Below are 72089 nucleotides of genomic sequence, written 5' to 3' on the forward strand. Positions count from 1 at the left end.
ATCAGATTGATTATATTCTCTGCAGCCAAAGATGGAGAAGCTCTATAGAGTCAACAAAAAGAAGACCAGGAGCTGACTGTGTCTCAGACCATGGACTTCTTATTACCAAATTCAGACTCAAATTGAAGAAACTAGGGAAAACCGCTAGACCATTCAGGTTTGACCTAAATCAAATCCCTTATGATTATACAGTGGAAGTGCAAAATAGATTTAAGGGGCTAGATCTGATAGATAGAGTGCCTGATGAACTATGGAATGAGGTTCGTGACATTGTACAGGAGACAGGGGTCAAGACCCTCTCCATGAGAAAAAAAAATTAAAAATAGCAAAATGGCTGCTGGGAGAAGCCTCACAAATAGCTGTGAAAAGAAGAGAAGCGAAAAGCAAAGGAGCAGAGGAAAGATATAAGCATCTGAATGCAGAGTTCCAGAGAATAGCAAGAAGAGATAAGAAAGCCTTCTTCAGTGATCAATGCAAAGAAATAGAGGAAAAGAACAGAATGGGAAGGACTAGAGACCTCTGCAAGAAAATTAGAGACACCAGGGGAATATTTCATGCAAAAATGGCCTCGATAAAGGACAGAAATCATATGGACCTAACAGAAACAGAAAATATTAAGAAGAGGTGGCAAGAATACATGGAAGAACTGTACAAAAAACATCTTCACGACCCAGATAATCACAATGGTGTGATTACTAATCTAGAGGCAAACCTCCTGGAGTGTGAAGTCAAGTGGGGCTTGGAAAGCATCGCTACGAACAAAGCTAGTGGAGGTGATGGAATTCCAGTTGAGCTGTTTCAAATTCTGAAAGATGATGCTGTGAAAGTGCTGCACTCAATATGCCAGCAAATTTGGAAAACTCAGCAGTGGCCACGGGACTGGAAAAGGTCAGTCTTCATTGCAATCCCAAAGAAAGGCAATGCCAAAGAATGCTCAAAGTACTGCACAATTGCACTCATCTCACATGCTAGTAAAGTAATGCTCAAAATTCTCCAAGCCAGGCTTCAGCAATACCCAAACCGTGAACTCCCTGATGTTCAAGCTGGTTTTAGAAAAGGCAGAGGAACCAGAAATCAAATTGCCAACATCCGCTGGATCATAAAAAAAGCAAGAGAGTTCCAGAAAAACATCGATTTCTGCTTTATTGACTATGCCAAAGCCTTTGACTGTGTGGATCACAATAAACTGTGGAAAATCTGAAAGAGATGGGAATACCAGACCACCTGACCTGCCTCTTGAGAAATATGTATGCAGATCAGGAAGCAACAGTTAGAACTGGACATGGAACAATAGACTGGTTCCAAATAGGAAAAGGAGTACGTCAAGGCTGTATACTGTCACCCTGCTTATTTAACTTATATGCAGAGTACATCATGAGAAACGCTGGACTGGAAAAAATACAGGCTAGAATCAAGATTGCTGGGAGAAATATCAATAACTTCAGATATGCAGATGACACCACCCTTATGGCAGAAAGTGAAGAGAAGCTAAAAAGCCTCTTGATGAAAGTGAAAGTGGAGAGCGAAATAGTTGGCTTAAAGCTCAACATTCAGAAAACGGTGATCATGGCATCCGGTCCCATCACTTAATGGGAAATAGATGGGGAAACAGTGGAGACAGTGTCAGACTTTATTTTTCTGGGTTCCAAAATCACTGCAGATGGTGATTGCAGCCATGAAATTGAAAGACGTTTGCTCCTTGGAAGAAAAGTTATGACCAACCTAGATTAGCATATTCAAAAGCAGAGACATTACTTTGCCGACAAAGGTCTGTCTAGTCAAGGCTATGGTTTTTCCTGTTGTCATAAATGGACGTGAGAGTTGGACTATGAAGAAGGCTGAGTGCCAAGGAATTGATGCTTTTTAACTGTGGTGTTGGAGAAGACTCTTGAAAGTTCCTTGGACTGCAAGGTGATCCAACCAGTCCATTCTGAAGGAGATCAGTCCTGGGATTTCTTTGGAAGGAATGATGCTAAAGCTGACACTCCAGTACTTTGGCCACCTCATGCGAAGTGTTGACTCACTGGAAAGACTCTGATGCTGGGAGGGATTGAGGGCTGGAGGAGAAGGGGACGATAGAGGATCAATTGGTTGGATGGCATCACTGACTCGATGGACGTGAGTCTGAGTGAACTCTGGGAGTTGGTGTTGGCCAGGGAGGCCTGGCGTGCTGCGATTCATGGGATCGCAGAGTCGGACACGACTGAGCCACTGAACTGAACTGAACTGTGGTCCTAGTGTTATTAGATTGTCTAGTTTTCTGCAAGTATGTTTTCAATGTGTCTGCCCTCTGATGTCCTCTTGCAACACCTACCATCTTATTTGGGTTTCTCTTAGCTTGGTCGTGGGGTATCTCTTCATTGCTGCTCCAGCAAAGTGCAGACTCTGCTCCTTACCTTTTATGGGGTGTATCTCCTCACCACCACCCTTCCTAACCTTCAATGTGGGATGGCTCCTCTAAGCCCTCCTGTGCCCACACAGCCACCATTCCTTGGACGTGGGGTTGCTCCTCCTGGCCGCCACATTTCATTTTTTTATAAGTGGTTGACCAGTTTTCCCAGCACGACTTGTTAAAGAGATGGTCTTTTTTCCATTGTATATTCTTCCTCCTTTATCAAAGAAAAGGTGTCCGTAGGTGCGTGGATTTATCTCAGTTCAGTTCAGTTCATTTCAGTCGCTCAGTTGTGTCCGACTACTTGTGGCCCCATGAATCGCAGCACGCCAGGCCTCCCTGTCCATCACCATCTCCCGGAGTTCACTCAGACTCACGTCCATCGAGTCCATGATGCCATCCAGCCATCTCATCCTCTGTCGTCCCCTTCTCCTCCTGCCCCCAATCCCTCCCAGCATCAGAGTCTTTCCCAATGAGTCAACACTTCGCATGAGGTGGCCAAAGGACTGGAGATTCAGCTTTAGCATCATTCCTTCCAAAGAAATCCCAGGGTTGATTTCCTTCAGAATGGACTGGTTGGATCTCCTTGCAGTCCAAGGGACTCTCAAGAGTCTTCTCCAACACCACAGTTCAAAAGCATCAATTCTTCGGCGCTCAGCCTTCTTCACAGTCCAACTCTCACATCCATACATGACCACAGGAAAAACCATAGCCTTAACTAGACGGACCTTAGTCAGCAAAGTAATGTCTCTGCTTTTGAATATACTATCTAGGTTGCTCATAACTTTTCTTCCAAGGAGTAAGCGTCTTTTAATTTCATGACTGCAGTAACCATCTGCAGTGATTTTGTAGCCCAAGAAAATAAAGTCTGACACTGTTTCCACTGTTTCCCCATCTATTTCCCATGAAGTGATGGGACCAGATTCCATGATCTTCACTTTCTGAATGTTGAAATTAAAGCCAACATTTTCGCTCTCCTCTTTCACTTTCATCAAGAGGCTTTTTAGCTCCTCTTCACTTTCTGCCATAAGGGTGGTGTCATCTGCATATCTGAGGTTATTGATATTTCTCCCAGCAATCTTGATTCTAGCTTGTGTTTCTTCCAGTCCAGCGTTTCTCATGATGTACTCTGCATATAAGTTAAATAAGCAGATGACAGTATACAGCCTTGACGTACTCCTTTTCCTATTTGGAACCAGTCTATTGTTCCATGTCCAGTTCTAACTGTTGCTTCCTGATCTGCATACAGATTTCACAAGAGGCAGGTCAGGTGGTCTGGTATTCCCATCTCTTTCAGAATTTTCGTCAGTTTATTGTGATCTAGAGAGTCAAGGCTTTGGCATAGTCAATAAAGCAGAAATAGATGTTTTTCTGGAACTCTCTTGCTTTGTCCATGATCCAAAAGATGTTGGCAATTTGATCTCTGGTTCCTCTGCCTTTTCTAAAACCAGCTTGAACATCAGGAAGTTCACGGTTCGTGTATTGCTAAAGCCTGGCTTGGAGAATTTTGAGCATTACTTTACTAGCATGTGAGATGAGTGCAATTGTGCAGTAGTTTGAGCATTCTTTGGCATTGCCTTTCTTTGGGATTGCAATGAAAACTGACCTTTTCTAGTCCTGTGGCCACTGCTGAGTTTTCCAAATTTGCTGGCATATTGAGTGCAACACTTTCACAGCATCATCTTTCAGGATTTGAAACAGCTCAACTCGAATTTCATCACCTCCACTAGCTTTGTTCCTAGTGATGCTTCCTAAGGCCCACTTGACTTCACACTCCAGGATGTCTGGCTCTAGATTAGTGATCCCATCATCATGATTGCCTGGGTCGTGAAGATCTTTTTTGTACAGTTCTTTTGTGTATTCTTGCCATCTTTTCTTAGTATCTTCTACTTCTGTTAGGTCCATACCATTTCTGTCGTTTATCGAGCCCATCTTTGCATGAAATATTCCCTTGGTATCTCTAATTTTCTTGAAGAGATCTCTAGTCTTTCCCATTCTGTTGTTTTCCTTGAGCCAAAGCAAAAACAATACTCAGTTGTGGATGTGACTGGTGATAGAAGCAAGATCCGATGCTGTAAAGAGCAATATTGCGTAAGAACCTGGAATGTCAGGTTCACGAATCAAGGCAAATTGGAAGTGGTCAAACAAGAAATGGCAAGGGTGAACATCGACATCCTAGAAATCAGCTTACTAAAATGGACTGAAATGGGTGAATTTAACTCAGATGACCATTATATCTACTACTGCGGTCAGGAATCCCTCAGAAGAAATGGGGTAGCCCTCATGGTCAAGAAAAGAGTCCAAAATGCAGTACTTGGATGCAATCTCTAAAACGACATAATGATCTCTGTTCGTCTCCAAGGCAAACCATTCAATATCACAGTTATCCAAGTCTATGCCCCAACCAGTAACGCTGGAGAAACTGAATTTGAACGGTTCTATGAAGACCTACAAGACCTTGTAGAACTAACACCCAAAAAAGATGTCCTTTTCATTATAGGGGACTGGAATGCAAAAGTAGGAAGTCAAGAAACACCTGGACTAACAGGCAAATTTGGCCTTGGAATGTGGAATGAAGCAGGGCAAGGACTAATAGAGTTTTGCCAAGAAAATGCACTGGTCATAGCAAACACCCTCTTCCAACAACACAAGAGGACTCTACAGATGGACATCACCAGATGGTCAACACCGAAATTGGATTGATTATATTCTTCCCATCAAAGATGGAGAAGCTCTATACAGTCAACAAAAACAAGACCAGGAGCTGACTGTGGCTCAGATCATGAACTCCTTGTTGCCAAATTCAAACTCAAATTGAAGAAACTAGGGAAAACCGCTAGACCATTCAGGTATGACCTAAATCAAATCCCTTTTGATTATACAGTGTAAGTGAGAAATAGATTTAAAGGCCTAGATCTGATAGATAGAGTGCCTGATGAACTATGGAATGAGGTTTGTGACATTGTACAGGAGACAGGGATCAAGACCATCCCCATGGAAAAGAAATGCAAAGAGGAAAAATGGCTGTCTGGGGAGGCCTTACAAATAGCTGTGAAAAGAAGAGTGGCGAAAACCAAAGGAGAAAAGGAAAGATATAAGCATCTGAATGCAGAGTTCCAAAGAATAGCAAGAAGAGATAAGGAAGCCTTCTTCAGCGATCAATGCAAAAAAATAGAACATTTATCTCTGTGCTTCCTATTTTTTTCCATTGATCTATATTTCTCTCTTTGTGCCAGTACTCTACAATCTTGATGACTGTGGTTTGTAGTAAAAAATGGGCCAAAGAACTAAATAAACATTTCTCCAAAGATGACATACAGATGGCTAACAATCACTTGAAAAGATGCTCAACATCACTCATTATCAGAGAAATGCAAATCAAAACCATAATGAGGTACCATTTCACGCCAGTCAGAATTGCTGCGATCCAAAAGTCTACAAGCAATAAATGCTGGAGAGGGTGTGGAGAAAAGGGAACCCTCTTACACTGTTGGTGGAAATGCATGCTAGTACAGCCACTATGGAGAACAGTGTGGAGATTCCTTAAAAAAAAAAGTGGATATAGAACTGCCTTATGACTCAGCAATCCCACTGCTGGGCATATATACCGAGGAAACTAGAATGAAAGAGACACATGTACCCCAATGTTCATCACAGCACTGTTTATAATAGCCAGGACATGGAAACAACCTAGATGTCCATCAACAGACAAATGGATAAGAAAGCAGTTGTACATATACACAGTGGAGTATTAATCAGCCATTAAAAAGAATATATTTGAATCAGTTCTAATGAGGTGCATGAAACTGGAGCCTATTATACAGAGTGAAGTAAGGCAGAAAGAAAAAATACCAATACAGTATACTAATGCATATATATGGAATTTTGAAAGATGGTAGCGATAACCCTGTATATGAGAGAACAAAAAGTCTTTTGGACTCTGTGGGAGAGAGAGAGGGTGGGATGATTTGGGAGAATGGCATTGAAGCATGTGTAATATATAAGAAACAAATTACCATTCCAGGTTTGATTCAGGATACAGGATGCTTGGGGCTGGTGCACTGGGATGACCCAGAGGGATGGTATGGGGAGGAAGGTGGAAGTGGGGGTCAGGATGGGGAACACTTGTACACCTGTGGCGGATTCATGTTGATGTATGGCAAAAGCAATACAGTATTGTAACGTAAAAATATATATATATATAATGTTCAGATTACATGTATCAGAATCACATGAGGCACCTGTTAAAAATAGACTTCTGATCCTCATGCTAGATCATCTGGGTCAAACTTTGTAAGTATAGATGTGAGAGTCTTCATTTTAGTCTTCATTTGTAATGAAGACTTCATTTAGTCTTCATTTTCTAATCCAAAACTTCTAAGAAGTAGTTTATGAAATGAAAAGGAAATTAGGGATGTTTGCTGTAGATGGCGTTTTTACATGAGTTAGTAAAATGAAACCTTAATAAAATTGAACTTGACTAGGTGGAATATCCATCCAGCATACATTTAAAGAGTTCTTACTTTGTGTCAGGCACTGCTAGGAACTAGGGATACAGCATTTATTATCACATGGACCTAATGGAGGAGAGAGATATGCAGGTTGATCATTATAATCAATTGTAATTAGTGAATTTATAGTGATAGACAAAGAAGAGAAACACCTAACTCAGACTGTGGAAATCAACAGGGTCTTTTTGGACATGGTGATACCTGAGCTGAATCTTGAAGAATAGGTCTAAGATGATTCAATAAAGGGAGAGATATTTGAGGTATGTGCATTCCAAATGAAAGGGATGGATGGAACATATTGGAGATTATCTGACTTGTAGAAGAGTGAACCTGAAGCCTTGTCAGTTACAATTTTCTTAACACTTTTGCTCTATAATCGCTCCTTCTTTGATGCTGCCAACTTTTGCCCAACCTTTTCCTAGACTTATTTTTTGAAAGTAATTTCTTGGGCATCCCCCATTTCCAGGGAGGGACGTGGCACTTCATTCAGTTTTCCATTCATTTTTTCTCTTGTCATCCTGAGTAAATATGTCTTCAGCAAATTCAAAATCATGAAGACTTATCTAACATCCTCAGTTCACAATGCTGATATCTTTTAGTTCATTAAAAATTCTCACCAGCATGCCTATAGGTCCCTCTCATGGCCACGCCCTAGAATTTGTAAACATCTTCAAGAATACAAGCTCTGAATTCTTGAATTCTGAAACTTTTCTCTCATCACATTCTCATATCTTTCCACTTCTTCCACTTTCTCATTTCCCACTCTTCAAACTTCTATATAGGTCTTTGAAAACTCCCAATTCACCCAGTCTGTCAGGCTCCTCCAGGTTTTACTACCTGACCATTCTAGGCTAGATATCTTTTCAACTTAATTTTAGGCATACAGTTATTGAATTTTCATTTTTATTCACCTTCGAACTTTATCTTGAAAGAGTCTTGATTTTGTCACTTCTCGTTCTTTACCTTGGAAACAAACAGATCATTCTGTTGTTTTTGAGACTGCATCCAAGTACTGAATTTCAGACTCTTTTGTTGACTAGAATGATCTCAAATGACAGAATGATCGCTGTTCATTACCAAGGCAAACCATTCAATATTATGGTATTCCAAGTCTATGCCACAACGAGTAATGCTGAAGAAGTTGAAGTTGACCAGTTCTACAAAGAACTACAAGACTTTCAAGAATTAACACCAAAAAAAAAAAGTCCTTTTCATCATAGGAGACTGGAATACAAAAGGAGGAAGTCAAGAAACACCTGAAGTAACAGGCAAATTTGGCCTTGGAGTACAGAATGAAGCACAGCAAAGGCTAATAGAGTTCAGCCAAGAGAATTCACTGGCCATAGCAAACACCTTCTTCCAACAACACAAGAGAAGACTCTACACATGGACATCATCAGATGGTCAACACCAAAATCAGATTGATTATATTCTTTGCAGCCAAAGATGGAGAAGCTCTATACAGTCAACAAAAACAAGACCAGGAGCTGACTGTGGTTCAGATCATGAATTCCTTATTGCCAAAACCAGACATAAATTGAAGAAAGTATGGAAAACCACTAGACTATTCAGGTATGACCTAAATCAAATCCCTTATGATTATACAGTGGATGTCAGAGATAGATTTAAGAGACTAGATCTGATAGAGTGCCTGATGAACTATGAACAGATTTGTGACACTGCACAGGAGACAGGGAGCAAGACCACACTCAAGAAAAAGAAATGAAAAAAAGCAATATGGCTATCTGAAGAGGCCTTACAAAGAGCTGTGAAGAGAAGAGAAGTCAAAAGCAAAGGAGAAAAGGAAAGATATACCCATCTGAATGCAGAGTTCCAAAGAATAGCAAGGGGAGATGAGAAAGCCTTCCACAGTGATCAGTGCAAAGAAATAGAGGAAAATAATAGAATGGGAAAGACAGGAGATATTTTCAAGAAAATTAGAGATGCCAAGGGAAAACTTCATGCAAAGATGGGATCAGTAAAGGATATAAATGGTATGGACATAACAGAAGCAGAAGATATTAAGAAGAGGTGGCAAGAATACACAGAAAAACTGTACAAAGAAGATCTTGATGACCCACATAATCACGATGAGGTGATCAGTCACCTAGAGCCAGACATTCTGGAATGTGAAGTCAAGTGGGCCTTAGAAAGCATCACTATGAACAAAGCTAGTGGAAGTGATGGAATTGCAGTTGAGCTATTTCAAATGCTAAAAGATGATGCTGTGAAAGTGCTGCACTCAATATGCCAGAAAATTTGGAAAACTCAGCAGTGGCCACAGGACTGGAAAAGGTCAGTTTTCATTCCAATCCCAAAGAAAGACAATGCCAAAGAATGTTCAAACCACTGCACAATTGCACTCATCTCACATGCTAGTAAAGTAATGCTCAAAATTCTCCAAACCAGGCTTCAGCAATATGTGAACCGTGAACTTCCAGATGTTCAAGCTGGTTTTAGAAAAGGCAGAGGGACCAGAGGTGAAATTGCCAACATCCACTGGATCATGGACAAAGCAAGAGAGTTCCAGAAAAACATTTATTTCTGCTTTATTGACTATGCCAAAGCCTTTGACTGGGTGGAACACAATAAACTGTGGAAAATTCCAAGAGAGGCGGGAATACCAGACCACCTGACCTGCCTCTTGAGAAATCTGTATGCTGGTCCGGAAGCAGCAGTTAGAACTGGACATGGAACAACAGACTGGTTCCAAATAGGGAAAGGAGTGTGTCAAAGCTGTATATTATCACCCTGCTTATTTAACTTATATGCAGAGTATATCATAAGAAATGCTGGGCTGGATGAAGCACAAGCTGGAATCAAGAATGCTGGGAGAAATATCAATAACCTCAGACATGCAGATGACACCACCCTTATGGCAGAAAGTGAAGAGGAACTAAAAAGCCTCTTGATGAAAGTGAAAGAAGAGAGTGAAAAAGTTGGCTTAAGACTCAATATTCAGAAAATGAAGATCATCGCATCCGGTCCCATCACTTTATGACAAGTAGATGGGAAAACAGTTGAAACAGTGGCAGACTATTTTCTTGAGCTCCAAAATCACTGCAGATGGTGACTGCAGTCATGAAATTAAAAGGCGCTTACTCCTTTGAAGAAAAATTATGATAAACCTAGAGTCTGAGTGAACTCCAGGAGTTGGTGATGGACAGGGAGGCCTGGTGTGCTGCTATTCATGGGGTCGCAAAGAGTCGGACACGACTGTGTGACTGAACTGAACTGAGACAGCATACTAAAAAGCAGAGGTGTTACTTTGACAACAAAGGTCCGTCTAGTTAAGGCTATGGTTTTTCCAGTAGTCATGTATAGATGTGAGAGTTGGACTAGAAACTCTATGAGCACTGAAGAATTGATGCTTTTGAATTGTGATGTTGGAGGAGACTATTGAGAGTTCCTTGGACTGCAAGGAGATCCAACCAGTCCATCCTAAAGGAAATCAGTCCTGAATGTTCATTGGAAGGACTGATGCTGAAGCTGAAACTCCAGTACTTTGGCCACCTGATGCGAAGAGCTGACTTGTTAGAAAAGACCTTGAAGCTGGGAAAGATTGCAGGCTGGAGCGAAGGGAATGACAGAGCATGAGATAGTTGGATGGCATCATCGATTTAATGGACATGAGTTTGAGTAAACTCAGGGAGTTGGTGATGGACAGGGAGGCCTGGCATGCTGCAATCCATGGCGTTGCAAAGAGTCGGACATGACTGAGCAACTGAACTGAACTGATTCTTTACCTTCTACTTGAGAATAACATCTGTTTATGAATATGACAGTCTTTACCCTGAAGGAGCTCAAAGTCTTGTTTTAATAGGCATATATGTAAAGAGATTGATTTTACATAGCAAGGTAAATTATTCCAACAGTTAACTAGAGGCTGATGTTCCCTAGCTTTAAAAGTTTAGCCATAATATTTTCTCCTAAGCCTTAAACTATATATCAAAAACTCTGTTGGATAACTTTATTGTCATATTCACAGGCACTTCTAACCTGAGATGCCTCAGGTGAACTTGTTTTATTCCTACACAATTTTTGGAGGTCTCAACCTTATGAATGTTTCTGAAAAGTCAGTAATTTCCTTTTCCTCACTACAAAAGAAGCCTCTAAAGTTAATTTACTTTTTAATATTTTTGCCAGTATTATTCCCTATAAAGTGAGAATTGTTATAATAGGAATAATTATACACACAAATATCACACAGAGTCATGGAAAGGTACAAAAAGGTTAACATATTGATAAAGATCTCGAAACAATGTCATATATTGTGAAGGATGTGCTGTGCATATTCTCTCAGTCTTGTCCAACTCTGTGACTCCACGGACTGTAGCCCACAAGGCCCCTCTGTCCATGGGGTTCTCCAGCCAAGAATAATGGAGTGGGTTGTTATGCCCTCCTTCATGTGAATCTTCCCAACCCTGGGATAGAACCCAGGTCTCCCACTTTGCAGGTGGATTGTTTATTGTTTGAGAAGCCCAAGAATGCTGGAGAGGGTAGCCTATCCCTTCTCCAGGGGATCTTCCCAACCTAGGAATTGAACTGGATCTCCTACATTGCAGGCAGATTCTTTACCAATTAAGCTACCAGGGAAGCCCACTAGTAAGGGATATATACATATTTTCTAAACATTAAGATAATAAGATATATTTAATATATCATGTGACCAACTAATCGTTTAGGAGTACATCATTTTGTTTCTATGCATTTGATCTCTTTTGATATTACTAATTTTAAATTTTGTTATCAAAAGTTAGCCTGTGTTATTTCTGCACATTTGACTTTATTTACATTTTCTTGGTAACAATATAAATTTTTACATACAAAGAGAAACATTTTGACAAAAAGGTATAATCTCAGTGGGTTACAGGCTTCAAAGCATGCTTGCTAATTCTCTTATTTATTTGATTTAATTTATTCCATGTTATTTATTTTTTTTATTTGTATTATCTGTTGTAGATTGATAAGTTGAACATATCATGCTACAATTTTGTCTCCCTCAATTTCTCCTTGTTTCTGGTATTTTCTAACTACTTAACATATTACTGAGTTTTATTTTTAACTCACTCTGAGGTGCTACATGATTTAATGGATGGACTTTGCTACCAGGTTAGATCAGAGTTTGTTTAATTATTTATTAATTTTCAAAGGATATCTAATTGCTATTGTGGTACCAAGATCTTTGTTTCCTTGCTGACTGACAGCTGGGGCAGGACTTTGCTCATAAATGACACCTATGCTACTTCTCACACTTCCCATGTTTTCCCCTTCTGCAGCAGGGAGTTGAGTCCCTCTCATTCTTTAAATCTGACATTCCCTTATGTCACATCTCTGACTTCAAATGAAAACGATAAACTGTTTCATTTAAGGGCTCATGTAATGACATTGGGTCTACTTAGATGATCTAGCTTCTCAGGTGGCTCAGCAGTAAAGAATCTGCCTGCAACGCAGGAGTCACAGGAGACTCAGGTTCAATCCTGGCTTGGGAAGATCCCCTGGAGGAGGGCATGGCAACCCACTCTAGTATTCTTGCCTGAAGAATCCTACAGATAGAGGAGCCTGGCAGCCCACATACAGTCCATAGGGTCGCAAAGACTGAAGTGACTTAGCACACAGGCACTTAGATAATCAAGGATAATCTCTATATTTTAATGTAGTGACATTAATTACTTCTGCAAATTCCTGTTTATCACATAATGTAACATATTAAGAAATTCCTGGTATTAGAATTGTGGAACATTTGGGGGATATTCTGTCTACCATAGTACATCTGGCCCACTGAGATCCATGTCCCTTCCAAATGAAAACTATATTCACTTCACCCAAAGGTCCTCAAAGTTCTCATCCTATTATAGCATCAATTCCAAATCCAAAGCTCACATACAAATCTCAGCAACTCAGTAATTCCAAGTCTCATCATCTAAACCAGGTGTGGATGAGGCTTTGACTATAATCCATTAAGTCCAACTCCTAGGGCATAGTTTCTTTACATCTGGGGACCTGTGAAACTGAAAAAACAAGTTTCTGCTCCCAACATACACTTGTGGCATCGGCATATGATAGAAGATTACAAATATTCCATTTCCAAAAGGGGATATTGGATTGTAAAAAAGAATCACCAGTCCAAATGAGTTTTGAAATCCAGCTGTTCAAGCTCACTTATTGTTCAATACCTGGAAGTAATTTTTTGTAGCTCTCAGCTTTGCCCTCTAAGTTCTTCTCTCTTGTCTCTTGGCTCTGCCCTCTGAGTCATCTTTCCTTTTTCATGAAAAGTAACACGTGTTTGCAGCTGGGTAGTTTTATTAACCTGCTTATCACCAGTAGCATTTTGAAGGTTCAGCAGCCTTCTTCCGTTCTGTACTCTCTCTGTCCTTTTCAATCTAAGTTAGCAGTGTTTCTGCTGATATAAAATTTTAAGAACTTTATGGGTCTCCTGTGGATGTCACAAAAATTCAGCTCATTAAACACAAGTTAGGCCTACACATCTTTCTGAGAATATCCCTTCTCCATTTTTGGCTTCTGCTGAGATGTCTAAAAGATAATATTCTTAAAATTCCTAGATGCTCCCTAATTTCTTCCAGGGAATCTGAATCATGCCCTCAGTTTTTTCGAAGAATATTTTGTCTGACTGAATATTTTGACATTTTGGCATCTGAGTATGCTAAGAATTTCCTGAATCATTAAGTCTTGATTCCTTTTTCTTTCACAGTACTTCCTTTAATTTGTCTCTTTTCTTGCATTCTACCATAAACATCAAGAGAAAACCATCTTCAACACTTTCCTTGAAAATCATATCTAATTGTCCAGACTTTCATTTACAAATTCTACTTTCAATATCACTGAAGGACAATTCCACTGAACTGTCAGCCAATGCATGACATGGGTCCCTTGTCCTCCAGTTTCTAAGAACATGTTTCTTTTTTTTTTTTCTGAGCCTTCACCAGTAGTATTCTCCAAGTCCAGATTTCATGGTGATGTGGACTTTCTCTAAATTGTTTAGGATTTCTTTGAAATTTCCTCTCTTCCTTCTGAGCCTTTACAAGCAGCATTCATATTTCTACTCACAGGGTGTTTCGGCAAGATAGACTTTTTTCCTATCATATTCTTCAAAATTCTTCAAACCACCACTCTCAAATGATTCCAAACCTGTTTGCCTATTTTTCTTGTATTTCTTTGTATAACTACCTCACTTCTGATACCTAGACATGAATTATTTTCCCACTGCTGCCTAAACAAATTACCACAAACCTTAAAACAGCACTCATTTATGATTCCACAGTTCTGTAGGTTAGAAATAAAGGCACAACATCATTCAGCTGGGTCCTTTGTACAAGTTCTCACAAAACCTAAGTCAAGGTGTCAGCAGAGCTGCATTGCTTACTGAAGAATCTGGGGGAGAATCTGCTTTAAATTCAGGTGTTGGCCGAGTACATTTCCTTGAATCTGGACCTCTCAAGTTCCCATTTCCTTGCTGACTGTCAGCTGGGGTCGGTCTTTTCTTCTAGAAGCTGCTTGCATTCTTTCTCATGCTATCCATGTGCCTCCTTCTAGCAGTGGCACATTGAGACCTCACTTACTTTAAATTTCTCTGACTTCCCTTTCTTCTGATTTCAACATCAGTCATGACCTTAATTGCATCTGCACTGTGCCTTTTCCCCTGTAACATACCAAAATTACAGGTTCCAGGCATTAGTGCCTGGGCATCTTTGGTGGCCAGTCTACCTACTTCTATTTTTTAAGTAAATTAATAGGAAGAAAAATACTCTTTTATATTTACCTCTGGTAGTTGCTTTTTACAGTTTCCCCAGAGGTCTTAGTTGAAATCAGTGGAAGAGAGAGACTATAGTTGACTTACTGAATCTTGACTGGCAGCAGAAGTTTTAATCTTTGATTTTTAATTAATTAATTAAAAAGCAAGTGTTTACTGAGTCACTTCTATGCACTCAGCACTGTGAGATACCAGACAAAACAAAAAAAGATAAGTTATTGTTCCTAATCTTAAAAAGTTGGTAGTCTTTGTAATGAAGAATAAAATATCATTAAATTCTGATATTGGGGAAGTCTAAGCTATATTTCTTCTTAAAAGAGCTGTTTTTCTTCAAGTTTTTGACTCTGTCTTCCTGTAGCTAGAATTCATTAATAGAATTTCATCAGAAAAAGAACAAGGCTTGAAATATCAGCATATTCATGAATAGCTGCTTTAATTTTCTGATTGACCTTAAAAAGCTGTACCAGTTGCAAAAGAAAAAAAAAAAATCAGCTATTTGAAAGCTGCTGCTATAGAAACAGCTTTACTTCAGCACTTCCAAAAGGTTATTTAGGTAAGTTTGAGGGTGAATTTTGGGGAGATAATGAGAGCTAAAAAAGAAACATGTACACATACAAAAGGGATTTTACACGTATATATTATGAGATGGAAAGAAAAGAGAGAAATTGAGTGAACATGTGAGGAATTCTTCCAAGGCTGAGGTAATGGCTTTAGTCGCAGAGTCAGTGCTGTTAAGGAGACAGCGTTAGTTACTTGATTGACAGTTCACAGAAGGAATTACCCATTCTATTCTCAGCATCATCAGAGGAAACTTCTACTGTTTGTCACGGACACTTCAGGAAGATTTCTCTGGTATAGAATTCTTAGGAAATGATCTCCTTGATATAGCAAAGTAGCACCAGTGCATTGATTAAGAGCCCAGTTTCTTAAGAGAGATGGTCTAGAATTGAATCCTGGTTCCATGCAGTCTGTGAATACTTTGGCAAAGTTACAAAGTGCCTCTGTATCCCGATTTGTAGGATGGGAACATTAATAATTGCCCCTGGCTCATTAGGTTTGTGACGATCAGATGAGGTTTTTTTTTAATATAAATTTATTTTAATTGGAGGCTTTCCACCACGATGTACACGTGTTCCCCATCCTGAACTTTCCACCTCCCTCCCCATACCATCCCTCTGGGTCATCCCAGTGCACCAGCCCCGAGCATCCTGTATCATGCATCAAACCCGGACTGGCAATTCGTTTCACATAAAAGAGACACAGATGAATTTTTAAATGCAAAAACTTAGACTAGTATCTGGAACAAAGTAAATACTTTGCTAGTTGCTAGTCAGCAACAATATTATTTGGCACTTTGGAGTCAATGTACAACTAGCAGGAGATAGCCTCCACCTCTATCATGACCTTTTGGAGTTTTGTGGGTAACTTAAAGGCAAAGACATTTGGCAAACAGAACATTAAAATATTTTCTTGAATTCACAGTGTCTTCAATGCCATAGCTATCAGGTCAAGTCCTAGTTCAAGTTTGACTGATAGTGAAGGAGACAAAAAGAAGAAAAAACATACATTTTTACCAGGGTTCACAAGAAAGTGAACTTTATAAAAGTAGTGATTTTCTTTTGTTTCACTCCCTCCCCCAACTTAGTGTTAATCATCTATATGACTTTGGGGTAAACAAACATTAAAGGCAACTTACTTATGTAAGTGAAGATAATTACTAAATTTCTCCCATCATCATAAAACATATCACCTCCTATTTTATTCAAAAGCTTTTTGTCATTTGATATTCCAGATAGGCATGACCAGACATCTAGGGATCCCAAGCCAGCTATTGAAAAGCCTATTGAGTTGGTCAAAATGTTTGTTAGTATTTTTCCATAAAATGTTGGAAAAGCCTGAATGAACATTTGGGCCAATCCAATAGATGTATCCATTTTCCTAATATGTAGCCATTTTTTAACAGGCAGAGGTCAATGGTATTTTAAATTAATTAAATGTGAATTAAAGGAAAAAAGAAAAGTCATTAAACAGATAACTGCCCATTCAAAGCAATCAGTCCTTAAATTCATTATTTCCTTCATTTTGCTAATGCAGTTTGTTTTTTCTTTCAAATTTTAGCATGGATCAGACTATTCTAGAAGGCATGCTAAAACAAAATGTTAGCCTTCAGTCACACCATTTTTGATTCAGTTGTTCTGAGATGGGGGCCCAATGATTTACATTAAGTTTTTTTTTTTTTTAAGTTGAAGTATAGTTGATTTTTTTTTTTTCCCTTGAAGAAGGAAATGGCAACCCACTCCAATATTCTTGCCTGGAAAATTCCATGGAAGGAAGAGCCTGGCGGGCTACAGTTCGTGGGGTTGCAAAGTGGCAGACATGACTGAGCAACCTACACTTTCATAGTTGGTTTACAATGTTTCAGATATACAGCAAAGTGATTCAGTTATATATGTACATATTCTTTTTCAGATTCCTCCCTGTTCTAGGGCATTACAAGATATTGAATATAGTTTCCTGTACTATACATTAGGTCCTTGTTCTTTATTTTATACATAGTAGTGTGCATACTTTAATCCTAAACTAATTTATTCCTCCCCCAAACATTTCCTTTTTGATAACGATAAGTTTGTTTTCACAGTCTGTGAGTACATTTCTGTTCTGTAAATATAGCAAGTCTCCTACTTACAAACCTTCAAGTTGCAGACTTTCAAAGATGCAAACATGGGTTCCACCAGCATCAGTCTCCATCAACATCAGGCATGAGTAAAATTGCAGCTTGCCATTTGTCTCCTATTGCTCTTCAACTCTATCATCTTCTACCGCCTCTCTGCCCCCTCCAATCAGTAACTCTTCTAGCCTGTTCAATCAAGGCTAGCCCCTGTATGCCAGCTGTTGTAATGTACTACTATAATTTTCATGGCACTGTACTGTAAGATTCAAACTTTATTTTTGTGACCATTTTAATGTGTTATTTGTGTGAAAGTATTTTAAGCCTATTACAGTACAGTACTATACAGTATAGCCAATTGTATTAGTTGGGTACCTAGATTCCCTTTCTTGGACTTATGAACAAGTGGATTTATGAATGTGTTCTTGGAATGGAACTCATTTGTATGTAGGGGACTTACTGTAAGTTCATTTGTATCATTTTTTATATGTCATAAATATGATATCATATGATATTGTCTTTCTTTATCTGACTTACTTCCCTGGTGGCTCAGACAGTAAAGCGTCTGTCTACAATGCGGGAGACCCGGATTCAATCCCTGGGTTGGGAAGATCTCCTGGAGAAGGAAATGGCAATCCACTCCAGTATTCTTGCCTGGAAAATCCCATGGACAGAGGAGCCTGGTAGGCTACAGTCCATGGGGTCGCAAAGAGTCGGACATGACTGAGCGACTTCACTCCCTTAGTATGATAATCTCCAGGTCTATCCAGTTGCTGCAAATGGCATTAATTCATTTTTCATGACTGACTATTATAATTCCATTGCTTATGTATGTACCACATCTTCTTTATCCATTTATCTATCAGTGAATATTTATGTTGCTTCCATGACTTAACTATTGTAAGCAGCTCCCCAGTGAACATTTGGGGTCCAAGTGCCTTTGTGAATTACATTTTCCTCTGGCTGTATGCCCAGGAGTAGGATTGCTGGATCATATGGTAGCTCTGTTTTTAGTTTTTTTAAAGCTTATTTCTTGATTTCTGAAATGAGGATGAAGAACTAAAAGGCATTCTCTAAAAGCATACCTTTTCTTTTGGGTAAGATATTACATGTGTTTACTTATCCTCTTACTGTATTGTGCTTTGCTTCTGCGTCTAACCTTTGGTATGTAGGGATACCTCAGATCTACACCTGGACAAGGTAAAAGTGGGACATTCTGAATGATTTTTTTTTTCTCCCATATCCCTTTACTCAAATATTGCTTTCATCTTGATGAACAATAGGAGACTTAGTGGATTATCCAATCTAAATTCTGCTCCCTGAATCTCCCCTCATGGCATAATTCTCCTCAAACCATTTCCTCGTATCATCAGTCTATAGGTTTTTCTTTAGCTTTTCTTCTTTCCTTGCTTTTGACACTGTTTACACACACACACACACACACACACACACAAACACACACACACATACACACCATAAGCCTTTTGCTCTGCTGGACTCGAGCTTTTACTTCATTTGTTTTACATACCCAGTTGCTAAGACAATTATTTTGCTCACTATGCCATATAAATACAAACCTCCCTATTTTAGTTATTTTTCAGTTTTCTGCTTAGTTTACCAACTAATTTCATATTTTTCTGATTGATAAATTAGAATGCAACCACCTGGAGTGTTGAGACCCCATAACAAGCAGAATTTCTTACCTCTGCATCAACTGTAATCATTTGAAAGAGGAAATCAGTTCTGCTCCTTTTGCAGCTATGTGAGCATGAAGAAAAATATGCTTTAAGAGCAGCAAGTTATGAAAGGTACTTGTTAAAATCAATTACCACCTGCAACTGACGTAGGTTTACAGTCATGATTTTTCTTTCTGGCCATTTATTATATCAGTTCTCTGAAAGAATGGAAGCAACACTATTTAAAATTTTTCAAAGAAAAAATATTCTAAAATTTCTCCTTAATTACTTGAATTTCAGAGTTTTATTTACTTGCCTGTCTTGTTTGTTTTGCCTTTGTAACAGCACATTTATCTCAATTCAGTGTCATGTTTCTGTGCAGTTTGACAATCATTTGGACAAGGAGGACACTACTCAGGAAGATTCTGATGAAATGAGAGGAGCGGTTGTCAAGGAGAGTTCACATAATTAGACAGTGGTATGGTGTGTGCCACATATGCAGGCATAAGGAGATATAGGAGGAGGAAAAACACATTTGCATTGATGCTTCCTTCAATTTCTTCATGTCAAGCTGCTAACTCTAAGTTGGGAAGACATACACACAGATAAAATCAATTTAGAAACAGAAAATGGATGGCAGATGCATCTTAAAATAGCACCTAAGGAACACATGAATATAGAACAAAGAAAGACTTTAGTTAAGGAAAGTATTCTGCAGCCTCTAATGGTGACCGATGCCAGGTTTACAGAATCATTGGCTCAAGCTCCTCTTTTTCTGAGACTGAGTTAAAGATATTACTGAAATATGTCATGGATCCTTAAAACATTGTGGCAGATAGTAGAGGGAGTGTGATAGGATATAGAGGCAGAAACACTCTTTGATACGAAGATAGCTGACATCTTACCCCAAAATGCTAAAAACATTACTTGATCAAAATTTCAGTATTAGCCATATCTTTGAAAGATGGTGAAGAGTTCTGTTAAAATGCTTGAGCTAGATAGGAGTAGAAATCATTAATTCATTAACAAAATACTTATTGAGTGCCCATTATGCACTAGATGTTGTGCTTTGTGTGGTTGGTGCAACAGTGAATAGAACTGGGTCTCTAAGTTCAAAGAATGTCTAGTCTGATAGGAGAAGTAGACAAGTAAATGTGCCATTACAATACAAGCTGAACGGTGTGGGTAGGGGTGATGGGCTAAGTATAGGTGGCTGAAAGATCACAGAGGACGGCCATCTTACTCAAAATGGAGGTTGGGTCAGGAATGGCTTCTGAGAGGAAGTAATGTCTTTAGCTGAGACAAACAGCACAGATAAGGTTGAAATACTGAATAAGAGGTCACTGCGTAAAGCAATTAGAGATAGAGGAGAGTTTTCTTCTTTTTCTGCTACTCTTTTTAATTAAAATATTTTTAATTGAAGTACAGTGGATTTGAATTGTTGTATTAGTTTCAGGTGTATAGCAAAGTGATTCAGTCATATATATTTATATATACAGGAAGGAATGTCGCTCAGTCGTGTCTGAGTCTTTGCGGCCCCATGGACTGTAGCCTACCAGGCTCCTCTGTCCATGGGATTTTCCAGGCAATAGTACTGGAGGGGATTGCCATTTCCTTCTCCAGCGGATCTTCCTGACCCAGGGATCGAACCTAGGTCTCCCGCATTGTAGACAGACACTTTACCCTCTGAGCCACCAGGGATAAAAGTATATATATATATATATATCCATATATGCATATGTATACATACATATACACATATACCTATGTTCTTTTCAGATTGTCTTCTGTTATAGGTTATTCCAATATATTTAGTATAGTTCCCTGTGCTGTACAGTAGACCCTTGTTGTTTATTTAATATATAGTAGTGTATATATGTTAGCCCCAATCTCCTAACTTATCCCTCCTCCCCAACCTATCCTCTTTGGTAACCACAAGTTTGTATACTATATCTGTGGGTCTATTTTTGTTTTGTAAGTAAACTCATTTGTATGATTTTTTTATTTATCATTTAAGTGATATCATATGATATTTGCCTTTCTCTGTTTGGCTTACTTATGATAATTTCTGGGTCCTTCCATGTTACTGCAAGTGGTATTATTTCATTCTTTTTTATGTTGAGTAATATTCTGTAATATGTATATACCACATCTTTATTTTCAATAGAAGATTTTAATAAATTAATATCTATTAGATGGGTAAAGGAAGTAATGGAGAAATATATGGAGAGCAACACATGAGGTAGTATGCATACACACACATGCAGACAAACAAAAGTCATTCAATATTGTGGCTCCTTGGCATGCCCTTTAAGATCAAGCACCATTTTGACCCTTCCCTTCCCTTCCCTTCCCTTCCTATCTCATTTTTCACAATCCTGCCAATCCTAAACCTTCTCAGTTTAGGCAATATTTTCATCTTAAAACAGAATTATTCGATTCTAATTTTGCTTTTCTGTTTTGTTATTGTAGCTTTGTCTTAATTCCTTGAGATTAAAATTTGTGATCTATTCCTTCTTCATATGCTTAAACTCGTCAGATATTAAAAGAAACAACAAGCCTCCTAAAATAGCAGATTGAAGGCTTTAATTGTACTCCTACAAAATATTTAAGATATAATATTGTAGTGTTCAAAAAAGAAATGCATTGAAAATCAATGCATCTTTAGGGTTTCAGAACCTTGTATCATAAGGAGAGAGCAATTTGGAAGGACATTTTAGCAGTGTGTTTTGTCTTCTGGCTATCTCTTGAACTGGAATGAGTATTTCTGATAATTTAAACATGACAATTGTAGTATAAATAGTTAATTAATTTTCTTTCTCAGCTACTACTATGAAAATAAGACAAAAATTCCAATGAGATAGAACTATGCACAACTAGAATGACTAAAATTAAAAAGACTGGAAATGACAAATTTTGGCAGGAATGTCTTCCAATTAGAGCCCTTCTTCCCTGCTACTGGGAATGAAAAATGGTACATTCACTGTGATAAACACTTTGGCAGTTTCTTAAATTGTTAACCATCCACCTATCATACAATCCAGCCATTGCAGTCCTAGGTAATTACACAAGAGAAAAAGAAACATATGTCTATTCCAAGACCTTATATGAATGTTCATAGCGGCATTATTCATAATAGCCACAAACTGGAAACAGCTCAGCTGTCCATCAATAGGTAATGGATTAAAAGAATTGAGTTATATACATACAATGTACTACTTGTCAGCAATAACATGCAATGATATTAATGAGTCTTAAAAGAATTATGCTATGACACAAGCTTGACAAATGACTGCATACTGTATGGCTCTATATATGAAATTCTAGAAAAAGCAAAATTATAGAAATGAACAACAACAAAAAATAGATGAGTAGCTTTCAGAACCTGGAAATTTACTACAAAGGAGCATAAGGAAACTTTCTGGGATAATGGACATAGTTTATAGCTTGATTATGATTTTGATTATATGACTGCATGCCTTTGTCAAAACTCATTGAAATCTGCATTTTTAAGGAGCAAATTACATTTTAAATAAATTATACCTCAACGATTAAAAAGTAGACAATAGCTTTGGATTCTGTATTTTCTTACTAAGATATTAAAAAATCAGATTGTAGTCTCTAATAATGCTATAGAATGCGGGGTGAAGTAAAACTGTGACAATTAATCTTATAATAAACAATTCTGCCTTTTGTTCTTCTTATCCCCTAGTAATAAGTCAGGTAGTCAAGTAGTTAAGGACTCACTTCCAGTTTCCAGTTAGGATGTTTGGTAAGCAGTAGTTTTGTTGTAGATTTCAGGAAAGAACCATTAAGAAAGAGATCAAGGAAATTGGTATGAGATGGAAGTACATTATATCAGTAATAGTGTGTGCACTTTTTTTTTTTTAACAAATATGGGTTTAACTGCTTATTAATTAATTTAGTGGATCATGGCAATTTGTTTTTATTTTTAAATAGAATAAAGGAGAATTGAAGATGTAACAGTACATCTCAAGTAATAAGTATTATTCTGAATTTTTGGCTTATGTGTTTGTGTGTTTATATATATATATATACATATATACACACTTATATATATTTATATAATTATATTTATATTTATATAATTATATTTATATTTATATAATATATAAATATTATATATATATATATATGATATGTAACCAAGCAGGACCCTATGAGGCCTTCCCAGAATAGACCCCCATCCATGCCCTCTGCCTGCCTTTTGTATGTAGAAAAACTTCAAAGAATAAATTCAATCAGAGAAATGAGAAAATGCAGAAAGAAAGGAAAACAGTCAAGTAAGAAAAAATAATAATACTTTAGCCATTAAAAAGTTAAGGACCTTTAGTTCTTCTCAAGGACTGCAGGTAATATTCTGAGCTATGTTCTTTGAGCAGCTTTGAAACTGAAACCCCTACCAGGTGGAACAAGTTAACTGTACGCTGATCACAAGCATGTTCACTCCAGACCAGTTGGAATCAGAAGGTTGATGATGCTGATTCCCCATTACCTCACCTCCAACCTATCAGAAGAATGTCCATGAGCTGGCCTCACCCGGATCCTTGAACACTATAAGACTTCTCATTATCCCCTCCATGGCAGGGCACACAGTCTTGACATTAGTCTGCTGTGGTTCCCTTTGCTTGGTTAAGCAATAAAGCTTTTTCTTTCTACTTCACCCAAAACTCTGTATTCAATATTTAAACTGGCATCAATGTTCAGTTCAGTTAAGTTCAGTTCAGTCGCTCAGTCGTGTCCTACTCTTTGCAACCCCATGAATCGCAGCATGCCAGGCCTCCCTGTCCATCACCAACTCCCGGAGTTCACTCAGACTCATGTCCATCGAGTCCGTGATGCCATCCAGCCATCTCATCCTCGGTCGTCCCCTTCTCCTACTGCCCCCAATCCCTCCCAGCATCAGAGTCTTGTCCAATGAGTCAACTCTTCGCATGAGGTGGCCAAAGTACTGGAGTTTCAGCTTCAGCATCATTCCCTCCAAAGAAAAGGTCAAAATTCATATTATTTATATATATATATATATATATATATATATATATATATATATATTCCATGTATGTATGCTATCTAAATTCTACATGCAGTGGTAATAAATACATATGTGTATGCATGTGTGTGTATTTAATAATTCAAGACATAAAATATATTTTATAATAGATTTCAATTTTAAAAAAAGCTTGAATGTCAGTGCCTTCTATAGCAATAGATTTTTGAGTGTTATGGCTTCTCACAAGCCTAATGGAATAAAAGGAAGAGAATCTGTGTCTCAGATTATTCTGAAATGGCCAGGTCTGCTTTCTTCATGGCCATAAACTATATGGTGTGCTTCTATGAGGCGCTAATGGGGCAAGGAAGATTTACGTCCACGAACTCATTTGTATTGTATTTGGGCTTAGATAACTAAGGACTAGTACAGACTTTGCAGTACTTCCTAAATGTCTGCTGGTCAAAACTCAGAGTTCATGATCTTATAAGGACTAACCTAAAGAAGTATGACCAGCTGCATGGTGTAATATGAAAGGCATCAGGTTAAACATTACTCCCCCTCAAAAGTCTTCATTTGGAGTGCAGCTATTTCTGAGGAGACTACTAAGAATATTTGATAAAGAGAATATTATTGGTAATTATTAGTATATTTGATGCTTTCTTTTTCTGGAATAGAAGGGCAGTAAGTGTAGCAGGAAGGCACTTGATATCTAAGACAAATAGAAAGTCTGGCAAATATTTTTAAAATGGTAAGATGGGCGATGGGCTTCCCAGGTGGCTCAGTGTGTAAAGAATCCACCTGTAATACAGTAAACAGGAGACGCAGGTTCGATCCCTAGATCAGGACGATCACCTGGAGGAGGGCATGGCAACCCACTCCTGTATTCTTGCTTGGAGCATCTCATGGATAGAGGAGCCTGGAGGGCAACAATCCATAGGGTTGCAAAGAGTTGGACATGACTTAAACTACTGAGCACACATGAGAAGGGCTCTATCAAAGTTCCCTATCACATAATTTATTTTTTTATACAGGTCCAGTTCTAGAGGGGTGTTCAATTTATTTTCCTGATGACCAAGTGATCTTTTCTGTGATTCATAGCTATACCAACAAGCTATCTTTAAGCAAACATATCTGTTTTTGATTACAGGGGGAATTGGGCATGAGTAGATTATCCATGTACCTCTATCCAACCTCCATCCCACTCATCCAAATGGAAATACTCTGAACCATCTATGACATCTGTATCTCTATCTCTATCGCTCTACCTATGAAAAGCAACACATTCCCATTACAGTTGGAAAATGAGTTTCCTAACAATTAAACACTGAGTTGGATCAAAATTTTCTAATGACATCCCAATGTGTTCTATAATCTCATTCTTTCACTCTATTATTTGAGATAAATGAAAATAAACACTACTGGCATGGAATAAGAATTGTTTGAGATTCTAGTCAAACAAACAACACTTTGGCTGTTTCTGGCTTATCTTATTATAACAAGGCCGACTCAATTTGTGAAAATTGTATATTATTGGATAGAGTTCGTGTTTATTTCCTGAGTTAAAAGTAAGCATTATGATGTGTTCCTCTCGATGTCCCTATCTCTAAATGACTTCAAGAAAGCCAATTTCACTGATTCCATGGTATTAAGCTAGCTAAGAGACGACAACCCATTTTCCTAAAGTATAAGCTCCTTTAAGGCAAGGAGTAGATCTCTGCCTTCTTTGAATTATCAATGCCAAATACAATGTCTGGCACTGTGAAAGGGAACAGGAAATATTTTTATTTACTTTTGTAATGAAAAAATTAATTCCAAGGATTTTCACAAAGCATATTACAAATGACAGCCTGAAAAAATATTGCACAGTAACTCAGAGTTCTGCTCTATAATGTACCCTTAAATTCGCAGGACGTTTGGTAACTTGAGTAGTCTCAAATGCTTAAATAAAGAATGTCTTTTTACATTGCTTAGAGTTTCCTTTGTTGTGCAGACGCTTTTAATTTTAATTAGATCCCATTTGTTTATTTTTGCTTTTATTTCCAGTATTCTGGGAGGTGGATCATAGACGATCCTGCTGTGATTTATGTCAGAGAGTGTTTTTTCTCCTCTAGGAGTTTTATAGTTTCTGGTCTTACATTTAGATTTTTAATCCATTTTGAGTTTATTTTTGTGTATGGTGTTAGAAAGTGATCTAGTTTCATTATTTTACAAGTGGTGGAGCAGTTTTCCCAGCACCACTTGTTAAAGAGATTATCTTTAATCCATTTTATATTCTTGCCTCCTTTGTCGATGATAAGGTGTCCATAGGTGTGTGGATTTATCTCTGGGCTTCCTATTCTGTTCCATTGATCTATATTTCTGTCTTTGTGCCAGTACCATACTGTTTTGATGACTGTGTCTTTGTAGTAGAGCCTGAAGTCAGGTAGGTTGATTCCTCCAGTTCCATTCTTCTTTCTCAAAATTGCTTTGGCTATTTGAGGTTTCTGTATTTCCATACAAATTGTGAAATTATTTGTTCTAGCTCTGTGAAAAATACCGCTGGTAGCTTGATAGGGATTACATTGAATCTGTAAATTGCTTTGGGTAGTATACTCGTTTTCACTATATTGATTCTTCCAATCCATGAACATGGTATATTTCTCCATCTATTAGTGTCCTCTTTGATTTCTTTCATCAGTGTTTTATAATTTTCTATATATACGTCTTCAGTTTCTTTAGGTAGGTATATTCCTAAGTATTTTATTCTTTTCATTGCAATGGTGAATGGAATTGTTTCCTTAATTTCTTTTTCTACTTTCTTATTATTAGTGTATAGGAATACAAGGGATTTCTGTGTGTTGATTTTATATCCTGCAACTTTACTATATTCATTGATTAGCTCCAGTAATTTTCTGGTGGAGTCTTTAGGGCAACTGACAAATAACTAATCTCAAAAATATACAAGCAACTCATGCAGCTCAATTCCAGAAAATAAATGACCCAATCAAAAAATGGGCCAAAGAACTAATCTGACATTTCTCCAAAGAAGACATACAGATGGCTAACAAACACATGGAAAGATGCTCAACATCACTCATTATCAGAGAAATGCAAATCAAAACCACAATGAGGTACCATTTCACACCAGTCAGAATGGCTGTGATCCAAAAGTCTACAAGCAATAAATGCTGGAGAGGGTGTGGAGAAAAGGGAACCTTCCTACACTGTTGGTGGGAATGCAAACTAGTACAGCCACTATGGGGAAAAGTGTGGAGATTCCTTTAAAAATTGCAAATAGAACTGCCTTATGACCCAGCAATCCCACTGCTGGGTATATATACCAAGGAAACCAGAATTGAAAGAGACACATGTACCCCAATGTTCATCGCAGCACTGTTTCTAATAGCCAGGACATGGAAGTAACCTAGAGATCCATCAGCAGATGAATGCATAAGAAAGCTGTGGTACATATACACAATGGAATATTACTTGGCCATTAAAAAGAATACATTTGAATCACTTCTAATGAGTAGATGAAACTGGAGCCTATTATACAAGTGAAGTAAGCCAGAAAGAAAAACAGCAATAGAGTATACTAACACATATATATGGAATTTAGAAAGATGGTAATGATAACCCTCTATGCAAGATAGCAAAAGAGACACAGATGTATAGAACGGACTTTTGGACTCTGTGGGAGAGGGAGAGGGAGGGATAATTTGGGAGAATGGCATTGAAACATGTATACTATCAGGTAAGAAACGAATCGCCAGTCTATGTTCGATACAGGATACAGGATGCTTCGGGCTGGTGCATGGGGATGATCCAGAGAGATGATATGGGGTGGGAGGGGGTTTCAGGATTGGGAACTCATGTACACCCGTGGCTGATTCTTGTCAATGTATGGCAAAACCAAAACAGTATTATAAAGCAAAATAAAGTAAAAATAATAATAAAAAAATGTCACAAAGAGCTATGTATTCATATACAGCAATCACAGAAGGAACTTAAGACCTAAAGCAAACTAACTTTCTAAAAACTTCTTAGATTCTACACCAACAGGACAGACTTTGAGCCAGTGAAAAGACTAGTAGAATTTTAAAACCTCTAAACTAGCTTAAGGGTGCAGTTTTAATTTTTACCTGCTGGCTTTGTGTTCACAGCAGCTTTTAAAAGACTGCTTGCTTCACTGAAGCTACATAGCATATCCCAGCTATTGAAAAGTCTCCCAACTTTTGCTAGTTTTTGTTTCCATAATATTAAGCATCACACTTTAGCTGTGCAAGAGATAGAGGTTTATTTTCACTTTATGCAAGGCTAAAATTCTAAGAAAATTCAATTTTGCTTAAGGACATGTTGTAAAGTAACAGTTCTTGATATTATATACCTCATATGATCCATTCAAATCATAGAGAATTATACCTTGATGTGTCACTGTTCCAACAGACAAACAATGTGGACAGCTAAAATTTTTAAAAAACGCACCAAGCCTGTGATGTCTCAAACAAAAGTTGAATTTTCTGTCAAATTAAGTTATTTCCTATACACCACTCTTCTTCAAAACTGGTCTTCTATCTCTTTTCATTTGATCTACATTGGCTACAACACCTAGAGAAAGATTGGGATGGCTTGTGAATTCCCTTCCAGGACAGTGGTCTCTCTATTTTTTTAATTAATTAATTAATTTTAATTGGAGGCTAATTACTTTACAATACTGCAGTGGTTTTAACCATACATTGACATGAATCAGCCATGGATGCACGTGTCCCCATCCTGAATGCCCTCTCACATGCTTCCCCATCCATCCCTCAGGGTTGTCCCAGTGCACCAGCTTGAGTGCCCTATTTCATGCATTGACCTTAGACTGGTGATCTATTTCACATTGGTAATTAATACATGTTTCAATGCTATTCTCTCAAATCATCCAACCCTTGCTTTCTCCCACAGCGTCCAAAAGTCTGTGCTTTATATCTGTGTCTCTTTTGCAGTCTCACATATAGGGTCATGGTTGCCATCTCTCTAAATTCCATATATATGCATTAATATACTGTATTGGTGTTTCTCTTTCTGAATTAGTTCACTCTGGATAATAGGCTCCAGTTTCATTGACATCATTAGAACTGATTCAAATGCATTCTTTTCAATAGCTTAGAAAATTCCATTGTATATATGTACCACAGCTTTCTTTTTTTCCTCATTTTATTTATTTATTTAATTTAAATTTATTTATTTTAATTGGAGGTTATTTACTTTACAACATTGTATTGGTTTTGCCATACATTAATGTGAATCTGCCATGGGTGTACACATGCTCTCCATCCTGAACCCGCCTCCTCCCTCCCTCCCCAATACCATCCCTCTGGGTCATCCCAGTGCACCAGCCCCAAGCATCATGTATTCTGCATCAAACCTAAACTGGAAATTCGTTTCTTATATGATATTATACATGTTTCAATGCCATTCTCCCAAATCATCCCACCCTCTCCCTCGCCCAAAGAGTCCAAAAGACTGTTTTATACATCTGTGTCTCTTTTGCTGTCTCACATACAGGGTTATCATTACCATTTTTCTAAATTCCTTATATATGTGTTAGTATACTGTATTGGTGTTTTTCTTTCTGGCTTACTTAATTCTGTACAATCGGCTCCAGTTTCATTCACCTCGTTAGAAGTGATTCAAATGTATTCTTTTTAATGGCTGAGTAATACTCCATTGCGTATATGTACCACAGCTTTCTTATCCATTCATCTGCTGATGGACATCTAGGTTGCTTCCATGTCCTGGCTATTATAAACAGTGTTGCGATGAACATTGGGGTACACATGTCTCTTTCAATTCTGGTTTCCTCAGTGTGTATGCCCAGCAGTGGGATTGCTTGGTCATAAGGCAGTTCTATTTCCATTTTTTTAAGGAATCTCCACACTTTTCTCCATAGTGGCTGTACTAGGTTGCATTCCCACCAACAGTGTAAGAGGGTTCCCTTTTCTCCACACCTTCTCCAGCATTTATTGCTTGTAGACTTTTGGATCACAGCCATTCTGACTGGAGTGAAATGGTACCTCATTGTGGTTTTGATTTGCATTTCTCTGATAATGAGTGATGTTGAGCATCTTTCCATGTGTTTGTTAGTCATCTGTATGTCTTCTTTGGAGAAATGTCTGATTAGTTCTTTGGCCCATTTTTTGATTGGGTCATTTATTTTTCTGGAATTGAGCTGCATGAGTTGCTTGTATATTTTTGAGATTAGTTGTTTGTCAGTTGTTTCATTTGCTATTATTTTTTCCCATTCCGAAGGCTGTCTTTTCACCTTGCTTATAGTTCCTTTGTTGTGCAGAAGCTTTTAATTTTAATTAGGTCCCATTTGTTTATTTTTGCTTTTATTTCTAATATTCTGGGAGGTGGGTCATAGAGGATCCTACTGTGATTTATGTCGGAGAATGTTTTGCCTATATTGTCCTCTAGGAGTTTTATAGTTTCTGGTCTTACCTTTAGATCTTTAATACATTTTGAGTTTATTTTTGTGTATGGTGTTAGAAAGTATTCTAGTTTCATTCTTTCACAAGTCGTTGACCAGTTTCCCCAGCACCACTTGTTAAAGAGATTGTCTTTTCTCCTTTGTATATCCTTGCCTCCTTTGTTAAAGATAAGGTGTCCATAGGTGCATGGATTTATCTCTGGGCTTTCTATTTTGTTCCATTGATCTATATTTCTGTCTTTGTGCCAGTACCATACTGTCTTGATGACTGTGGCTTTGCAGTAGAGCCTGAAGTCAGGCAGGTGGATTCCTCCAGTTCCATTCTTCTTTCTTAAGATTGCTTTGGCTGTTGGAGGTTTTTTGTATTTCCATACAAATTCTGAAATTATTTGTTCTAGCTCTGTGAAAAATACTGTTTGTAGCCTGATAGGGATTGCATTGAATCTATAGATTACTTTGCGTAGCATACTCATTTTCACTTTATTGATTCTTCCAATCCATGAACATGGTATATTTCTCCTCTTTGATTTCTTTCACCAGTGTTTTATAGTTTTCTATATATAGGTCTTTAGTTTCTTTAGATAGATATATTCCTAAATATTTTATTCTTTTCATTGCAATGGTGAATGGAATTGTTTCCTTATTTTCTCTTTCTATTTTCTCATTATTAGTGTATAGGAATGCAAGGGATTTCTGTGTGTTGATTTTATATCCTGCAACTTTACTATATTCATTGATTAGCTCTAGTAATTTTCTGGTGGAGTCTTTAGGGTTTTCTATGTAGAGGATCACGTCATCTGCAAACAGTGAGAGTTTTACTTCTTCTTTTCCAATTTGGATTCCTTTTATTTCGTTTTTGTTTTTTTGTGTTTTTTTTTTTTCTCTGATTGCTGTGGCCAAAGCTTTCAAAACTATGTTGAATAGTAGTGGTGAGAGTGTGCACCCTTGTCTTGTTCCTGACTTTACAGAAATGCTTTCAATTTTTCACCATTGAGGATAATGTTTGCTGTGGGTTTGTCATATATAGCTTTTATTATGTTGAGGTATATTCCTTCTATTCCTGCTTTCTGGAGAGTTTTTATCATAAATGGATGTTGAATTTTGTCAAAGGCTTTCTCTGCATCTATTAAGATAATCATATGGCTTTTATTTTTCAATTTGATAATGTGGTGTATTACATTGATTGATTTGTGGATATTGAAGAAACCTTGGATCCCTGGGATAAAGCCCACTTGGTAATGGTGTATGATCTTTTTAATGTGTTTTTGGATTATGATTGCTAGATTTTTTAAAAGGATTTTTGAATTTTGGTCATCGGTGATATTGGCCTGTAGTTTTCTTTTTCTGTGTACCACAGCTTTCTTATTCATTTTTCTGTTGATGGACATCTAGGTTGCTTCCATGTCCTAGCTATTGTAAACAATGCTGCGATGAACATTGGCATACACGTGTCTCTTTCAGTTATATCCTTAGTGTGTATGCCCAGCAGTGGGATTGCTGGGCCATATGGCAGTTCTATTTCCAGTTTTTTAAGGAATTTCTGTGCTGTTCTCCATAGTGGTTGTACTAGTTTGCATTCCCACCAACAGTGTAAGAGGGGTCCCTTTTCTCTGCACCCTCTCCAGCATTTATTGTTTGCATACTTTTTGATAGCAGCTATTCTGACTGGGGTGAGATGGTACTGCACTGTGGTTTCTATCTGCATTTCTCTGATAACGCATGGTGTTGATCATCTTTTCATGTGTTTGTTAGCCTTCTGTATGTCTTCTTTGGAGAAATATCTGTTTAGTTATTTGGCTTATTTTCTGATTAGGATATTTATTTTTCTGAAATTGAGCTGCATAAGATGCTTGCATATTTTTGAGATTAATTCTTTGTCAGTTGCTTCACTTGCTATTATTTTCTCTTATTCTGAAGGCTATCTTTTCATATTGCTTATAGTTCTCTTTGTTGTGCAAAAGCTTTTAAGTTTAATTAGGTCCCATTTGTTTATTTTTGCTTTTATTTCCATTACTCTGGGAGGAGGGTTATAGAGGATCCTGCTGTGATTTATGTCAGAGATTGTTTTGCCTATGTTTTCCTCTAGGAGTTTTATAGTTTCTGGTCTTACATTTAAATCTTTAATCCATTGTAAGTTTGTTTTTGTGTATGGTGTTGGAAAGTGTTCTCAGTTCAGTTCAGTTGCTCGGTCGTGTCCGACTCTCTGCGACCCCATGAATCGCAGCACGCCAGGCTTCCCTGTCCATCACCAAATCCTGGAGTTCACTCAAACTAACATCCATCAAGTCGGTGATGCCATTCAACCATCTCATCCTCTGTCGTCCCCTTCTTCTCCTGCCCCCAATCCCTCCAAGCATCAAAGTCTTTTTCAATAAGTCAACTCTTGGCATAAGGTGGCCAAAGTACGGGAGTTTCAGCTTTAGCATCAGTCCTTCCAAAGAAATTCCAGGGCTGATCTCCTTCAGAATGGACTTGTTGGATCTCCTTGCAGTCCAAGGGACTCTCAAGAGTCTTATCCAACACTGCAGCTCAAAAGCATCAATTCTTCAGCACTCAGCCTTCTTCACAGTCCAACTCTCACATACATACTTGACTACTATAAAAACCATAGCCTTGACTAGACAGACCTTAGTCAGCAAAGTAATGACTCTGCTTTAGAATATACTATCTAGGTTGGTCATAACTTTTCTTCCAAGAAGTAAGCGTCTTTTAATTTCATGGCTGCAATCACCATCTGCAGTGATTTTGGAGCCCAAAAAGATAAAGTCTGACACTGTTTCCACTGTTTCCCCATCTATTTCCCATGAAGTGATGTGACCGGATGCCATAATCTTCGTTTTCTGAATGTTTAGCTTTAAGCCAACTTTTTCACTCTCCACTTTCAATTTCATCAAGAGGCTTTTTAGCTCCTCTTCACTTTCTGCCATAAGGGTGGTGTCATCTGCATATCTGAGGTTATTGATATTTCTCCCTGCAATCTTGATTCCAGCTTGTGTTTCTTCCAGTCCAGCGTTTCTCATGATGTACTCTGCATAGAAGTTAAATAAGCAGGGTGACAATATACAGCCTTGACGTACTCCTTTTCCTATTTGGAACCAGTCTGTTGTTCCGTGTCCAGTTCTAACTGTTGCTTCCTGGCCTGCATACAGGTTTCACAAGAGGCAGGTCAGGTGGTCTGGTATTCCCATCTCTTTCAGAATTTTCTACAGTTTATTGTGATCCTCACAGTCAAAGGCTTTGGCATAGTCAGTAAAGAAGAAAGAGATGTTTTCTGGAACTCTCCAGACCCAATGGATGCTGGCATTTTGATATCTGGTTCCTCTGCCTTTTCTAAAACCAGCTTGAACATCATGAAATTCACAGTTCATGGATTGTTGAAGCCTGGATTGGAAAATTTTGAGCATCACTTTACTAGCGTGTGAGACGAGTGCAATTGTGTGGTAGTTTGAACATTCTTTAGCATTGCCTTTCTTTGGAATTAGAATGAAGACTGACCTTTTCCAGTCCTGTGGCCACTGCTGAGTTTTCCAAATTTGTTAGCATATTGAGTGTAGCACTTTCACAGCATCATCTTTCAGGATTTGAAATAGGTCTACTGGAATTCCATCACCTCCACTAGCTTTGTTCGTAGTGATGCTTTCTAAGGCCCAATTGACTTCACATTCCAGGATGTCTGGCTCTAGATGGGCGATCACACCATCGTGATTATATGGGTTGTGAAGATCTTTTTTGTACAGTTCTTCCATGTATTCTTTCCACCTCTTCTTAATATCTTCTGCTTCTGTTAGGTCCATACCATTTCTGTCCTTTATCGAGCCCATCTTTGCATGAAATATTCCCTTGGTATCTCTAATTTTCTTTAAGGGATCTCTAGTCTTCCCCTTTTGTTGTTTTCCTCTATTTCTTTGCATTGATCGCTGAAGAAGGCTTTCTTATCTCTTCTTGCTATTCTTTGGAACTCTGCATTCAGATGCTTATATCTTTCCTCTGCTCCTTTGCTTTTTGTTTCTCTTTTTTTCACAGCTATTTGTAAGGCTTCCCCAGACAGCCACTTTGCTTTTTTGCATTTCTTTTCCATGGGGATGGTCTTGATCCCTGTCTCCTGTACAATGTCACGAACCTCATTCCTTAGTTCATCAGGCACTCTATCTATCAGATCTAAGCCCTTAAATCTATTTCTCACTTCCACTGTATAATCATAAGGGATTTGATTTAGGTCATACCTGAATGGTCTAGCAGTTTTCTCTGCTTTCTTCAATTTCAGTCTGAATTTGGTAATAAGGAGTTCATGATCTGATCCACAGTCAGCTCCTGGTCTTGTTTTTGTTGACTGCATAGAGCTTCTCCATCTTTTGCTGCAGAGAATATAATCAGATTTTGGTGTGACCATCTGGTGATGTCCATGTGTAGAGTCTTCTCTTGTGTTGTTGGAAGAGGGTGTTTTCTATGACCAGTGCATTTTCTTGGCAAACTCTATTAGTCTTTGCCCTGCTTCCTTCCACATTCCAAGGCCAAATTTTCCTGTTATTCCAGGTGTTTCTTGACTTCCTACTTTTCCATTCCAGTCCCCTATAATGAAAAGGACATCTTTTTGGGGTGTTAGTTCTAAAAGGTCTTGTAGGTCTTCATAGAACCGTTCAACTTCAGCTTCTTCGGTATTACTGGTTGGGGCATAGACTTGGATTACTGTGATATTGAATGGTTTGCCTTGAAAACGAACAGAGATCATTCTGTCATTTTTGAGATTACATCCAAGTACTGCATTTCAGACTCTTTTGTTGACCATGATGACTACTCCATTTCTTCTGAGGGATTCCTGCCTGCCATAGTAGATATAATGGTCATCTGAGTTTAACTCACCCTTTCCAGTCCATTTTAGTTCGCTGATTCCTAGAATGTTGACGTTCACTCTTGCCATCTCCTGTGTGACCACTTCCAATTTGCCTTGATTCATAGACCTGACATTCCAGGTTCTTGTGCAATATTGCTCTTTACTGCATTGGAACTTGATTCTATCGCCAGTCACATCCACAGCTGGGTATTGTTTTTGCTTTGGCTCCATCCCTTCATTCTTTCTGGAGTTATTTTTCCACTGACCTCCTGTAGCATATTGGGCACCTACTGACCTGGGGAGTACCTCTTTCAGTATCCAACCATTTTGCCTTTTCATACTGTTCATGGTGTTCTCAAGGCAAAAATACTGAAGTGATTTGCCATTCCGTTCTCCAGTGGACCACACTCTGTCACCTCTCTCCAAGAAAGTGTTCTCGTTTCCCTCTTTTACAAGTGGTTGACCAGTTTTCCCAGCACCATTTGTTAAAGAGATTGTCTTTTCTCCATTGTATATTCTTGCCTCCTTTGTCAAAGATAAGGTGTCCATAGGTGTGTGGATTTATCTCTGGGCTTTCCATTTTGTTCCATTGACCTATATTTCTGTCTTTATGTCAATACCATACTGCCCTGATGACTGTATCTCTCTCTTATCCCATCTCTAGAAAGGGATCTGCTCCAGCAGCAGGAGAAGCTTCTCCATCTTGGAGATCTGCGTCAAGTTGGAGGACTCTTCCTTTGATAATAATCTCAAAGGCGGTGACCCTAAGATGGAGGTAGGCCATGATTTGACTTCTCTTTCCAACACTCGACAGTTACACTTCATAGTGTTCTCCCATCTAGTTCTCAGACAGCATCATCTACATCTTGGGGCTCTTCAAATTCAACAAATGCAAAGCCGGGAGGGTTTCAAGCAACCCAGACCCTTCAGAGTGGACCATAATTGTCAAAAGCTCGCTTCAATTCAGACTTGTTACCTTTATTTCCAGAATTACCTACATAAAATTTATAGTCCAATGGACAGGAATCATGATACATTTAGAGATCTTAGGTTAGAAATGTGGAGGTACAAATTCATATAACCTAGGCTAACTTTTCCCAGTTTGTTCCCTTCCGCCTGGCATTCCGGGATGCTCTTGCACACCCAACATCCATGAAATGGAGAACTAACTCCATCTTGCCCTTATTTATATGTTATACATACTGGAGTCACATGATCTGATGAGCTCACCCAATGAGAGGTGGAGGAGGTCGAGACATAATGGCTACAAACGCTACAATAACTGAGGTTGCTAGGAGCATTCTCTGGTCATACCTCCTTGCCTGTGGAGACGGGTGGTGTCAGGCTTCTGGTTAGGCCTTCTGTTAGGCCAGAGCTCCCTCAGGTTTAATCCCCACTTGATGACATCCAATTTCGGAAATCTTTTTAAATTAACTGCTTCAACTGTTTTATATGAGCTTACAGATGGAGGAAGGGATAAATGGGAATGATCATATATAAAAAATGAGTTAGAGCCAGGGAAGTAGTTTTTGATGAAAAACGTCAGGGAAAAGAGGGTTATTTTAATTCTTAAGTCACTCCCCCACAAGACATACGTATAAGAAAAACAAAAAGAGAGAGAGAAAAGAGGGCTATGCATGGTTAATTTACTTCATCAGTACAAGCTGAAGTGTAAGCACAGCACAAGTTGAAGTGCCCTGTTTTCCAAGAAGCTCTGTGACAAGATGTTGAAATGGAACATGCACTAATGGTAGAAAGCAAATGTCAGGGTCATTCAACTGTGCTGCCTTCTCAGCAGGTGGCAGACCAAGAGAGAGCACTTGGGTCCAGTGTTGCTAGCAGTGACAGAGGAGACCCAGTTTATTGCTATTTATTGTGTAGGCAGTAACAATGATGCTGGATGATTCACTCATGCTGTATGGACAGAGAGTGGGCTTAGGGAAAGGAGAGGTGGTGTGTTGTGTGTGTGTTTTCCATAAAGACAATACTGCCCCCGCACACTGAATTAATATAGATATGCTTTACTTTTCTCCAAACATAAAGGCAGTTGAGTTCCTCCTTTACCTTTCTTCCATAGACAGACAAATAGACAAACAAATACTGCAACAATCCCCACTCCAATACATATAAAATGAGTAACTATATCTGGACTTGTGCCTTTCAAGTTTTCTCACAAATTGATGGCTCAAAAAGATGAGTTCTCACTGTGAGGCTGCAGAGAGATGTGGTCTTGAATTCCTAATGAGAAAATGCTGCAGTCTTCTTTCAGGCAAAACTTGCCTTGTATGCAGAATGAGGATCAGCAGCCATTTCTTGTTCAAGTTCCCTACAGAAAGCAATTGAAAGTGAGGGAAGAGGAGCAATCAGTGTTAAGGGGTTTAGAAAGCAATTAACTCTTTCAGGTCCCAGAAACCTTAAAGCCTAATGTCTGATAATAATAGCTCTTTTGCTGTTGGCTTCTGGGCACAAAAGCCTTTCTGTGTCCCCCGTTTCTTATTTTCAAGAAATAGGCTTCATTCAGCCCATATGACCTTCCCTAAATCTCAAAGGGTGGGTTCAAACAGTTGCTAATCATGGAAGGGTGGGGATGGGTAACAAGAGAGGAGCAGTAAATAAACAATAGTGCAACCTTGGGGCAGGGTCCTGGTTCCCTCTGAAGGGATACACATAATAATATCTTTGAGTTATTTTGCAGATACTGAAACTGTGTGCTGCCCGCAAACACAGACCCCAGACCAGTTGGAACCAGGTTGATAATGCTATTAATTTCCATGCCACCAAGCAATCAGAAGAATATCCATGAGCTGATCATACCCTCCTCTCTGAACCAATAGTACAAAGCTCCTCACTAGTCCCTCCGGGTCAAGACACAGTTTTTAGGGCATTAGATCACTTTGGCCCCTTTTGCCTGGCAAAGCAATAAAGCTATTCTTTTCTATTTCACCTTAAACTGTCTCCAAGTTTCAATTTAGTAGTGGTATACAGGGGCCAAATTCAGCTACATTTTTGGTGTACTTACCAAGTGTCAGGCACTTTTGTAAGCGTTCATCATAGATAATTTCTTTTAATCATCATAACTGTTAGTGAGTTTTTTAATGGAGAACTAAATTTAGGGAATCTGATTCTAGAGCTCCAAGTCTAAAGCCCTATGAGGACTGCCAGATAGATAAACTAGGGGCTTAGACAGCTCTAGATTAAAATGTAGTTTCTGTCAAGCAGATGACCATATTTAGCTGCGTTTCCTCATCTGTAAAATAGGGAAAAACATTACCTGGATTACAGAATTGTCCAAGGCTTATACGAAATAAATCTCACACTTAAGCATTTTGCAGTGTCTAACCCAGAGTAATTCCTCTCTATATGGTAGCAATTATTACAAGCAACTGATGATCCATTATATATTTATTATATACATCCTTAATAACTTCTGCACAGAGAATGGTGATAAAGTTATATAGGTAGGCAATGGCCAAATCAGAAAGGATCTTGTCCATTTTATTCCCCAAAAGGGATATTATAAATATATCTGCATTTAAAAAATATAATTCTGCAGCACAGTAAATGGTGAGTAACCTTTGAGGCCAAGAAAATGAGTTAGGATACTACAATAATAGTCCAGGGGAGAAATAGGAACTTAAGAGAATAGTAGTATAACAGAGATAAGAAAATAGATATGAAATATTTTAACTAAATCATATTAAAATGACCTAAGGATTGCTTGGATATGGGGGGTGGGACTAACAAAGTGATAAGTGAGGTGGAATTAGCAGAGACGTCACCCAGATTTCTGACTTGGTAGTCTGATAGTGGGATAATTATTTTCACTGACTGAAATAGGAAACAAAGGATTAAAAGTAGGTGTGTAAAGGAATCACTTTACTTGGATAAAGGTGAGCTATATTTTAGATGTGTTGAAATGGAGTTACCTGTGGGATAATTGAAAATATATGGGTTGTTACTTTGGAAAAACTATGACTGGAGACATAGATTTGGGGTGTCAACACACAGGTTGAAATATTAAATGTGATTGGAATCAAACTAAAGACCATATTTTAAGACAGGTAGGCTGAGGGCAAAATTCTTGGACACACCAATATGTATCAGGTAGGTAGGGAGAGGAAGAAAAGTGACAAAAATTCAAGGAAGAGCAATCAGGAAGGCCAGAGAAAAAATAAAGGGCAACAATGTATAAATCACTGGAGTGTGTATGATGGTCAGATTGTCTCAGAGGATCAAATGTTACAGAGACCAAACAAGTTTAAGAATTGCATGGTGGTCGTGAGATCTAAGAGCATGGCCATGCTGCCCATCTCCTGGAGGCCTCTTTAGATCCAGTCTTCACCCTTCTTCAATATACTGTGTTCTATGCCTGGGCAGTTGATACGTATGAACTTCATCAACAGATTTTGAATTAGGCTCAAATGTTGAGGAGTTTTGTAGATATGTGTGAAAGAGAAAAGTGAGGTTTGGGTATTTATTCACCTTACTATAGTTACTAAACCCAACTTGGTCAGCTTGCCTGGGCATGCAGTAAAATCTTCTGACAGCAGGTTGTGGAGGAAGAAATTGCAGCATTTATTACAAGGTGCCAAGCAAGTTGTCTATCTCTTTTCTGCTGAAGTCCTGACTGATACTTGGAGATGATTGGAAGAGTTTCAGTGTAGAAGTGGGGACAAGAGTGTAACCAAGCAGGACCGTATGGGGCCTTCCATGTCAGGCCTTTCCCCCACATCCTCTGCTTTTGCTCCTTTCTGAAGTACATAGATAAAGGTATCTGATGCACATTTTCTCAGCTCTTTTACAGATATTAAAATTCCCACTAAATGGGAACTATTAACTAGTTGACGACTGAGTATATAACCTCCTGGAGCCTAAAAATTGATGATGTTACCCCCTGTGACACCACTCTGTTACTTCACCATCAACCAATCAGAGAATTGTGCAGGTGCTGATCGCATACCCTGTGACCTTCCTCCCTCACCTAGCTTTTAAAAATGCTTTGCTGAAACCCTTCAGGAAGTTCAGTCTTTTTGAGCATGAGCCATATCTCCTTGCATGGTCCTGCAATAAACCTTTCTCTACTCCAAACTCCAATGTTTCAGTTTGCTTGGCTTCACTGCATCAGGCACACTGACTCAGGCACACTCACGGTTGCTAACAAAAGCTATACTAGATGGAAATGTGGAACAAGTGGAAGGTGAGGGAATGGAAATAGTGAGTACAGAAAACCCTTTTAAGGTTAATAGTTAAAGTGAAAAGAGGGGCTAGTAGCTGGAACAGGCCACAGAGGGAGCAAGGGCTTAATATTTTAAATATGTGGGAGGTTTTAAAGTATTTATAGGCCAAAGTGAGCCAGCCAGAAAAGAGATGCTAGATTGAACATGTAGTACGGGGAAAAACTAGAGTTAGAGTAAGATTTCAGAGGAGACAATAAAGGATGTATTCTAGAGCACAGGAAGAAACATTCATCTTGGAAAGAAAGAGATTGAACTGATAGAAATAAGGTTATATATAGATAAAGATAAGTTTGCAGGTTGGGGACAGAAAATTGCAGTAGTTTTGCCTGAAGACATCTATTCTCTGAGATGAATAGGGAATTGTGAAGATTTCTATTCTCCTCTGAGATGAGTAGATAATTGTGAAGAATCAGTGATGTTGGAAACAGAAGAAAGATCTTCCTAGGGACACTTGAAAAAAAATTACCATGCTCTTCTGAGAACTCAACTGTGGTTGGAATCAATAAACTTGTGGTCATACTGATATTCAAAATTATGGGAAAATGGTCAATCTCAGTGACTTAAGGTGGGAATGAAGGAGTTAGTAAGTTGGCTTGATCCAGCTTTTGGAATTTTACAGGTCAATATCAGTGTGAGGGAGTGGAAGATACTAACAAGAGAAGAGTGGAAGAGATGGTTCATAGGGTGAGTTGAATAAGGAGGAAAATGAGATTAGAAGTAAGCAGATAACTTGTGGAAAATGGAAAAAGAATGAAGGAGCTATAAGAGTGTGAAGGAAAAATGTTGCCCACTGTATCAGCAAAGGATGACTCAACCATCAATCCATCAGTCACTTCTGCCTCAACCACTGAGCCCTGAGGGAACTCAGAATGGTGACAAATGGGTTGTTGGCTTATAGTTATACTTTCTTGTTTTCTGCATATTGTTTACAAACTGTTATTTATCAACTCAAGCATTTTTACTATTTTCTACCTGGATAAATATTTATATGATGCTATTAATATGAATTTTTTCTCAAATTCATAACTATTTATAAAAACTTAAACCCTCAGCCACTGCAGCCACCCCCAATGGTGCAATCCCAGAAGACTAAGAATGGAAAAGGACAGGACACTGGCTCCACATAACTAAGGTATACATCAAAAGAATGCTTTCTATAAGCCCAGATTCTTGCATCCTCCCATACATGAAAAATCAATAAATTCAATAACTTGAGATATTTGGTTTCCTTTGATTAATAGCAATATTTTGATGTTCTGACTTCCTAACTTTTGTAGCAAAATTCCTAACTGTTGTAGCAAAACTCCTATATATCTTGGCTCCTCACTTACTTCTTCATAGCAATCCCTCAGAGCAATCTGAGAAGCCGTATTCTGGGCTTCAGTTCAGTTCAGTCACTCAGTCGTGCCTGACTCTTTGCGACCCCATGAATCACAGCACGCCAGGCCTCCCTGTCCATCACCAACTCCCGGAGTTCACTCAGACTCACGTCCATTGTGTCAGTGATGCCATCCAGCCATCTCATCCTGGGTCGCCCCCTTCTCCTCCTGCCCCCAATCCCTCCCAGCATCAGAGTTTTTCCAATGAGTCAACTCTTCGCATGAGGTGGCCAAAGTACTGGAGTTTCAGCTTTAGCATCATTCCTTCCAAAGAAATCCCAGGGCTGATCTTCAGAATGGACTGGTTGGATCTCCTTGCAGTCCAAGGGACTCTCAAGAGTCTTCTCCAACACCACAGTTCAAAAGCATCAATTCTTCTGTGCTCAGCCTTCTTCACAGTCCAACTCTCACATCCATACATGACCACTGGAAAAACCATAGCCTTGACTAGACGGACCTTAGTCGGCAAAGTAAAGTCTCTGCTTTTCAATATGCTATCTAGGTTGGTCGTAATTTTTCTTCCGAGGAGTAAGCGTCTTTTAATTTCATGGCTGCAATCACCATCTGCAGTGATTTTGGAGCCCCCAAAAATAAAGTCTGACACTGTTTCCACTGTTTCCCCATCTATTTCCCATGAAGTCATGGGACCGGATGCCATGATCTTCGTTTTCTGAATGTTGAGCTTTAAGCCAACTTTTTCAGTCTCCACTTTCACTTTCATCAAGAGGCTTTTTAGTTCCTCTTCAGTTTCTCCCATAAGGGTAGTGTCATCTGCATATCTGAGGTTATTGATATTTCTCCTGGCAATCTTGATTCCAGCTTGTGTTTCTTCCAGTCCAGCGTTTCTCATGATGTACTCTGCATATAAGTTAAATAAGCAGGGTGACAACATATAGCTTTGACGTACTCCTTTTCCTATTTGAAACCAGTCTGTTGTTCCATGTCCAGTTCTAAATATTGCTTCCTGACCTGCATACAGATTTCTCAAAAGGCAGTCAGGTGGTCTGGTATTCCCATCTCTTTCAGAATTTTGCATAGTTTATCGTGAATCTTAACACCTCAGAAATTTCACCAAATAAAACAAAATTCTCAATTTTTAGGTTATGTATTTTTTTTCAGTCAATGAAAGCTTGTTAAGCTAACAAACAAACAAACAAACAAACCAAAAACAAGTATAGTGGAAATACGGAAAGAAGAGCACTGAAAGCAAGGTTGGCAGGCTGGTTTCCAATGAGGCAGCCTGAACAATGACATGGTTTAAGGTATTGCAACCAACTTGTAAATAAACTTGACTTACAAATCATACAAGAGAATATTATGTTAATCATATTTTTTCTTGTTTTCTTATATTGTTTAGAGACTCTTATTTACCAACTCATGTATTTTTTTTTTACTGTTTTATACTGGGATAAACATTTATATGATGCTATTAATATGAATTTTTTTTCTCAAATTCATAGTTATTTATAAAAACTTAACAAATATATTGTAGTAATGTTTTCTTGGGCTCCAAAATCACTTCAAATGGTGACTGCAGCCAAGAAATGAAAGGATGCCTGCTCCTTGGAATAAAAGCTATAACCAACCTAGACAGCATATTAAAAAGTAGAGAACAAACAAAGGTCCATATAGACAGAGCTATGGTTTATCTAGTAGTCATGTATGGATGTGAGAGTTGGACCATAAAGAAAGCTGAGCCCCAAAGAATTGATGGTTTTGAACTGTGGTGTTGGAGAAGACTCTGGAGAGTCCTTTGGAGAGCAAGGCGATCAAATCAGTCAATCTTAAAAGAAATCAGTCCTGGATATTCATTGGAAGGACTGATGCTGAAGCTGAAGCCCCAGTATTTTGGCCACCTGATGTGAAGAACTGACTCACTGGAAAGACCCTGATCCTGGAAAAGAAGGCAGGAGGACAAGGGGATGACAGAGGATGAGATGGTTGGATAGAATCACTGACTTTATGGTCATGAGTTTGAGCAAGCTTCAGGAGTTGGTGATGGACAGGGAAGCCTGACATGCTGCAGTCCATGGGGTTGCAAAGAGTCGGACACAACTGAGTAAGCTGAACTGAATAATGTTAAAAATATTAAATGTCACTTTTAATAGTCCCTAAATATAAAAGATTTTACTAACAGATGCTCTTTTCTAAATTTTAAAATTGAGCAATTATTTATTTTATATGTAATAGTAGACAAATTTCTTTTCCTGCTAGCATTTTGTACCCTGCCAGGATCAGTTGTATCTCTTGATTGTTTATGATTAATGCCTGATTAACTGGTAGCAGAAAGTAGTATGGTAGGTCCTTTGGAGATTTTCAAATAAGATAGATGTATAATAAATGTTATTTATGTAATTTTAGCTAGAGATTAAAGGTAGATCTTATTTTGGGAGAAGAACATTTATTCTCTTCCCGCCTTTGCTTTCATCCATGTGGAGGAAATTCCACTAGTGATTTTTATGAATGATGAGTTTGGGGAAAGGAACTGAGCTTGTGTCGCTCAGTGATGAATTCATTCTGATGCTGCCAGCAGCCTTGTAGGGGCGACATGGCACAGTGGTTAAGAGCGGGTCATGGAATTAAACTGCTAGACTTATACTGAATGGCACTTATACCACATACTAGACATTGTGATTTTGAGTTAAATTTTACTTTACTTCTCTGTCCTTAAATTTCTTAGTCTATAAAATGGACATTGTAATAGTACCTACCACATACAGTTATTTAGATGAAATGAGGTAATACATTTAAAATACTAAGATCTGTGCCTGGAACCTAGAAGCATTCAGTTAGCTGGTATTATCATTTCCACTTTGGAGATAAAAATCAGAGTTCAGAAAACACATGTGGCTTGCCAAAAGCCACTAGTTCGTAAACAGAACCAGAATTATAAACCAGGTCTTTTGGGTTCTCAAACTCTCCTTTTCTATATCTCAGTGTCCTCTTGCGAGGGCTTGGTTCATCCATCCTGTTTTAGTGCAATTTATTAGTCTCCTGGAAGAAAGGCATGAAACCAAAACATCCAATCCACTTGGAATCAAACCTACATCTGTGTGTTATCTATGATGCAAAATCCAGTGCAGTGAGTATATGGATAATTGTGTCACGTTTTCTTCATATGCTTTTATGATGGCCTGTATTTGCTTTCACAGCACTCAATAGACTCTTTAGTCCATTATCAAAGAGCAGTTGGCATGAGCAGCATCTGCATCACTTGGGAACCTGTTAGAAAAGCAGGATCCCAGGCCCCACCCCAGATTGAAACAGAGTCTGCAGTTTAATGACATCCAGTTAATTCATACTTTCATAACTGAGAAGTATTTCTATAGTTAGTAGATAATAGTAGAAATTAATTAAATGGGTATTTGACATGCTGTATTTTCTGTATATTTACAGTCATACTTTAATGTCTATTATGAAGGAAAGTTACATGGCTCAAAATAGCTTGGAGTTAAAACTCCCCTCCAGGTCCTCCCCACCATTCTGTGCAAAAGAAAGGACTCTCTCTCTCAAAGGTAAAAATGGACATTAAAGTTGATTATGCCCAGCTCCAAGCTGGTCCAGCCCCCCAGCTGGTCCAGCCTCTGGCCAATCTCCGAAATCCCTTGCCCCAGCTTTTTAAGAAATAACTACTCCGAACAACCTTGGAGAAGAACAGGCCCCCTTAAGACAGTAACTTTCTACATATATGCCTATATATACTTACTCATTTCTTAGTGCAGCAGCTCACTAATCTGACTTCTGCCCCTTCTCACCTCATTAAAGGTGACCTGTTCCTGTAAAGTGTGGGTCTTGTTCTTTTTCTGAACCTCACCTGCTTTAACTCCCTTACCTTACATTTTTGGTGCCGAAAACTGGGAGGTTGAGGTTCCTTCTCGTTCTCCATGGCCAGCTCTTCAGAGTGTGGAAACTTGCCAAGCTCACTTTCCCGCCCTCGAGAGGACGCCCTATGCCTTCGTGAGAAGTACAGGTCCTGTGTAAGGGCTTTATTGGTTTTCCATGTAACCTGAAAAATATTGGCCTCTCTCTCTTTCTCTCTCTTCCTTTTTTCTCTACACTTTCTTTTCCATGAGACCAACCAACTCTAGGACAGAAGCCTTTTGACATTTGACCACTCTACATGCAATATTCCACTCGAGCCAGCCTCTAGATTAGGGTAAGATCCAGATGGTGTTCTAGAGGCGCCTTAGAACCCAGTCCTTTCTGGATCCCAGAGACCCCAGGCCTAGGGCCACTCTGTAGGTGATGGTGGGAGACGCTCCACCTCAGCACAGAGGTCTTTTCTCATTACTCCTATTGTGACTACAGGTGATGACTCGAGTTCCCAATAAGAGCATCTGCTTGCCTTTCAATCATGGAGTCTGGCCAATCTGTCCCAAAAAATTCCCCTCTGGCCTGTGTTCTCAAAAATCTCAAACCACTCTTACTCACTGAACTCAAAGCTAACCGCTTAAAACAAGTCTATACAGATCTAGCCTCAATACCAATTAGACAACCAAAATCACTGGTCTGAGTTTGGGACTTTCGGTTTCAATATTTTATTAGATCTCAGTAACTTCCTCAACCAGAATGGCAAATGGTCAAAGGTCCCCTATATTCAAGACTCCTGAGACCTTAAAAGCTGTCCTTCTCTCTCCTCTGCTCTCTCTCCCTCTCCATTACAAAAGAATCCAAATCTAAAGCCCCTAAAAGGCCCCCTAAACATTTAGCCCCCAATTTTGACCAGACAGATGAGCTTTCTCCCTACCTCTCCCCCCCAAAAAAAAAGCTTCCAGAGACGAGACTGAGACCCCATCCTTTAGCTCTTCCTCCTCCAAAACAGAAAGTGATGACTCCATAACCCCAAAAGAGATTTCCACCCCACCTGCATCAGCCAGGACCCAAAGCAAACACATTTCCTCTCAGAGAGATAGCGAGACCGGAGGGCCCTACACGGGTTCATGTGCCTTTCTCAATTTCTGATATGAGCCAAATTGAAGAAAATTGAGATCCTTTTTAAAAAATCCTACTAGATACAGAAAAAAATTCCTCTTCCTTACACAAACATCATTTAACCTAGAATGATTTTTATTACATCCTAAATGCCACTTTAACTCCTGATGGAAAAAAAAAAAAAAAAACGAATATGACAGGCAGCCTGGACTCATGCTGATCAGCTCCATAATCAAAATAAGACTAATTCAGTGACTGATGATACAGTCCCTTTAACTGAGCCACAGTGGACATATCAAGCAGGCAATGCCTACATCTGGCACCTACATCATATGATCACCTGTTTAATAAATGAAATGCTAAAAAGCTCTCACATTCATGATAACTACAATAAGATTAGAAAAATGACTCAAAAAAAAAAAAGGATAAAAATCCTGCCCTTTTTCTTTCACAGCTTACTGAGGCAGTCCAAAAATATACTAGTCTAGATATTTCCACCCCTGCCAGACTTCTGTACCTACATGTCCAGTTCATAAGCCAGTCAGCCCCTGATATTTGCCAAAAACTATGCCAGTTAGAGAGGGCCCTGAGACCTCCCAAAGAGACCTTCTAGAAATAGCCTTCAAGAAATTCAATAATAGAGAGGAAGAGGCTAAGAGGGAAAAAGGCCATGAGAGAAAAGCTAAATATGCCTTTTTGGTGGCAGCAATTAAGATCAGCCCAGACCAAGTCATCCCAGACTGAAACTTAAGACCCCCCCCCCAACCCCCCCGGACCCTGCTTCTGATGCAACCTGTCAGGATACTGGACAAAGACATGTCCGAACTTGCAGCCCCCCACAAAAGCATGCCCAACCTGCGGTCAGTGGAGATACTGAAAAGTGGACTGTCCCCAGAGATGCCGTGACACCCCTGGGGAGGTCCCCACCTCCAAGACCTGGAAAGTGAAATGTCCACAGGGAAGCCCTGGTGCCCCTGGAGACATCCCCATTTCTCCCCAAAACCCCAGCCCCACCCTAGGAGAATTTTTCTAATAATTGGACCTAGGTTTCAGCCCCCCAGTCCGTGTCCCGGATACGAGCTCAGAACTTAGGGTAGATGTGTTAATGGCCGGAAAAAAGACCTACTTTATAGTAGACACTGGAGCCGCTTTCTCTCTCTTAACTTCCTACTCTGGCCCAACTCAAGACTCAGAACTCACAATCAAGGGGGTCTCCGGAGTTCCCTTAAGGGCAAAAATCAGCCCTCCGTTACTCTGTCAATTAAAAAATCCACCCTCATACACCCATTCCTCATAATGCCTAAGTGCCCAGTGACACTCCTAAAGAGAGATTTGTTATCCAAATTGGGGGGCTTTATTGCCATACTTCCCCTTGATACAGTTTCTATATTCTACATGTAGATGACACCTACACCTCACCCCTGACCTTCCCTTGGATCTACCTGCCTTATACCCCCAAGTCAGGGACACTGATCACCCATCCATAGTCAAACATCATCCCCCAGTCCACATTACCCTGAAAGACCCCGTGACTATAATCACCCAACAACAGTACTCTCTCACCCCAGGGGCCCACAAGGGACTTAAGCCTATCATAGACCATCTTCTTCAAGCCTCTATCTTAATTCCTACCCATTCACCACACAACACCCCTATTCTGGCAGTAAGAAAGAGACCAAACTCTTAGAGATTGGCCCAAGATCTGTGAAAAATCAATGAGGCTATTATGCTGACATTCCCGGTAGTCCCTAACCCTTACACCCTTCTGTCCTCCATGCCCCTGACTGTAACCCACTTCACGGTATTAAATCTCAAAGATGCCTTTTTTGACATCCCCTCCCACCCCCTCTCCCAACCCCTTTTGTCTTCACCTGACAAGACCCCAGATCTCATGTTTCCCAATAACTAACATGGACAGTGGTCCCCCAGGTGTTCAGAGAGAGCCCCCACTTTTTTGGACAGGCTTTACAAAAGGACCTACAAACACTCGACTTAGCTCCAAGTAATCTCCTACAATACGTAGATGACCTTCTCTTTTGTAGCCTAACCCACAAACTCTGCCTCCAACATACTGCCAAACTCCTTGGGGCCCTGGGATCCTGGGGTTCTCAGGTATGCTGATCCAAGGCCCAAATAGTACAGACAAACGTCACCTACCTGGGGGGGGGGGTCTCCATATCCCGCCAACAAAGAACTATTCCCCTAGATAAAATCCAGGCCTTAATTAACTGTACACTTTCAAAAACAAAAAGAGAACTCCTGTCTATCCTTGGCCTCCTAAACTTTTTCCATATCTGGATTCCTAACGTCTCCTTCATTGCAAAGCCACTCTGTGAGGCAACTAAAAGATGTCTGGATGAGCTTCTCTTTAACCATTCCTTGCTAGCCAATCCTATTCACCAGCTCACCCAGAGCCTTCTCTGAGTGTCAAATCTCCACCTGCCAGGTCATATCAAACCATTCTTTCTCTGTGCCCATTCCAACCAAGGACAGGCCCTGGGACTTCTATGTCAGTGGGTGGGCCAGAGAAACCTGGGCCTATCTGTCAAAACAGCTTGACATGGTGAACAAGGAGTGGCCTCCCTACATACAGGCCATGACTGCTATAGCGGCCCTCATACCCGAAGCAAATAAACTCTCTAGACATGCCTCTTTAACAGTCTGTTCTCCATACACCTTCCGAGACTTACTATCACATTGGGCTTTCCTCTCCTTTTCCCCTTCCAGGGTACAGATCCTACAGGCCTTTCTCCTCGACCCTCGGCTCTCATTCTCCCCCTTCTCTCCCCTTAAACCCACCAGCTTATTACCAAGGTCCTCTACAACAGACCCTCTCCTACATAGCTGCAACCTCCCTCTTTAATACCTGAAGCACAAAAACTAACCCCAAATGCTCCTCTAAATGTATGCTTACCTCATTCCTTCAAAGATTTACTCTCTCATTGGGCTTTCCTTTCTCTGACCCTTGCTCGACTACAAATCCTCCACACACACCTCCTCGACCCATCCTTTTCTTTTATGCCTTGTAAACCTCTTAATGCTGCTAGATTACTCCCTACACCAGATCCAGAAACAGAACACCTATTTCATGACTGTGTTCAGACCTTAGATATGACACTTAATCCTTTTAAACATATAACTTATCAGACCCTTACTAACCCCAAAGTCCCATTCTGGTTAATAGATGACAATGCCCCAAAACAAGCCCCATCGGGGCTGGATGTGCGATAGTTCAGAGACAGCCAATTAAAGTTATCCTCCCTCACCTCATCAAGTCAGCCACCCTCTCAACTCACACATCCTCACAACAGGCTGAACTGATAACTCTTATACAAGCTTTGACCCTAGCCAAAGACCAAAAGATAAACATTTACACTGAATCCAACTATAACATATTACATTCTAACACTATAATCTGGAAAGAGAAGAGATTGCTCACTCAAAAGAACACATCTATTCTCAATGCTTCTTTTATTTCTGAACTCCTCCATGTGGCTCAGCTCCCAAAAGAAGGTGATATAATACATTGCTGGAGACATCAGTGACATAGTCCTATCTCCTTTTATAAAAATATGACAAAAAACGAAACAAAATGACAAGCTACCTCTGTTAGTGCTGTCTTTCAGTTCAGTTCAGTTCAGTTGCACAGTAGTATCCGACTATTTGCGACCCCATGAATCGTAACACACAAGGCCTCCCTGGCCATCATTATCTCCCTGAGTTCACTCAAACTCACATCCATCGAGTCGGTGATGCCATCCAGCCATCTTATCCTCTGTCATCCCCTTTTCCTCCTGCCCCCAATCTCTCCCAGCATCAGAGTTTTTTCCAGTGAGTCACCTCTTCGCATGAGGTGGCCAAAGTACTGGAGTTTCAGCTTTAGCATCATTCCTTCCAAAGGAATCCCAGGGCTGGTCTCTTTCAGAATGGATTGGTTGGATGTCTTTGCAGTCCAAGGGACGCTCAAGAGTCTTCTCCAACACCACAGTTCAAAAGATCAATTCTTCAGTGCTCAGCTTTCTTCACAGTCCAACTCTCACATCCATACATGACCACTGGGGGGAAAAAAGAAAAAAAAAAAAAACATAGCCTTGACTAGATGGACCTTTGTTGGCAAAGTAAACTCTCTGCTTTTCAATATGCTGTCTAGGTTGGTCATAATTTTCCTTCCAAGGAGTAAGCGTCTTTTAATTTCATGGCTGCCATCACCATCTGCAGTGATTTTGGAGCCCCCAAAAATAAAGTGTGACACTGTTTCCCCATCCATTTCCCATGAAGTGATGGGACCAGATGACATGATCTTAGTTTTCTGAATGTTGAGCTTTAAGACAACTTTTTCACTCTCCTCTTTCACTTTCATCAAGAGGCTTTTTAGTTCCTCTTCACTTTCTGCCATAAGAGTGGTGTCATCTGCGTGTCTGAGGTTATTGATATTTCTCCCAACAATCTTGATTCCAGCTTGTGTTTCTTCTAGCCCGGCGTTTCTCATGATGTACTCTGCATAGAAGTTAAACAAGCAGGGTGACAACATACAGCCTTGTACTCCTTTTCCTATTTGGAACCAGTCTATTGTTCCATGCCCAGTTCTAACTGTTGCTTCCTGACCTGCATACAGGTTTCTCAAGAAGGCAGGTCAGGTGGTCTGGCATTCCCATCTCTTGAAGAACTTTCCACATTTTATTGTGATCCACACAGTCAAAGGCTTTGACATAGTCAATAAAGCAGAAATAGATGTTTTTCTGGAACTCTTTTGCTTTTTCGATGACCCAGCGGATGTTGGCAATTTGACCTCTGGTTCCTCTGCCTTTCTAAAACCAGCTTGAACATCTGGAAGTTGACAGTTCATGTATTGTTGCATCCTGGGTTGGAAAATTTTGAGCATTTCTTTACCAGCATGTGAGATGAGTGCAATTGTGCAGTACTTTGAGTATTCTTTGGCATTGCCTTTCCTTGGGATTAGAATAAAAAGTGATCTTTTCCAGTCCTGTGGCCAGCACTGAGTTTTCCAAATTTACTGACATATTGAGTGCAGAACTTTCACATCATCATCTTTCAGGATTTGAAATAGCTCAACTGGAATTTCATCACCTCCGCTAGTTTTGTTCCTAATGATGCTTCCTAAGGTCCACTTGACTTCACATTCCAGGATGTCTGGCTGTAGTGAGTGATCACACCATCGTGATTATATGGGTCATGAAGATTTTTTTGTACCGTTCTTCTGTGTATTCTGGCCACCTTTTCTTAATATTTTCTGCTTCTGTTAGATCCATACCATTTCTGTCCTTTATTGAACCCATTTTTGCATGAAATGTTCCCTTGGTATCTCTAATTTTCTTGAAGTGATCTCTAGTCTTTCCCATTCTATTGTTTTCCTCTATGTTTCTGCGTTGGTAACTAAGGAAGGCTTTCTTATCTCCCCTTCCTATTCTTTGGAACTCTGCATTCAGAAGCTTATATCATTCCTTTTCACCTTCGATTTTCACTTATTTTCCTCTCACAGTTATTTATAAGGCCTCCTCAGAAAAAAACATTTTGCCTTTTTGCATTTCTTTTTCTTAGGGATGTTCTTGATCCCTGTCTCCTGTACAATGTCGCAAAAATCTGTCTATAGTTCATCAGGCACTCTGTCTATCAGATCTAGTCCCTTAAATATATCTCTGACTTCCACTGTATAATCATAAGAGATTTGAGTTAGGTCATACCTCAATGATCTAGTGGTTTTCCTACTTCTTTCAATTTAAGTCTGAATTTGGCATAAGGAGTTCATGATCTGAGCCACAGTCAGCTCACAGTCTTGTTTTTGCTGACTCTATAGAGCTTCTCCGGGCTTCCCTGGTGGTGCAGAGGTTAAAGCGTCTGCCTGCAATGTGGGAGACCTGAATTCGATCCCTGGGTCGGGAAGATCCCCTGGAGAAGGAAATGGGAACCCACTCCAGTACTCTTGCCTGGAGAATCCCATGGATGGAGGAGCTTGGTGGGCTACAGTCCACGGGTCGCAAAGAGTCCGACACGACTGAGTGACTTCACTTTCATTATGGAGCTTCTCCATCTTTGGCTGCAAAGGATATAATCAATCTGATTTTGGTGTCGGCCATCTGGTGATGTCCATGTGTCGAGACTTCTCATGTGTTGTTGGAAGAGGGTGTTTGCTATGACCAGTGTGTTCTCTTGGCAGAACTCTATTAGCCTTTACCCTGCTTCATTCTGTACTCCAAGGCCAAATTTGCCTGTTACTCCAGGTGTTTCTTGACTTCCTACTTTTGCATTCCAGTCCCTTATAATGAAAAGGACATCTTTTTTGGGTGTTAGTTCTTAAAGATCTTGTAGATCTTCATAAAACTATTCAACTTCAGTTTCTTCAGCGTTTCTGGTTGGGGCCTAGATTTGGATAACTGTGATATTGAATGGTTTGCCTTGGAGAAGAACAGAGATCATTCTGTCGTTTTTGAGATTGCACCCAAGTAGTGAATTTCAGACTCTTTTGTTGACTATGATGGCTACTGGATATCATCTAAGGGATTCCTGTCTGTAGTAGTGGATATAATGCTCATCTGAGTTAAATTCACCCATTCCAGTCCATTTTAGTTAATTGGTTCCTAGAATGTCAATGTTCATTTCTGCCATCTCCTGTTTGACCACTTCCAATTTGCCTTTGTTCATGGACCTAACATTCCAGGTTCTTATGCAATATTGCTCTTTACAGCATCAGACCCCACTTCTATCTCCAGTCCCATCCACACCTGGGTATTTTGCTTTGGCTCCATTCGTTCATTCTTTCTGGAGTTATTTCTCCACTGATCTCTAGTAGCATATTGGGCACCTACTGACCTGGGGAGTTCATCTTTCAGTGTCCTACCTTTTTGCCTTTTCATACTGTTATGGGGTATAGCTTTAGTTTAAAGGATTGTAATGTTTATTGAAAAGACCAAGGTCTCAGAGTCCTACACTGACTTCCTAGTACTATCTATCTTACTGGGTTCTCTTACTCTCCTGCTCTCCCCACAGGCACCACTTCCCAACAAAGTTTCTTGCTTTGTCAGCATGTGTGTCTCTTTGGGCAACTCATTTCTGAATGTTAGGCAAGAGCCTATTCTCAAGCCCTGGAAAATGTCTTTCTTCCTACAATGAATGGCAACTCTGGTGAGACGGCTTCTTCACTATTATTGACATCCTGAAAACCTGGGGTACTCACGGACAAGCTTACCTGTCAACAGATTAGATCCAGCAGCTGGCAACTAGGACACTTTGTCCCTGGTTTCCTCCTAATGTAAATGACTGACCAAAGTTCCCTGACTGGTTAAAGAACAAGAAAACTTTATTGACCTTTCCCCCCCTTCCCTCTCTCTTTCTTCTTTTCAACTCCTTCTCTCCTACCTTTTATTCTTCTGTCCTGGTCCTGGATGTAGGGGTCTGGTTGAAGCAACATAGCCTCATCTGAGTTTAAATAATTCAAATTATGATCTTATATCTGGGATCTTCTTTCTGGTAGGGCTGAATTTCCATCCTGCCTTCCAGAAAGTGCAGGGAAAAGTCCTATAACCCCTGGGCATCTGCAGGTGGCAGGAAATGTCCATAAAGTCACCTGTTTTGTCCCCCTTTCTTCACCTCTTTCAAACTGGCATCCTTTCCTCTCTGAAATATTTCCATTTATACTAATTGTAAGTACTTGGCTGTGTCTTTATAGGAGTTATTCTTTTTTTTTTTTTTTTTTTTGAGAGAGAGAGAGAGACTTCAATCTTATATTTAAGAGAGTGTCTGATTATTATGACTGTGTCTGTGTGTGTTTTATACTTTATGTTCTGTGTTGCGATTTGTGATTGTATTTGTGACTTGTGAAATGAGAAATTCTGGTTCTGTTTCACTGCGGAACCCTTGTGAGCAAATTCTAACTGGCTGGAAAGAATCTAGCTATGAGCACATGGCTAAGAAAGAAACATCAGAACTCCTAACTTGGGGACCTGGCAAAGGGACTGGGAATCCCCAGGAAACTTGACTTTGAAGGTCAGTGGGATTTGATTACAGAACTTCCATAGACTGGATGAAGTAGAGACACTTGGAGGGCACACACACACACACACACATACATACACACACACAAACGTTCTGCACACCAGAACCCAAGGGAAAGGAACAGTGATTAAGAGATTAAGCCAGACCTGCCTGTCAGTGTTTGGGTGTCTTCTGAAGAGGCATGGGTCAATGGTGTCCTGCTGCAGGGTCAGGAACACTAAGTCCTAGGAGACACAAGTTTGGCATAAGTCTTCTTGGAGGAGGTCACCTTTAGTCATAGCAAAGAACCTGTAGCCACACCATAGAGACTTCAGACTACAGGACTGACTTGCTTCAGGCCAAACAGCTAGCAAGAAGGGAGTACAGCCCCATCCTTCAGCAGAAAATTGGATTAAAGATTTACATGAGCAGAGCAGACCCAGTTTTCCCAACAACCAGTCCCTCCCATCAGGAAACCTGCACAAGCCTCTTATACTCATCCATCAGAGGGAAGACAGAAGAAGCAAAACTTACAATTCAACGGCCTCCAGAATGAAAGCCACAATCACAGAAAACTAACCAAAATGATCACAAGGATCACAGCATTTTGCAACTCAGTGAAACTATGAGCCATGCTGTGTGGGGCCAACCATGTGGCCACACATGGGGCCACAAATGTGATGGGTCACAGCAGACAGTTCTGACAAAACATGGTCCACTGGAGAAGGGAATAGCAAACCACTTCAATATTCTTGCCTTGAGAACCCCATGAACAGTATGAACAGGCAAAAATATATGACACTGGAAGATGAATGCACCCCCAGGTCAGAAGGTGTCCAATATGCTACTGTGGAAGAGTGGAGAAATAGCTCCAGAAAGAATGAAGAGCTGAGCCAAAGCAGAAACAATGTCCAGTTGTAGATGTCTCTGGTGGTGAAAATAAAGTTCAATGCTGTACGAACAATATTGTATAGAAACCTGGCATATTGAGTTCCTGAATCAAGGTAAATTGGATGTGGTCAAACAGGAGATGGCAAGAGTGAACAACAACATTTTAGGAATCAGTGAACTAAAATGGATGGGAATGGGCAAATTTAATTCAGATAAGTGCTATACCCACTACTGTAGGCAAAAATGCCTTAGAAGAAATGCAGTAGCCCTCATAGTCAACAAGAATCTGAAATGCAGTACTTGGATGCAATCTCAAAAACAACAGAAAGATCTCGGTTTGTTCCCAAGGCAAACCATTCAACATCACAGTAATCAAAGTCTATGCCCCAATCACTAATGCTGAAGAAGCTGAGGTCAAATGGTTCTCTGAAGAACTACAAGACATTCTAGAACTAACACCAAAGAAAAGATGTCCTTTTCATCATAGGGGATTGGAATGCAAAAGTAGGAAGTCAAGAGATACCTGGAGTAACAAGAAAATTTGGCTTTGCATTACAAAATGAAGCAGGGCAAAGGCTAACAGAGTTTGTGGAGAAGATCCACTGGAGATAGCAAATGCTCTCTTCCAACAACACAAGAGATGACTCTCCACATGGACATAACCAGATGGCCCAATACCTAAATCAGATTGATTATATTCTCTGAAGGCAAAGATGGAGAAGCTCTATACAGTCAACAAAAACAAAACGTGGAGCTGTCTGTGGCTCAGATCATTAGCTCCTTATTGCTTAATTCAAACTTTAAATTGAAGAAAGTAGGAAAAAACACTAAGCCATTCAGGTATGACCTAAATCAGATCCCTTATGATTATACAGTGGAAGTGACAAATAGATTCAAGGGATGTTATCTGATAGACAGAGTACTTGAAGAACTATGGGCAGAAGTTCATAACAATGTACATGAGGTGGTGACCAAAACCTTCCCTAAGAAAAAGACATGCAAAAAGTAAAATGGTTGTCTGAGGAGGCCTTTAGCTGAGAAAAGAAAAGAAATGAAAGGCAATGGAGAAAGGGAAAGATATACCCATCTGAATACAGCATTCCAAAGAATAGCAAAGAGAGATGAGAAAGGCTTCTTAAATGAACAATGCAAAGAAATAAGGGAAAATAGTAGAATGGAAAAGATTAAAGATCTAAAGAAAAGTAGAGATACCAAGGGAAAATTTAATGCAAAGATGGGCACAATAAAGGACAGAAATGACAAGGACCTAAGAAAAGCAAAATATATTAAGAAGAGATGACAAGAATATACAGAAAAACTATACAACAAAGGGGTTGCAGAGAGTCAGGCATGACTTAGCAACTGAACAACAACAACAGTTTAGAACTTAATTCATCAAGTAGAACTAGAAATTGTAAGTGTCTTGTCTGTAAACATTAGTATTAAAAAAAAGGATTTAGTCATCTAGACTGGTGACCTTGATTTATTCCTCCTGTTGAAGCTCAATTTGAATCCAACAATTTGTAAATGATAGGTTTTACACTGTTTTGCCTGACTTGGGGCTGAAATCTTGATATGAGAACTATGTGTGTGAACTATTTGTGTGTTTGTATATATCTATGTGTGTTGTCAATTTATTGTATTACCAAAATTAATTCTTAAAAGGGCTCTAATTAGTTGACTTAAAACGAATGAAATGTTTATATAAATACTCAGGAATACAAAACTTACCAGAATAAATTTTGTGATCCAGGAAGTATTCAACATTAAGTTAATATCTTGTATTGAAGGTGGTTTAAGTTTGTTGTTTTGATTAATACAGACATTTCTTTAGAATCATCAACATTAAGCTTAATACCTTTATTATACCTAGGTTTAATAGAAGTTAAAGACATCAACTACCGAACAGAGAAACTAACAGAATTTAGGACTATTAGTGAATATGTTTACTGCCACCTTGAGATATTCTCTATAAGAAAACAAATGTTTTAGAAATTATCACTGGTATTTATGTTTACAATCCTCAGAATGCTAGTGTAAAATATAGTTCATAATTGCTTACTCCTTAGTTTTCACAAGAAGTTAAGCTTTTAAGAACTGAGGATTCTAATTTAAATATGTACTTAAAGACTCTAAAAACAATAAAGAAACATTTCGATATACAATAGGAAAGTAGGATGTGTGGTTTCAGTAAAGAAGGTATGAGGAATGGAGATGACCTTTATTGAGGGAAAAGAAAGAAAGTAGCTGGTTGTTTCTGGTTGGAGAAGAGAATGGGGGTAGACTAAAAAGGGTACAGAAAGGGATAAAAGGTTTGTGAATGGTCAGGATTGCCTAGATTTAGATTGAAGTTAATTGAGAAGTGGATTTTAAAGGTAAACTATTGTAAAACTTGAATTTGGCACTTATCTGTTGAGAAGACAAGTTTTCTTGAACTGTCGAGCAGCCTCTGGTAACAAATTTTTAAAGTTTCTTTACCTTTTAAGTGATCTGCACTATATCTGCCTTTGAAATCTTTTATTTTTACTTTGACTAAGTGAATATCTATTGTCTCACAATGACCTATGATTCTATCTGACCAACTTTTCTAAACCCTTTTGATATTTTTTGACAAAACTTTCTAAGTCAAATTCTAATAAAATCCTTTTATTCCCTAGCTAATTTTGGGATGCTTCAAAGGGCCCCTGAAACATCCTAAGGAGAGATATTAAACTAATCAGGGTTATTTGGTGTGTTAAATCATATGGGAAGTAGTCTCAAATGAGTAATAAATCTTAGATTATATTGTATGGTAGATACTATTAATAATATAGATATTCTATAAATTGTATGGGGTTCCTAAAAATCTGATATGTCTTGGTAAAATGTTACCAGTAATAATTCTAGTTATTATCTGAAAGTATTGCATGTCACAGCAGCCACCAAGTTGCTTTGTCAATTGCATTGTAAACAGATTTAAGCATGCCTTCTTAAGTGTTTTGTCACTATAGGCAGGTATGGTTTTGCTCTGATGCCTTTGCAAAATATTTCCTCTTCAAGAAGATTTATAGAAATGGCTTTTGGATAAATATAAGTTTCTGACTTTCAAACCATAATGCTGAATTGAGTAATTGTCAGGAAACATTTAACAGGAGGCTTCCTGTGTGCTTTTTGGATCTGTCCTGAATCCTATATTCCTTATTAATTCCTTATTAAGTAGAGTGGCAAACCACTCCCAGGGCTGAGGAATGCATGCATTACCTTCATTAGTTTTTCCATAGGGTGATAAGTAACTATTTATGACCCTCTTCCTTTTTATGAACCATACGGTAAAAGTGACTATTTACAGCCCTCTCTCTTTTATATGGATTGCCTTATGTTTCGTTGATAATTTGTAAGTCTGGACTTTGAACCTTATCTTTGCTCAAAATAGGTACCTTGTAAGACAGTATATATACCCACATTACGTTGAATAAAACACCTTTGCTCCATCAGAGTTTCAGTCCCCGTGTCTTTCTTTCTTTCTGTCTGTCTGTCTGTCTGTCTGACTGTCTGTCTCTCTCTCTCTCTCTGGCTAATTCTCTGGAGCATAGAAACCTGTCATGCTCACTCTCCTGCCCGGGCTTCTAAGACCCTCTCAAGAAGGTGCACTGTGACTTCACCCCCTCGAGAGGGCGCATGGTGCCTTGGTGAGTGACGCAAGTCCTGTGTCAAGGACTTTATTGGTTTTCTGCATAAACCAGTGAATATCAGTCTTTCTCTCTCTTTTACTTTCTTATCATCAACTCCAGACCACCAGGTTCCAGTCCATTAAAGGACCTCAACAAATGAGAAATTAAAGCATCTTAAGGAAAACCCTGATAGCTTCATAAAAAGTTAGCAAGAGGGTTAGTTACTGAGTACACTTGTATATACAGTTATAATTTTTATGGCTTTTGTCTATAACACTACTAGCTCTTAATCTGTGTTTTTCAGATATAAAGAAACCTTTACCCTCAAATTAATTATGACAGCAATTTGGTACATTATCTTTGTAAGCAGCAATGAAAAAGTTCTCTTTTCTCTCTATCTGATCCCTGCAGAGATTGGAATCTCTTAGATTCCCAGCAGTTTTAAAAGATAAATAAGGAAGACTATCTCCTAACAGGTGTAGGAATCTGAAGGGATTTTGTTGACCTCAAAAAGGGAGAAATTCAACTACATTTGTAAAAGGTGAAATCAGTGAAAAGCCCTTGATATAGATTTCCTTGCCTGGGCTGAGGGGGTACTTTTATCAATTAATTAGAAGTAATTTGCAGACAAATTAATTAAAATTTTTATTATTTATTTTTGACTGTGCTGGGTTTTCATTGTTGTGCTCAGGCTTTCTCTAGTTGGAGCAAGCTAGGCCTACACTTTACTGCAGTGTGCAGGCTGCTTATTGCAGCGACCTCTCTTGTTAAGGAACATGGGCGTAGTTGTAGTACATGGGTTTTCGTATTTGTACTGCATGGGCACAGTTGCCCTGTGGCATATGGAACCTTCTTGGACCAGGGATAGAACCCGTGTCTCCTGCATTGACAGGTGGACTCTCAAGCACTGGATGACCTGGGAGGTCCTAAAAAATTAATCTTGATTTGACTATATCTGGTAAAAATGAAGGTAGTTTTAGAGGAAAAAAAAAAAAAAGAAAACGGGTTTTAATGGGCATCAGAGTCTAATTCTCTTTATTTCAGGGTGTATTCACTAAAACTCACTTCTCAGATAATTCCTTGCTATTATGTTATATTGTTGTAAGGTTTAAATGAATTATTAAAAGGACATTTCAATTTTATTTCTGAAGCTTAACTCACTAATCAGTCTTTAGATGAAGATTAGATATTCCATGATCTGCAACCAGGGGTTCAGTTCAGTTCAGTTCATTTCAGTTGCTCAGTCGTGTCCGACTCTTTGTGACCCCATGAATGGAAGCACACCAGGCCTCCCTGTCCATCACCATCTCCCAGAGTTCACTCAAACTCACGTCCATCGAGTCGGTGATTCCATATGCCATCCAGCCATCTCATCCTTTGTTGCCCCCTTTTCCTCCTGTTCCCAATCCCTCCCAGCATCAGAGTCTTTTCGAATGACTCAAATTTTTGCATGAGGTGGCCAAAGTACTGGAGTTTCAGCTTTAGCATCATTTCTTCCAAAGAACACCCAGGACTGATTTCCTTTAGAATGGACTGGTTGGATTTCCTAGCAGTCCAAGGGACTCTCGAGAGTCTTCTCCAAAACCACAGTTCAAAAGCATCACTTCTTCAGTGCTCAGCTTTCTTCACAGTCCAACTCTCACATCCATACATGACCACAGGAAAAACCATAGCCTTGACTAGACGGACCTTTGTTGGCAAAGTAATGTCTCTGCTTTTCAGTATGCTATCTAGGTTGGTCATAACTTTTCTTCCAAGGAGTAAACGTCTTTTAATTTCATGGCTGCAATCACCATCTGCAGTGATTTTGGAGTCCCAAAGAATAAAGTCTGACACTGTTTCCACTGTTTCCATGAAGTGATGGGATGAGATGCCATGATCTTCATTTTCTGAATGTTGAGCTTTAAGCCAACTTTTTCACTCTTTTCTTTCACTTTCATCAAGAGATTTTTTTAGTTCATCTTCACTTTCTGCCATAAGAGTAGTGTCATCAGCATATCTGAGGTTATTGATATTTCTCCTGGCAATCTTGATTCCAGCTTGTGCTTCTTCCAGCCCAGCATTTCTCATGATGTACTCTGCATAAAAGTTAAATAAGTAGGGTGACAATATACAGCCTTGATGTACTCCTTTTCCTTTTTGGAACCAGTCTATTGTTCCATGTCCAGTTCTAACTGCTGCTTCCTGACCTGCATACAGGTTTCTCAAGAGGCAGGTTAGGTGGTCTGGTATTCCCAGCTCTCTCAGAATTTTCCACAGTTTATTGTGATCCACACAGTCAAGGGCTTTGGCATAGTCAATAAAGCAGAAATAGAAGTTTTTCTGGAACTCTCTTGCTTTTTCCATGATCTAGTGGATGTTGGCAATGTGATCTCTGGTTCCTCTGCCTTTTCTAAAATCAGCTTGAACATCTGGAAGTTCACGGTTCACATATTGCTGAAGCTTGGCTTGGAGAATTATAAGCATTACTTTACTAGTGTGTGAGATGAGTGCAATTGTGCAGTACTTTGAGCATTCTTTGGCATTGCCTTTCCTTTGGATTGGAATGAAAACTGACCTTTTCCAGTCCTGTGGCCACTGCTGAGTTTTCCAAATTTGCTGGCATATTGAGTGCAGCACTTTCACAGCATCATCTTTCAGGATTTGAAACAGCTCAACTGGAATTCCATCACCTCCACTAGCTTTGCTTGTAGTGATACTTTCTAAGGCCCACTTGACTTCACATTCCAGGATGTCTGGCTCTAGTGAGTGATCACACCATCATGATTATCTGGGTCATGAAGATCTTTTTTGTACAGTTCTTCTGTGTATTCTTGCCACCTCTTCTTAATATCTTCTTCTTCTGTTAGGTCCATACCATTTCTGTCCTTTATCGATCGCATCCTTGCACTAAATGTTCCCTGGTATCTCTAATTTTCTTAAAGAGATCTCTAGTCTTTCCCATTCTGTTGTTTTCCTCTATTTCTTTGCATTGATCACTGAGGAAGGCTTTCTTATCTCTTCTTGCTATTCTCTGGAACTCTGCATTCAGATGCTGATATCTTTCCTTTTCTCCTTTGCTTTTCACTTCTCTTCTTTTCAGAGCTATTTTTAAGGCTCTGATCATGAGCTCCTTATTGACAAATTCAGACTTAAATTGAAGAAAGTAGGGGAAAACACTAAACCATTCATGTATGACCTAAATTAAACCAGGGGTTTAACACCAGGCTATGTGTATTTAAATTTAAAGGCTCACTTATATTGGGAACAATTAAACCATTCTAGGGATAACCAGCCTAGTGACATTAGGGAATTGGACTGAGTACCTTATGGACAATGCCAATGTATAATTTCCCTTAAAGATAAGAATTGGTACAGAACAGATGAAGTCAGACAACTTGGGATATAATAGGCTCCACCTAGTGGAAATTCTTGATTTAAATTCTTATTTATGACTTTTTTACTAAATTGTTGTTTCTTGCAGTTGCAAATGTGTGATAGAGCCCCTGATAAAATGATAATATATCATTCCATATGAAATCAATGATTGTAATAGGGAGTATTTTCCTGAACCATAAGAGACTAGCAAGACAGGTGGTCCAGTGACTTTTGGTACTGTTAATAAGGCTTAGTCCAATAATGATGGCACTAGTATAAAAAGCACACCTGTCAATGCCAGAGACATAAGTGATACAGGCTCAGTCCCTGTGTTAGGAAGATCCCCTGGAGAAGGAAATGGCAAACCACTCCAGTATTCTTGCCTGGAGAATCCCATGGACAGAGGAGCCTGGAGGGCTATAGTCCATGGCGTCACAAAGAATTGGACATGACTGAAGCAACTTACCACAGCACACACAGTCCAATAATAATGCAATGAGTGACCCATAGTGAAAATTTTGGTAGACCTGGGAATGACCATCTCTAGCACTGTGGGACAAATTGTCATGACCCCCCAAACTGTGGTCGAATTTATAACTCTGAAGGGGCTTTGCCAACTGTAAATTGGCACTTGCAACCTGCCTCTGCAAAGATTAATTCAATGGCCACTGTAACCACTGATCTTCAACACCCTTTGAAAGGAGTTCAGGGTGGAGATCAAAACTGAAGCACTCTGTGTGCTAAGAAAAACTGGCAGAACAGGCCTTTAGAGAGTTATTTTCAGGAGAGTTTATGAGCCCAAATTCCTGTACCTTGTCATATATATTGATAGAAAGACATTCAAATCATTAACAGACATCCTCTTTGGCCATCGAGGAGGGAAATACATTTGAAAGTCAAAACAGAGCAACTGCTTCAGTCACTCAGTCATGTCAGACCCTTTGTGACCTCATGGAAGTCCATGCCAGGCTTCCCTGTCCATCACCAACTCCTGGAGATTACTCAAAGTCATACCCATCGGGTTGGTGATGCCATCCAACCATCTCATCCTCTGTTATCCCCTTTTTCACCCACCTTCAATCTTTCCCAGCAAGAGGGTCTTTTTCAATGAGTCAATTTTTGGCATCAGGTGGCCAAAGTATTGGTATACCTTTACCAATTACTTGAATGACTTCTTCAGACATTCAAGATAATCTTAGGTGACCATTGTGACTTTCAGACAAATTCATATATTTCTGAGAAACTGAATTTTCTGAGTGGTGTCAGACTAGTTGATGGCATCTGCTATTCTCAAAACAATGACTGTTGGCAGCTAGTATCTGTGACCTTATGGTTTCAAGGTGTCCTCTTGTAACTATTAATTTTTTAGAAAGTGAAATTGCTTTAGATCAGATATTAGTAGAAAAAGGAGACATGTATTGGTCAATAGTTCTTATTCTGTATATGTCAATACTATATTGGAAGTTAAAACCTACTTAGATAAAAGTAAACAACTGGCTACTTGGGTACAAGCCTCCCCGAGGGGTGAGGTCCAGACTGGGTTTCAGGCTTACCTTACACCAAAATGGCAGACAAAGGGATTGATATTTTAATCATATTAAACTCAGATCCAGACAGAAATAATTCAAATTCAGTGTCTATTACCCAAATTGAGGCAGGACTATGCCGCATTTTAACGGGAAGTGACTAGAGCCGTCATCACCCCATTTCTTGAATTAAAATTGAGCAGGACTCTGGCGATCCATGGGTACAAAATCTTTGTCCCATGTTTCTTGTTTGTAACATATACACTTTATTCAGCCTCTTTGACCTTTCCTAAGTTCCAAAGGACAGAATCAAACAATTGCTAGTCAGATCAGGGAGAGGATGCAAAAACAGGAACAGTCAAATGGTGATACAGCCTTCAGGTGGTACCCTGGTTCCTCCTCAAGGAGTATACATAATCTCTTTGAGTTTGTCTACAGAACTAGTACCCACACCCAGGTGGAGAATGGTAACTTCAGGCCAAGCGTAAGATTCCTGGAGCACCACTCTGTTACCTCACCACCAACCAATCAAAAGAAATTCACACATTCCAAATTTTGCCTTCCTTTTCTGGACTCAGTGATGATAATCCTGTTAGGCTTCCTGTTTTGTCCTGCTTCATCTCCAGTAGGATTCAATGTGTGCATGCACACTCAGTCGCTTCAATCGTGTCTGACTCTTTGTGACCTTGTGGACTATAGCCCACCACTCTCCTCTGTTCATGGGGTTCTTCAGGCAAGAATACTAGAATGGGTTGTCATGCCCTCCTTCAGGGGATCTTCCTGATCCAGGGATCAAATCTGAGTTTCTTATGTCTCCTGCATTCTTTATCCACTAAGCCAACTGGGAAGTCCCATAGGGTTTGATAGCTTCAGGCTAAATTGTAATTATGAAGGTGAATGCCAGTTTCAGGCATAGAATACCTCAGTTCAGATCAGGTAGAGACTTCTACTCTACTAGGCAGGACTATACCCACCCTCAGCAGGAAGCAGTTACAGAAGAAGGAAACCTCTGCCCCAATTTCCAAGAAGTATCTTGAGTATGAAATCTCTCAGAGAAGAGTTGTTAGAGAAAACACTGACTAAAACTGCCCACTCAGGCCAGGCAACATAATAACCACTTACATGAGTTATTTTACAATAGGAGGTCCTGGTAAGGAGTGAAAAACTAACAAGCTACCACCAACCAGAAGAATTCAGGCAAGGTCAAAAAGTGTGAGGAAGGTTAAATCTATCTGTCCTACCAACCTTCCAGAATCCTTCTTTCTGGAATCCCTCTTGGCTGAGTGATTTGTGCACCACAAGGAAGGATCCTGAGTCAAACTGATTGGACAGAGACAACCCAGAAACTAATCCCATTACCACAAACCTGAGACTGCAAGCCATGTAGCAGAGCATTCCTCCTGGTTTCCCTTGTTCTGCTACTCTCTGCTCTGGCACTCCTTCCCAATGAAGTCTCTTGCTTTATCAGCTCATGTGTCTCTTTGGGCAGTTCATTTCTGAATGTTATACAAGAGACCACCCTTGGGCCCTGGAAAGGATCCCCCCTTCATGCAACACAACCAGTATTTTTATGGCTCCAAATGAGGGAGTAAACACGGATTTTATTCTCCTCCTGTTAAATTTTCACAAGAATAAGAGGATCTATTTCTATGGATAATGGCAGGCTGATGAGTTATAAACAGATCACAAACCTTGCTTGGTTATTGTAAATGTTAATTAAAACTCAGAATATTTATAATATTGCACTGAGAACTCCAGGTTTTTCTTGACTTCCTACTTTTGCATTCCAGTCCCCTATAATGAAAGGGACATCTTCTTTGAGTGTTAGTTCTAAAAGTTCTTGTAGGTCTTCATAGAACCATTCAACTTCAGCTTCTTCACCATTACTGGTTGGGACATAGACTTGGATTACCATGATATTTAATGGTTTGCCTTGGAGACGAACAGAGATCATTCTGTCGATTTTGATATTGCATCCAAGTACTGCATTTTGGACACTAGTTGACCATCACGGCTACTCCATTTCTTCTGAGGGATTCCTGCCCACAGTAGTAGATATAATGGTCATCTGAGTTAAATTCACCCATTCCAGTCCATTTTAGTTTGCTGATTTCTAGAATGTCGACGTTCACCCTTGCCATCTCTTGTTTGAGCACTTCCAATTTGCCTTGATTCATGGACCTGACATTCCAGGTTCCTATGCAATATTGCTCTTTACAGCATCGGACCTTGCTTCTATCACCAGTCACATTCACAGCTGGGTATTGTTTTTGCTTTGGCTCCATCCCTTCATTCTTTCTGGAGTTGTTTCTCCACTGATCTCCAGTAGTGTGTTGGGCACCTACTGTCCTGGGGAGTTCCTCTTTCAGTATCCTATCATTTTGCCTTTTCATACTGTTCATGGGGTTTTCAAGGCAAGAATACTGAAGTGGTTTGCCATTCCCTTCTCCAGTGGACCACATTCTGTCAGACCTCTCCACCATGACCCGCCAGTCTTGCCATAGTAGTGAGGAGTAATTAGCCTAGACTAGTAGCGTAGTGTTTAGTCTAGGCTAATTACTCCTCACTACTATGGCAAGACCCAGCTAAACTCTACCCCATGCCTTTAAATCCTGAGGCTTTTGCAGTCTAGCTAGTAGGAATTGATGCTTTTGAACTGTGGTGTTAAAGAAGCCTCTTAAGAGTTCCTTGGACTACAAGTAAATTAAACCAGTCAATCCTAAGGAAATCAGTCCTAAACATTCATTGAAAGGACTGATGCTGAAGCTGATGCTCCAATACTTTGGCCACCTGATGCAAAGAACTGACTCACTGGAAAAGACTCTGATGCTGGGAGACTGAAGGCAAGAAGAGATGACAACAACAGAAGATGAGACGGTTAGATAGCATCACCAACTCAGTGGACATGAGTTTGAGTAAGCTCCAGGAGTTGGTGATGGACAGAGAAGCCTGGCATGCTGCAGTTCACAGGGTCACAAAGAGTCGGACACAACTGAGAAACTGAAATCAACTGAACAAGTAGAAACAGCAACAGTTTTCCATCATGTTTGAAAGTTGGACACTGTTTCTTCTAATCAGGTGGTACTTCCCTGGACTTTGGTAATTTCTTGGGCATGCATGATCAGTATAAATCTAGATACTCAAGAGAGGGGACCCCTACATATGTATGTAGTTCTTTCTTTGTGAAGCTCTCTCCTCTCCTGTATTTTATGCTCTAGAATTTAGACATTTTGTTGGAAATTATCCATCCTGGTGTCCCAGTCTCAGGAAGGTCACTGGGACCTTCCTGAGTTCTACTTCACTGCCCATGATCTGGAAAATCATTGAAGGCAGTAAGCTTGGACATTCGTAAGGATCACTTTGTTTTCTGTCTTTCAGTAATCACTACCGTTCCCTGATATCCAGGCTTTTGTTTATCTTTTTGTTATTTCAGTTCAGTTCAGTTCAGTTCAGTCGGTCAGTCGTGTTCGACTCTTTGCGACCCCATGAACTGCAGCATGCTAGGCCTCCCTGTCCATCATCAACTCCCAGAGTCTGCCCAAACCCATGTCCATTGAGTCGGTGATGCCATCCAACCATCTTATCCTCTGTTGTCCCTTTCTTCTCCTGTCCCCAATCTTTCCCAGCATCAGGGTCTTCTCAAATGAGTCAGCCCTTCACATCAGGTGGCCAAAGTATTGGAGTTTCAGCTTCAGCATCAGTCTTTCCAATGAACATCCAGGACTGATCTCCTTTAAGATGGACTGGTTGGATCTCCTTGCAGTCCAATGGACTCTCAAGAGTCTTCTCAAACACCACAGTTCAAAAGCATCAATTCTTCTGTTCTCAGCTTTCTTTACAGTCCAACTCTCACACCCATAGATGACCACTGAAAAAACTATAACCTTGACTAGATGGATCTTGGTAGACAAAGTAATGTCACTGCTTTTCAATATGCTTTCTAGGTTGGTCATAACTTTCCTTTGCAAGGAGTAAGCGTCTTTTAATTTCATGGCTGCAGTCACCATCTGCAGTGATTTTGGAGCCCAAAGTAATAAAGTCTGACACTGTTTCCACTGTTTCCCCATCTATTTCCCATGAAGCAATGGGACTGGAGGCCATGACCTTAGTTTTCTGAATGTTGAGCTTTAAGCCAACTTTTTGACTCTCCTTTTTCACTTTCATCAGGAGGCTCTTTAGTTCTTCTTCACTTTCTTCCATAAGGGTGGTGTCATCTGAATATCTGAATTTATTGGTATTTCTCCTGGCAATCTTGATTCCAGCTTGTGCTACCTCCAGCCCAGGGTTATTTCTGGCAGGAGGATAAATCCATTCCTTAATCTTTGTTAGAATATAAAGTATGTTTAATGAAAATTTTATAATTATGAAATCATGGATTGAAACATATTTGATGTGTATTCATTTAAGATGATAGTGTTAATGGTCAGCTTGTCTGATTTTGGTTAGTGAGAACCCCTTCAAAGATGCTTTTGAAAGACCCTAGGTGTCGTTCGTGTTTTCCTTGCTTTTTATCAATATGATGTTTCAGACTCATTCTGTATAATTTTTTGCATTAAATCACTAATTTCTCAAAGGACCTGTGAGTGCTATTTTGAGGAAGAGAAAGGAAGGAATGACCCAGGCCTGAGATACTGAGAATGCCCCAAGGAGAACATATTAAAGGCTAAAGATTGTTAAAGACTAATTGGAACATTCCCAGAGGATAATCAGTATTGCAGTAAGCAAACCTCAGACATATGATCCTTTTTTGGATTCCTCTCACTGTCTTCTCCCCACTGCCCTCACCACACTCACATTCACTCATTCACACGAAAATACAAAGTAAATCTTTCATATTGGTTGCTCTCGAACACTGGGAGCAATTGAAATTAACATCAAATATGGGCAAATCTGAGATTAAACTGCCATTTAATTTTCATCTGATAGAAGAGACTCAGAGTTACTTCTTCCATGTTCAGTTTTCTAATATAAGTGCTCTCGGAAAATTCCATAAAGGATACTAACCTCAAAGTAGATTAACATTCTGAGGCTCTAAGTTAATTTCTCAAAGTTTAATACTATGGAAAAAGAGAACATACAGGAGTGAAATCCATGGATGATTAATTCAAATTCTTATTTTGTTTATTTTTAAAATTTATTTATTTTAATTGGAAGCTAATTACTTTACAATATTGTATTGGTTCTGCCACACATCAACGTGAATCCACCATGGGCATACATGTGTTCGCCATCCTGAACCCCCTCTCCCACCTCCCTCCCCATGCCATCCCTCTGGGTCATCCCCATGCACCAGTCTTGAGCACCCTGTCTCATGCATCGAACTTGAACTGGTGATCTGTTTCAAGGATGATAATATACAGGTTTCAATGCTATTCGCTCAGATCATCTCACCCTCGCCTTCTCTCACAGAGTCCAAAAGACTGTTCTGTACATCTGTGTCTCTCTCTTTTGCTGTCTCACATACAGGGTTATCATTACCATCTTTCTAAGTTTCATATATATGTGTTGGAATACTGTATTGGTGTTTTTCTTTCTGTCTCACTTCACTCTGTATAATAGGCTCCAGTTTCATCCACCTCATTAGAACGGACTCAAATGTATTCTTTTTAATGGCTGAGTAATACTCCATTGTGTATATGTACCACAGCTTTCTTATCCATTCATCTGCTGATGGACATCTAGATTGCTTCCATGTCCTGGCTATTATAAACAGTGTTGTGATGAGCATTCGGCTACACATGTCTCTTTCAATTCTGGTTTCCTTGGTGTGTATGCCCAGCACTGGGATTGCTCTGTCATATGGCAGTTCTATTTCCAGTTTTTTAAGGAATCTCCACACTGTTCTCCATAGTGGCTGTACTAGTTTGCATTCCCAGCAAAAATGTAAGAGGGTTCCCTTTTCTCCACACCCTCTCTAGAATTTATTGTTTGTAGATTTTTGGATAGCAGCCAATTGGCTTTTCCTATTTGGAACCAGTCTGTTGTTCCATGTCCACTTCTAACTGTTGTTTCACCATTACACACTTTCAATCCTCTGCCCCAAAGGGATTATTTTAAAGCAAATCCCAAATATTGTATTATTTATTCTATAAATACTTCAATTTTTTTTCCAAAAAATGAAAACGCTTAGATATGTATTCAACTGCAACACTATTATCACGGGTTCAAAAAAACTAACAGTAATTCCTTATTTTATCAACTATCTTGGCAGTGTTCATATTTTCCCAGATTTTTCTTAGGTGTCTTAAAATACATACACATTGTTTGTTTGAGGGGTAGAGAGATGGCATACATATTGCATCTGCTTGATGTTCTCTTGACTTTCTTTGAAACCATGAATTCCTCTTCCTTGATATCCCCACCTCCTCTGTACAATTTATCTGGCAAAGAAACTAAGTTGTTTGCCCTGGGGAATTTCTCACAATCTTACTAATTTGACTTTTTTTTAATTGGACTATAATTATTTTGCAATGTTGTGTTAGTTTCTGCTGTACAACATAGTGAATCAGCCATATGTATACATATATTCCTTCCCTATTGAGCCTCCCTCCATCCCCTGGGTCATCACAGAGCAACAGGATGGACATATATATGTCAATACTACTGCCTCAATTTGTCCCACCCTCTCCTTTCCCACTGTGTCCATAAGCAGATTCTCTGTGTCTGTGTATCTATTCCTGTCCTGCAAATAGGTTCATCAGTACTATTTTTGACTTGGTGTTTTTTATTTTCATTGAGGTAGAAAATATCTCCATTTATTTATTGTCACTTGTTTCTCTCTCTCTCTTTTTACTGTACCAATGGCTTGTGGCATCTTAGTTCCTGACCAGGGATCAAACCCTAGGCCTTAGCAGTGAAAGCATGGAATCCTAACCACTGGGTCCCAAGAAATTCCCAAGGTTTCTCTTTTTGAACAGCCTGTATATTCCATTTAAACAGGGACATAAATGGAGATCCATCCTTTCCTCATAAATCTGTAGTGGCTTATTGTGGACAAGGTTAGAAAATCTTTGTCTTATATTTGTAAATATTCTCCTAGTTTGTTTTTAACCTTTTATGATATTGGTATTTTGACAAATATTTTAACAATTTAATAAAAGAAAGTTTTTAATGTACTCAATTAATTGTAATCTCTTCTTAATAAATATTTGCTAATAATTAACTGATCTTCATCTTAGTCTGTTTCCCCAGATTTATTCTTAGGCTTCTTTTTTTATGCATCTCACATTATCTTCAGTTACTCTACTGTAGTGCTGTCTCTACACTATTCATCTGCATGGTGGTGGTGGTGGTTTAGTCACTAATTCATGTCTGACTCTTGTGACTTCTGGATTGCTGGGCTTCTCTGGTGGCTCAGAAGGTAAAAAATCTGCCTGCAATGCAGGAGACCAGGGTTTGACCCTTGGGTTGGGAAGATCCCCTGGAAAAGGAAATGACACCACACTCCCTGGAAAATCCCATGGACAGAGGAGCCTGGTTGGTTACAGTCCATAGGGTCACAAAGAGTCAGACATGACTGAGAAACTGAGCACAGCACAATGACTACCTTGGCTCATTCATAAATATCATCCATATGTATTACTATAGCAAGTAAGCCAACAATGAAACAGTAGTTTTGGCTTATGGCAGAAAATATTTGAAATATTGATGAATAATAAGCAAATTATAGTCACCCGAGGAAGCTCCATAGTGTTGTACCAGCTTTTTATATTAGATGCCGAGCAAGACCTTTGCCCTTTGTAATATTCTTGCCAAAAGATCATGAAGTTTGGGGGAATTATAGCCTCATTAGACCCTGAAGACTTATCTTTTAG

General features: G+C 39.3%; 1 pseudogene; it reads right to left on the reverse strand.

The window, feature by feature from the left end:
- Positions 1–28579: 28579 nt before the first annotated feature.
- On the reverse strand, positions 28580–36351 carry LOC128070091 (serine/arginine-rich splicing factor 3-like; annotated as a pseudogene).
- Positions 36352–72089: the final 35738 nt, after the last annotated feature.

Source organism: Budorcas taxicolor, chromosome X (genome assembly GCF_023091745.1).
Source record: "Budorcas taxicolor isolate Tak-1 chromosome X, Takin1.1, whole genome shotgun sequence".
In the NCBI taxonomy this organism is placed as follows: Eukaryota; Metazoa; Chordata; class Mammalia; order Artiodactyla; family Bovidae; genus Budorcas; species Budorcas taxicolor.